This window comes from Phragmites australis, chromosome 3, assembly GCF_958298935.1.
Source record: "Phragmites australis chromosome 3, lpPhrAust1.1, whole genome shotgun sequence".
NCBI lineage: Eukaryota > Viridiplantae > Streptophyta > Magnoliopsida > Poales > Poaceae > Phragmites > Phragmites australis.
In genome coordinates, this window is record NC_084923.1 from 4889327 (window position 1) to 4958811 (window position 69485).

Below are 69485 nucleotides of genomic sequence, written 5' to 3' on the forward strand. Positions count from 1 at the left end.
GGCATGCGCCTTGACCCCACATGTATGTGCCACGCACCATGTGTCTAGTAGTTAGTAGTCTGGTAGTGTTCAATAGTTCAGTAACAGCCTTGTAGTTACTTAGTAGTGTTCAGTAGTTTAGTAGTCCAGTGCTCAATAGTAAAAAATTACTGCGATTTGGATGCTTCAGTAGTTGTCAGTAGTTTTGTTCAGTAATCTTATCAGTAGTTGTTTAGTAGTTTTAAGTCATAGAATTTTTTTCAGTAGTTTCAAGTTATAGTAAAGTTGTTTAGTAGTTTGTGTCAGTTGCTGTCAGTAGTATCAGTAGTTTGTTTAGTAATGTCAATAGTTATTCAATAGCCTTAGCTGACAATACTGAACAAAAATTATCAGCAGTGTCAGTAGTTGCCACTGCTGCAATTTTCCTACCAGCAAGGTGGTCCATTTCAATGGCAAGATGTGAATGGATGTAGGCAGGAGCAGCAACAACAGTTGGCACCCAGCTACGATCTATCACATGCACAAAATTACATGCAATTAGGGGTGGCAATGGGGTGGGTTGGGGTCGAGTAGAGCGAGAATACACCCGACCTGAAACCCAAAACGCTAAACCCGACCCGACCCCAATTTTGATATCGGGTGCAAAATCTCACCCGGCCCTAACCCTGGTGGGGTCCTGAGACACGATCAGGGGCCCGAGACCCGACGTCGTCGCATGCTTGGGCAGTCAGGCGGTGGGAGGCAGGACGCCGGGAGGTGAAGCGAGTGTGTGAGATCAAGAACGCACCCCACGCCATCACAGCAGATCCCAATTCCCAAAGCACACATCGTCACAGCAGGTGGTAGATCCACCACCTCCCGATCAAGCCCTCGCCCATCGGCCACATCCGTTGCTGTCCCTGCCTGTCCGCCAGCTGCTAACTGCATCAGTTGTTGCCCCCACCCATTGGTCACGTTTGCTGTTGCCCCCGCTTGCCAGCCACATCTACTTGTCGACCTCGACAATCCTGCAACACGCATCTGTTGCTCCAGTGGATCAAGGCCATCGGAGGCTCGGGCTATGGTGCAGACGAGCTCGCGCGCGTTGGTGGAGGAAGGGAGGTGAGGGACAAGCTCGCGCGCGTTGGTGGAGGAAGGGAGGTGAGGGACAAGCTCGAGCGCGTTGGTGGAGGGACGAGCTCACCCGCCGAACTGAGGTGAGGGAGAAGAACGACAACGGGCAAACGGGAGGGGAGCTCTTCCCCTGGGCCTTGGCGACGATAGAGGAGGACGACTGGGCAAGGGGGAGCGCAGGGAGCAAGTCGGGGAGTTTTGGTGGGTCGGGGGGATTTCGGGGCCCGTTGAGCACCCACGGGTGCAACCCCTAGACTCGGACACGAGTCGGGTCGGGTCCCGACCCGACAGCCTCACGGGGCTATTTTTCCACCTAAACCCGGCCCCGTCGGGTCTAAAAACCCACAGGGACCCGACCCGATGGGGCCAATTATCATTCTTACATGCAACAAAGCTCAAAGTTCTTCCATGAGCCACAATCTTCATAAAAATGGTGGCACCATTGTCCCCACAGCTGACAGGACACCGATGGAAGTGTCAATTGCAAGATAGTGAGTGTTCAGATTAAAAAAATAATGGAGTCTCCGCTACTGATGGGACTCCAAAGGAAGCAACCTTTGGAAGACTGTGAAGGTTCACATTAAAAAAACTCAAGTCCCAGTCACCACCACTACCATCATCCTCACCGCTGCCACTGCTTCCGTCATCCTCATTGTCACCGTTGCCACCTCCATCCTCCCTGATGTAGATGGGATGCCTCATGAAGCAGCATTTGGAAGGGGAAGGTTCGGATTTAGAAAGAGTGGAGCCTGTTAGATTCATACCTATTCTAAAATATTTTGATATCCACAAATCTACCAAGACTCATAATTTCAAAGTAGGATCCACTGTTAGAAGTATGCCCCTTTATGAAACTACCAACCTGACAATAAGATGCAACACATTGCTCGTGTATGAGTTTTTCAATGAAGCATCATTCGTCTATCACAAGGGAAAACGTAGTTGGGGTGGGCAATTCAGTGAACACCACATGCTCATATCCGTGAAGGGATTGCTATCTATCACCATTTCTAAAGAACCAGATCTTCCTGCGATTGATGAAACATTTATGTGAATTTTGATCAGCGAGTGACATGCCTTCTAAATTTTTTTTGGGGAGGATGGAAACATACCACCATATTTTGATGACCTAATTAAGCGTATCAAGAGGCTCCCATATGAGACTGATAGGGAAACAAGCCTTTGGGTCATTGAGAACCATCTTGCTTTCACTTATGCTCCAATAAGAAGACTATTCCTTGAGGATTTTTATAAATTTTATAAATCATTGGATCTGAAGAAGGAGGAAAATCTTTTACTAGCGATGGAGCTTCAAAGCTACATTGTGTGGCACTTGTTAGTTGTTCGGAAAGACGAATTCTTAACCAAATTTTATTGAAAGGGAAAAGAACACAAGCGCCTAGTAGATTATTTTTTGAATGATTACAATATACTCACCTAGGAGCATGAGGAATACAATACATTATCATATATAAGTGAAACCTCATGTTTGGCAATATTTTTGCGTGACTTTATTGAGCATGGCCCAGAAAATGCAATAGTAAGCCTTCCAAACTCTTTAGAATTTTGTTTTGGTATTGGTTCGTTATTGTAATCCTCACATATTTCTTTCTTTTAGCACTTCAACTCACTCTTTGGTGTCTCAATGGAGGTTGTGGCTTAGTATTTTGCGCTACATTGGGGAATTTTTTTCCTAATTTCCTTCAACTACTTTACTGTACCATAAAAGATTTTGAATTGTAAGCATTGTCGTTTCAAAAACCATGATTTTTCTTCCAAATATTTCTTCATTTGAACATATTGTAAATATTTTAATCTTGGGGAGATATAACTACCTATGCAGCCCCAAGGTATGTTTGATGGAGGTCGTGCAACACGAAGGATGACAATATTCTCGAATGAGGAACATGATGAAGACATGGAGAATTGCTTTGCATTTGATCATAGGTACCACGACAGAAACAATTGAGTGTGGATTCACCCAACTGTCTCTTTTGCATTTGCATCTGTCTTCTCAGAAGGTCGGCAAGAGATCTGATATGCTTTTTGAGAAATAACCACATGCCCTTCTGGTGTAAATCCTTAAGAGGTAAAACAAGGGGGTGAGAATAACCAAGGTGGAAGGCTTTAAGCTGCTAGCTGAGTAAGAAACTCTTGTTGCTGGGAATATATGTACTAATTACACAGTGTATGCTGCTTTATTTATGGGTAGATTATTTCGTGTTGGTTGGCAATCAAATCACATACTTGTTCATTCGGGTAGTCTGCTTAAAAGCAATATATTGAAGGTGTCTTCTGATTTCTCTATTTCTTAGCAAGGAAAGCTTTTAGAGTTCTCTACTAGAGCCATGACATCCCATAAAGCTCTAGAACTACTTTGCTATGGTAAAAATCAGAATTGTCTAGATGGAGATATTTCTCATGAACCTTCTAGGATCTAGATATTTGTAGCATGCACGGTTAGGATCTTGATAAATGTCATTCAACCAATGGCTTTGCATTCCTATATAAGAAGGGTATCACCCCTTGCCATGATATACCTAGGAGCATGGTACTAAGAGCTAAAAGATCAAAGAGTGTGAAGTATCTAGGCTCCTAATTCGTATTTTGGTAACTAATGACAATATATCTTTTGGGGACTAACATGTTTAAATGAGTTATAAAAAGGTTAGTCACAAAGATCTTGTGGAGCTAGAAGATGCATGAGTATAAAATATTAAAATGGTTAGCTCAAGACAAAGGTATAATTGTAGGGTATTTTCTTTTACCGGTCAAAGGAGATTAGAGAAGAGAAATTGACTGGATTGATAGGATAAGTGTTGTACTATTAAGAGCGATCAATGTGCATTTACTTGAGATATGTATAGTACCACAACTGGTCAAACTTCAATTTCATATAGCGTGGGAAATTTAGTTTGAGAGAAATCAAGAAAAAGTTGTCTTTGGGATGTTTCTAAGCTGTGGCGGTTTGACCACCGGAGAGACCGGTTTGACCACTGTATAAACTTGATCAATGCTTAGTAGAACTCAGTTCTAGTCTGACTGAAGAGTGTGCCGGTCTGATCGCCAAACGAACAGAGGGGTTCGGACCCTCTGGTTTGGCTGGCGGTCTAACCACTGGTATGGTCGGTTTGACCACCCTGAGAATAGAGAGTTTTGACACTTTGTTTTATGCTCGCAGTCTGACCGTGAGGGGTCACGATCTAACCACCAAACGTGTGTTAGAGTCATCATCATGCTTTTTATAGCCGTTGTATTTGTGGTGGTTCGACCACCGTTTGAATTGCGGTGTAACTGCCTAGTGTACAAAGATGTCAAATCAACAACAACATTCATATTCTTGAGTGTGGGCTATAAATAAGAGCTTGATTGGTTCAAGGAAGCTCTCTAGCACTTCGCTACAACTCATTGGAGCTCTTGCCTTCCTACTCTCCCTCTCTTGGCTTAGTGGTTGTATTTTTGAGAGTGTGAGGGCATTTAGTGTATAACTTTGAAGAGTTTGAGCATTAGGGCACTAGTGATCCTTCAAGCAAGCGTCATCGACTTGTTACTCTTGGAAGTTACCGCCTCCTAGACGGTTTAGAGGTTGTTGCGCTGTTGAGCTCTTCAAAAAAATTGTAAAGGAGCCACGGCGATGATTGTGAAAGGCTTTGAGCATGTCTTGCCGAAGAGGCTAAGTGCTACTCTAGTGTAATTGAGGTATTGAGTAGTTCTTGTTCTATTCTGGTTTAAGATCAAGTTGCTTGATGTGAGCCATTTCTCATGTGAGAATTGAATATCTGATAGAGGAGCGGTTAGAAGCTTGAACTCACCTCAACGTGGATTAGGGGTGATCGGCAAATCACCGATACCACGGGATAAATTTTGTGTGTCATTCTTTGAGCAATTTACTTTATACAATTTATCTTCCTAGAATATAAATTATTGCATGTCACCCTAGGTTTGTAAATCTTGACATAGTTCTTAGTTGTTTTTATATTGTTTTAGTGATCTTTAGTTTGTTTCCGCAAATTTTATGGATCGTTTAGCAATTAGTTTTAAAAACCGTCTGTTCACCCCCCCTCTAATCAGTATCCTAGATCCTATAGAATGTTGTGTACTCTGTGCAATATTATGATGTTATAATAAAGAGTGTCTTCTTTTAAGTTGTAGTCTCCTACTTAGGCTATTAGTTTCTAATTACTTGTTACATACGAAGTTATGATCCGTTTGAAGGCTGTCTCTGGCACCCAGGATCATAAGGGTAGGCTTCATCTGAAGGTTCGCACTCGAAAACCAGCTTCATCTAAGGGCAGGCTCAGGTCTAGGCTTTATCTGAAGTTTGGCATTGCCATCTGGAAGCTAGCTTCATCTGAAGGTAGGCTCTGCCACTCGAAAGTGAGAAGGTGGCTCTGCCATCTAAAGGATCAAGTGCACTAAGTAATTAGAAATTAAACAGGGTTAACATACTCATGTGAGTTAGATGTGAGTTAATCTAGCTTTAAGTTCTCAACACAACAGGTTTTAGGACCACTCCAATTTTCCAACATCCTTGACATAAAGTATGCAATCACATTTTTCTCAATACATGGTTGTCATGTTGTTTTTGTCCGCCTGTGGTTTCGTTAATCTTGAACCAATAAAAGTAACTATTTAAATCGTTGGGGGTACTAATGGGGATTTTATGCTACCTCAATAGTGTCCTTTTTTTTGTTTTAGTACATCTGCAAGTGATTTGTGTTCTACCAGTATATGGCTAGCCAATTTAAACAAAAAGTCTTGGAAGCACCTCGTGAAAGTCTTATCCAAATCCTTCTTAATCTTTTCATTGATCGCGTAGACTATATCAGACGACCAAATGCCCTACTGAAATGTTAACTTTACATTTTGTATTTGCTTTCAAGAAATTATGTTCCTGATAATACTGTGTTATGCAGGTTGTAGAGATATTGAAAGATCTTTCCTCTTGGTTCAATGATTGTCGAAGTGTTGACGCGTTCACAATGTTTCCATCAGGAAATGAGGAAACAATTGAACTTCTCTACAAGCATGTGGGCGTAAATTCCTATTCTCTTTGCTCCATTTATGATACTTCTTCAGCCTGGTGACATGCATGACTCATAATGAGGTGTTATTATTTATTTGCGTGTATAAATGTATGCCCCCACAACTTTAGTCCCCGTTTGTGTTTTTTGGACTACGATACACAACAATGTTGGAAGGTAGTAGTCTTGTGGCATGTCTGAATAGGAGCACTATTTTTATTTGCTTTTACGTTGATAATGAATATAAGCTAGGACACTATACTTGCTAATGTTCCACCACTTCTAAGGCCTGTGAGAGATTTTTGCGTGGTTTAGTGGTGGTCCAAATGCAACCTCGGCAAAACAATTTGTTAGAGCTGAGATGCTTCTAAGTTGTTAGTTCGCTTGCGAAGGTGTGGGTTCGATTGTGCATATAATGAACCATCTAGATCTTAAGGTATGATTCCCATTTTGTATTTTAATGTTACTCCTTTGATGCAGTCATTTATCAGTATTTATCCATTAGTATTTGATTCGTCTTGATCTTTTAGGCTTGGAATGTTCCTGAAGTTCTTGAACCACTCTGAGTCTTCTGGAGTCCTTGCACAGAAAACAATTAAGGTGGTATGTGCGTATAGAGCGTTCCTCCAATCTTTATTTTACCTTTTTATTTGTAAAATTTCATTGTAGGAACCTACTTAGTTCATGAGTGAAAAATTTCCTAATTATATGTGTGATGAAAATGATTAACGAGGCTTATACCGTTGATTGCATTTTTTCCGGCCGCCGGAAGGCTTGGCCGCACGACACGGCGCAACATGGAAGATGCAACACGCGGCTCCGGGAGCCAAACACGGCGCGACATTGTCTAGTGAGCATCGATCTGTGAACCGTCGACGGCAAGCATTCCTTCCTATTCGCCTCTCTCGAGCCTAGCTTGGTAACAGAGTTCTTTTTTGAGGAACAAAGATAACTATCGCTGAAAACTGGCCGTTGCTTCGCCATCGGGGAGAGGCTTTTGATGCGGCGCCCTTTTGCCATGCATGCCGACTGCCTCGCCAGCTTCAGGCACGAGCTAGGTAGCCCAGGTGCCCAGCTGGCAAAAAAGCTTCCACGGCCGGACGGACAAGTACTGAAGTCCCTTCCAGAAGGCAGCAGCGCAGCGAGACGACACGCCCCTCGTCTGATCAAATCCCTCCACGCCGACGCCCTCCCCCCTGCTGCTGCTCTGCTCCTCCCAACTCTATCTGGACCCGTTCCATAGACCACGACCGCTTCCCCCAGCATGCCAGGAGGCTCGTTTTGTTTGTTTCGCAAGTGGTGAGCTGCATTGGACGCTCACACGACAAATTCTGTGAGCTCGAAATGGCAGGGTTCCATAGACCGGGTGCACGTGCCACGGATGCCGCGCCCTCTTCGCTCGTGATCTGATCTCCTCTCATCCCGTGCACGCTTTTCAGCGCGAAGGCAGGAAAAGCAGCGGGGGGGACAAAAGCGACGGAGAAACAGCAGCCTTCGGGCCCACACAGCCTGCTGCCCCCACGTGGGGCCCGCGTGTCATTTTCACCTCGGCACCTGCGTGTACGTCTCGGCCGCGTGCGCCTAGCTCCTAGCCCTGCCGTGGGGAAAGAGGAACTCCAAGCGTCACGCCTGCGACCTGGACCGGCCGGGGCCCCTCCACCCTTGCGTACACCCCAAGCGTCCTTCTCGCACTGGTAATCTTAACACACGTATCAGTGACATGTGGGTCCGGATTCTTTTGGACCCACATACAGTGAGCCGAGAGCAGAGGATGTGCGTGAAGAATAGAAACTTCCCGTTACCTGGCTCGCCTTTGGCCCTTCATCCGAATCTAATGAGTGTATGAACTAAGATTTTGTTTAGCAGCAGCTTCCAGATATATATAGGATTTAAAATTTGTAAGGTTTAAGTAAAATAATTTAAATATTTATTTTTAATTTAAAATAAGAATAAGATATCTAAACTAAAGATTCTTAATCTATCTACGGTTTAAAAAATTTCTGAAGCTAAAGATAACTAATTTCAAAAAAGTTAAGCTAAAACTCTGTTTGAAATTGCAAGTTGGTTAATCCCGTTGCTTTCAGGAGGGATCCTCCAACCAGAAGACGCCACAGGGAGGAGTGGCACGGCGGGGAAAGGCCTTCGCCGATTGGTCCGGCCGGCGCTGCCACGTCGCAGATCTACATGGCAACTCTAGTTCCAGCTTAGTAGAACTGGTTCGATCCAGTACTTGTGCTAGCGACTATACCATTTGTAGATCAGAAACCGAGCACACTCCATTTGTAGATGTGACTTGTAAGCTAAGATGGGTACGCACTTCCAAGAATCTATGCTAGTTGTTGCTTACAAGTTGAAAATATAGCTAAAAAATGCCAGCAATATCTTTACAATTTGCATAAGCTATGTGCCGATTGCTTCCAGAGTGCGGAGAGTTTGTGACGTTGCTAATGCTTACAGCCGGGACAAACTATTCCAAGATCGATAAAACTATACTGCTGTGAATAAACTTGCCTGAAACGCGCCACAGCGGAGGTGGTTCGTTGGACTGCAGCTGCCTGTTTGTCCCACACCGACAACCACACGCCACCTCTTTGCTGGTAGCCGTAGCTCCGCGCTTGGTCACAAGATCTCCAAGGTACCCTTTGGGAATCACGACCAGTGTACTTGAGCCGCATAAAGTCTGTACTGCACATTGTTTTCATGGTCTTATCATAGCTAAGACTTAGTTTGCCACGGCACCAATATCCGTACATAATTTAAATTTATAAGATAAAATAAAACTGTTTAAATATATATCGTTAATCTAAAATAAAGATAAGATATCTCGACCAAAGACTATTAAACTGTTCACAGCACCGGCTGTAAGAATTTCTAAACAGAGATGATCAATTTTAAAAATTCTTAAAGTAAGAGTTTTTAAAGCTACTGTTCTATCAAACAGATGCTAAGTCCACGATTTGGTTGGTGGTAACAATAAATCATACGCTTTGTGAGTGCAGTAGTATTCTTTGGTTCCTTCTTGTACTTGCTAGCCGTAAAGCAGGGGTAGTTATGCAGCTAAGGCTGCTCCCGTGACTCTAATTATTTTGGTAACTACTTGGTGTCAATGTCGTTGCATGTGGAGGAATGTGTGGTACACTGCACGGTACTTGATATGTAGAACACAGGGCATTCTCGAAATGAATAAGGAGCTCGATCACTTTCTTTTTCTATCAAGTGATCACTTGGAGAGCTCTCGGATGTTTCCCTCTCGAATTTGGATCTTAGCATCCGATCATTTCACGACAAGAAATTAGGGGAAATGGTGTATTTAATGTGATATTGTGAATTAGGGAATGTATGTCCAAAATGCCATTATCACTTGTCTCCCGCGTGATATTGTCGCCATGTTGCGCTAGATGTTTAGAGACAAAACAGAAATAATCACATAATATAGTGCTCGTATTTGCAAATTGATGTGCTTATGGATCAATTATGATTTGCGTAACTATGCCGAATGGCGTTAAATAAGAATCCTGAGGCGAGTGTTTGCTCCGGATTAAAACTCGTAGATTGTTAATCACAACTATCTTATTTGTCTGGTATTTACAACTTGAATCTATGTTTCTTCTTAGTCGTGTAAAATACATATTTAGATAAATTCGATCATTTTTATTGTCAATTCAAACTGGTCAAACGACTACCGTAAAAAGCTGGATCTCATTTATTTTTAAAAAAATATATTTAATCTTATATTATTTGTCTTCTATATCTAGATATTCAATATTTATCTACTCTACATTCAAAAAATACATTTAGTTTTTTTATTTATCTTTTATATTAAATGTTCAATATTTATAGTTTTCTCAATTTAAGAAAGTGAACTGCCATATCCAAATTTCTAGTAACTTTGTCCCCACCATGGCACATCTGCCATTCCCACTCCTGGTATCCTATGATGTCAGCCAAACCTCTTGGGCTCTTTGGAACTGGGAATTCTACAAAAAATGATATAGGAATTTCACAGGAAAAAAAAACAAAGGATTCGGGAAAAATATTCCGCAATGGAAAAGAGGCCTCAACTCCTCGTTCTGAACTTTTTCTTCATCTCGTCCTCCTCCGGCCTTCTCACCCTGAATTCACTTGCCGGGCGCCAGGCTCCAGCACCTCGCCAGCAGCCTGGTCGCCACATCCACCTCCTCCTGGCTCCCGCAAGCACCAAACGAACCCCCATTCCCCTGACCACGCCGCCGAGCACAACCCCAAGCCCCCTTCTGCCACCTCGAATTCTTCTTTCGCGCTAAGTCGCTGCCATTCTCCGCCCCCCCTCCCCACTAGGGGTGCTGGAAGTGCAGATCCATCCGGACTTGATTCTTTTCTTTTGTTGGTAAGGAAGCCCTAGCTTGGATGGATTATTCCAAGAGTTCGTTTTGTTCTTGCCTCCCATTTCTCTGCTGTGAGCAATCGAATCCAAATGTTTCTTTCGGGGATGCATATTCCAATCTGCACATTTTGTTGCAATTTGCTTGCTGCCGGGTGGAATAGTAATGTCAGTTCATTTTCCATTTTTTTTTTGGTGGGGTTCAACCCCATACCCACGTTAAGTCTTCTCCTCAAGTTTCGCAACATTATTTTTTGTCTGGATCGTGCATCGATTCGTGCAATGTGTTGGCAGTTCTCCGGTTTGATGAGTTTGCATTGTAACAGTGACGGCAAGAAAGACCACTTTTTGTTAGATCATTTTACGGTATGATGATAATCTGGTGTTGTGTTATCAATGCGAATTTCATCTTGCAAGCTGTGTCACCGAAAGCCACAATGTAATAAAGACTGATGTATTTATCTTTTACTAAGACACAACGAGCAAGATCTGTAGTTTTACTACTCATCTTCTTATTCAATTGGAAGATCAGTGTGCAAATTCTACAGTCCATATGATTAATGACTCCCATACTCACTCTTTGATTGCCATGGAACATCCTATTCCTGCTTTGGTTTTATCTAAATGACATGATATTGGGAATGCCAACATTTGCTACACATTTGCAATTGTTTCTTCCTGGGATGAAGTTTAATGCAACCTGTGTGGGTTGATTTCTTTTAGGTGCATGTTTCATCGCAAGGAATGAACGGGAGTCGACAAATGGAACTCCACTACATAAACACCGGATTTCCATACACCGTCACTGAGAGCTTCATGGATTTTTTTGAAGGTCTCACCTATGCTCATGCTGACTTTGCTCTCACAGATGCCTTTCAGGACCAGGTACATAAAACAGAATTGCCACTTTTCTCAATTTATCTTCTGCAATAATACAATCACCAGCTGATCCCATACTTTTGAAACCGTAACTGCCAAACTTTTGATTTCGTAACGCTGCATATTTGCCTCAGAAATGTACGGAAATTTCTGATATAGCACTAAATTCTGAGAAAAAAGGTTGCTAGATCCAGAATGGATGCTGTAGTCTCCGTCATTATCTTAGCCATTGGTTCCTTATTTCCTTACCGCTGTCTGTTTAACTCGCAGTTATTTTTTGTCGCTATCGTGCAGGCTAATCCATACTGGGCAATGATGCCTACAAACTCGTATAAGTATGGATACTCTGGTTCAGGGAATTATTACAGTTATGGACATGTTTATGATGTGGATGATTATATGCACAGAGCAGATGGTGGACGCAGAACTTGGGATAATACTACACCTGTGAACAATACGGACTCTGCCAATGTTGTCATGCAGGGTGGTGAAGCTCCTCGTACGACTGCAAATTCCACTACTGAGGAATGTAAGTTGAAACACAGAAGTCCTGAAGTTATATCATTTTTGGAACATTCGTTACTTAGTGAAGATCAACATCTCTAGCCAAGTTGCCAATGATCAAATGTGAAACTTTCCAAATTAACAATATCTACTTTTGCAATTGATGTACCAGGGTTCTAAATAGTGAAAAGTTATTTTGGGGGTCTCATATAGTTCTACACCATTCTATTACATTCAAATTATGCTGCTGTTACCTAATTTCAGTGATTACACTGTTCAGTTGAATATATATTAGTCATAACTTTTTTTGATGCCTCTCAACTGGGTTCTGCTGTAGTATCCGAACATGTATGTGCACACACCAACCCCCACACACACGCTCACACACACTCACTCACCCATGTGCACACACAAGACCTGCACACTATACACAATTTAGACAACCGCGTCCCTAGTGAGATCGACGGAACCATCCACGCAAGCGATGGGCACTTTACATTCCTATTGTGGCTTCATGCATGAGAGGCAACATTTTTTATTTATGGAGCCATGCCCTGGTGAGACACGAGCGTTGAATATATATTAGTCATAACGTATTTCCATTGCAACTTGAGACATATATGCAGTTAGAGTTGTTCATGAGTGCTAGCGTTTGTAATCAAGGTATTTTATATCTAAATTACATTATAAACAAAAGAAAACTCCTTTTAACCTTTATTTTCTAAGAGGACCAGTAAACACATAAGCATGGTTCTATAATCATGAAGCTCTAATGTGTCTGTCTATATGAAGGCATTTCTCCATTTGCTCAGTCTGTCAGCCAGTCGTGTGAGAAGAAAAGTTTGGTAGTGTCTAACCATTGATTATTGCTATTGTGTGATCAGATTTTCGTGCTATCGTTTACTAAAAAGCACACAGTCGATTATATTCTTGCAGAAAGGAAAATAAAATGATAATTATGGAATTGAGCTTCCTAATGCTTGTGTCATACCTTTGTACTCCTGTTGCTATTTCATTTTTGGGTTACTGTAAAATAGACAACCTTGTGCATGATAATGATAAGATTACCGGCTGTCTCAATTGTTACACAGTCATATTCTACTTGTCCAGATCATCCGGTAACTTGTTCTTTTTTTTTAATAGCACGCGTGCATAAAACGACACCTCCGACCTGCCCCTGCATTGTTTCAGAAGTAATCTTTATGAATTTGGTTGTCCCATTCACGTCCCTGAAAAGTTATGGGATTTGAGTCTTATCCTTCAAGTTAGACAGTCAACTTTGTAACTTATTTTTTTTCAAACCATTTAACTTCGGAATATCTTTAAACAGTTTAACTTTTCAAAATCAATCCATCTTTATTTGACACTCTGAATTTTGTTCGTTACAGGTATGCAACAAGTACACCAAAATCCTGGCAGTCCTCAGGTAAATGAATATCTTGAGCATGATTCTCTTTGTCCTAACAAGCCTCTTCCCTGTAAATGCATGTGGTGGGTTTTTCCTTTATTGTACGGATTCCTCTTTTTAGTTGTTTCACTGCATTTTGTATGGCTCCGAGTCAAAGTCATCTTATATGTTCAGGGTGCTTAAATAGTTTCTTTTATTTTTTTGGACTATGCATCCCATTAAATCCGTCTTCAATAGCTAAAAGCTTAATATATCTGGCCATACCCACATGTCTAATGTTTGTTGCTTCTATTCGATTTGCATCCCGCATTATATATATCATAAATAAGTGTTATCCAACTCCATGTATTATGTGAAATTGTGGTTCATTCAAAAGGTAGTGAAACATGATCGCTGTAGTTTCTTTCCCATATGTTATGTGGTACAATGTAGGTGTTAGTGTGCTGTAGATGGCCATGGTCTAATTGATTCACTGATAATCGTTATTATAATCACAGGTTGTTTGGCAAGACAATATCGACCCTGACAATATGACTTATGAGGTTAGTGACTTCTCTTGCGTAACCCTGTGTGCATGTTTCATGCTGCTTGTCTCATGTAACTCAGATATTTCAAATATGTAGTCTTTACTTATTCGATCTGCTTTACACCTGTAATTTCAGCTAGATCGGTAAGAGGCTGCAGAGATTATACCATGTATTATTAGATTGGTCAACGTGTATAGTAATCGTTCCTTAAAGAAAACGTGTATAGTACTCATTTGGGTGCTTCCGATACCAATTTATTATCTTTTTTCTTTTTCGAGGGACCAATTTATTATGTACCGCATTGAAATGGATGCTATGAATGAGAAACTTGACATGCTTGCTAATTAAACATCTACTTTTTTTTTTCTAATTGCTAACTGTGGTTGCCTTTGACACAACTATTAACCTTTTCAAGTCAAATCATATATAGCCGTTATGTTTTAGTTGCTTTAGTTGTTATGACCGTTAGCTCGTTGGACTGGCCAGTTTTGTAATTAGTTAATGATCCTTTTTTTTTTGTGAAGGTTTGCTTTTCCAAGAGTAGGAGACTAGGAGTCAACTGTGGGAGTAAAAAGATAGTTTTCCTCTCTTTATCTATTGTAATGGGTATTTCTCCTTTGCAACTCAAATGAGAGTGGAAGAGGGCTGTTAGCATGGTTGCGAGCCACAAGTTGCAAATCTGTTATTTACATGTGGAAATATGAAATGAAGCAACATCAAGTAGCCAGTATAGCTCTCTGGGATATCATCCTTGGCTGCTCTAGATTAATAGTCGTCCCCAATCATCTTCATTGCTTAATGGTTAAGGTCAAGAGAAACCTTTTTTACTTGAAACTTGAATAATCATGTACCTGTCTCTTTTTGGTTTGTTATCTGAATAACTTCTTTTCAGAGTTGCAGCAATATACATACACTGTTTCTCTTCGTTGCATGCAGTGTAACCATTGATATAACAATATGTTTCTATGGTTAAGCTATATCTTCAATAATCATTTTTCTTCTCTCATTTGTTTTGTTGACAGGAACTGTTGGATTTGGGTGAGGCAGTTGGAACCCAGAGCCGTGGTCTCTCCCAAGAATGCATTTCATTACTTCCTGTCACAAAGTACAAGTGCGGTTTCTTTTCAAGGAAGAAAACACGCCGTGAAAGGTCAGATCTTGTTGTACCAGTCCTTTACGCCAGTTGTCTGTATTCAGAAATTATGTTGCATCAATGTGATACTGTATATTTGACGTAACAAACATGATGACTTACTGTAGAGTATCAGAGGATGCAATTGTTTCCAACAATTATGTACTGCTTCTTGAATGGGCATGAAGTTAACTTGCAGGACTTTCCTTTGGGTAACAGGTGTGTGATTTGCCAAATGGAATACAGGAGAGGAAACTTGCAGATGACACTTCCCTGCAAGCATGTATACCATGCCAGCTGCGTGACAAGATGGCTGAGCATAAACAAGGTCAGCAACCGAACTACTACACGATCGATGCCTGCTTTCCATTTCTCCCCCCTGCTTCTTTGGCTCAACGAAAGTACATTTTTTTCTGTAGGTATGCCCTGTTTGCTTTGCTGAAGTTCCTGGCGAGGAGCCCAAGAGGTAATGAGTTATGTGGCAGCCACGAAGTCCTTGCGCTCAGAAGCTGAGCTCACCGTGCCCCAATCGACTCATGATTTCTGCTTGAAGGCAGCTTGTTCTCCCCACTTTAGATTTGTGTATTAGCATCATATTACCAAATATAGGTTATAATCGGATGTAGTTGGAAGTCGGAACCGCCACCGAGAGGTTTGCTGTAGGCTGTAGAGCTCGAACTATGACCACCTGCTAGACGAAAACATGCTCGATCACTCACGCTGGTGACATGTTTTAGCATGTTCTAGTTTGTGTTTCTTGAATATGATTAAGATTTTGCGGACAAAGAAAAAGATTGATTTATTACACGGTGATTTTGCCTGTTGGCCTGCCTTTTTTTTTTTTTGCCATGGTATCTGACTATCTATGAGGTTGCTACTGTAACTTATACAAGGTGGTCTATTTGTCCATTGGACGCTGCATACGCGAAAAATTCTCTTCGCATACATTTGAGGTCTTTAAATGCTTAAATTGTCTTTTGTTTCTAAGGATTTGTGTATATATTTCATTCCTGTATTTGCCTGCAGTACGTGTATAGCTGGAGTGGGGAATAGTAGTGAAATACTTTGCTCCGTTGCTCTTGTACATCTGTGCCAGAGTTGATTTGCGTGAGAACGCTTAATTGACCTGCAAGATAGTTGGCGAAAACCGGAGCAGTGCCGGAGCTTGTCGGCGTTTTTCACCGGGACAATTGCGACAGACGGGGCCGGTGCTTCGCGCTCGAGCGCCATGTCCTTGGCGGTCACCTCGGAGAGCAGATCATGTAAACTGAAGCGTCGTCGTGCATGCTCAGGGCAGCAACAAACCGGAGCAACCTGCCTCGTCGACGCCGGCAACTGCCCAAGAAGTCATCCTACGTATCAATCAATACTATATATTAAAGCTCCAAGAATAGGAGCGATTCTGGTGTTCAAAGCACTATAGCTACTGTTTATGTAGTTCCTATGTATGTAGCAATGTATATATACGGATTCGTATATATATGTATACATATATGTATATATATTTATGTATATATGTATCCGTATATTTATATGTATAATATAATTTTTGGGAAATTCAAAAAAATAGCGAAAAGTATAATAGTTATATTGATAAATTGGCTGAAATAATCTAAAATGCATAAAAAATATCTAAAACTCAAAAAAATATAAAACAAATTTTGTTAGGTTCGTATTACTGTCGCCTACATATTAAAATTATGTGCATGCATAAAAATAATATTTTTCCCTATAATTAAATGAATGTGTTAAATATTAGTAAATTCATAAATAAATATTGAGATATCCAAAATTAACGAATCTAATTTTTCTGTGGAAAAAAAACGGACGCGACTCTACCGCGGCCGTCTAAAGGCCCAGCCGGAACATGGGCCATGACTGAGAAAAGGGTAGACGAGAGAGAGAGAGAGAGAGGCCGAAGCCGCACTAGACCCAGCCCGACCGCCTTCGTCCCCGCCGCCCCAAGCAGCCCCGCTCCGTCGCGCTGCTCGATGGCGGCGGCGCCGTACCACCAGCCGACGAGCGTGGAGGAGATCCGGACGCTGTGGATCGGCGACCTTCAGTATTGGACCGACGAGAACTACCTCTACGGCTGCTTCGCCCACACCGGAGAGGTAGGGTGTCGTTCAACATGTGCCCCCGTACCGTGCTTGAAGCCCCGATTGTGTTGCCCTCTCCATCTAGGTTTTGGTGCGCAGTTCCAGTTCGGTGATTTGAAGCTGCGTGACCTGGTTAGTCTGAACGAGCCATTGCGCTGCTGCGTGTTGTGGGTGAATTCGGGCGACTTGGTGCTTCTAGCTCTCGGACGCTTCGGTCTCCGCTTGTAGTGGTTGCTGTTCATTCGAGTGGTTAGGGTAGCTTCGTGGATTGACAAGCGTGTCCGTATGTGTGTGTTATTTTGGGGGGTAAGGGTTCCATGGTCCTAGGGTTTTGAGGCGGCAGTTTTGTTCTGAGATTGGCTACAATAATCGTGAATTGAAGTTGTCACATGCTTCGTCTTGCCAGAATTAGCGTCTCTCTTTAAAGTAGCAGCAACACGGCTCTTCTTGTGAACAATGTTATTGTCAAGCGACCAAACCTGACCTTGGTGACTTTGCGCAAGTTCATGTCTTATCAGAGCGGCTGAAGTTATCCGCATAGGCCTTTTGAAATATGTGTCTTCTAAATAGCAAATACAGACACTGGGCTTGGCTTGCGTTGTTGGTGTCTTGGGCTCTTGGCAATTGTAATGTTGTAGGCATATTCTGCTCACAGTGAGCCTTTGTTTGGGATTTCTTGACTGGGCTGTTAGGTTTGTAGGAAGCAACATTTGTAGGATGCTATTGTGGATTTTCTTATCTCAGAGTTGCTGAACAATCAGAAGACTGAATTTTCTATATATTGGATGCTTCAGCACAGAAACGGTTGCATAAAAGTTTTTATTCCTTGGCAACCCTTTGAGTCAACACAACAACCACCCGCTAGTTGGATGTCCGATCCATGATGGTTGCCTTATTGGCTTTATTTGGCAGTGAGTTGATGATAGAATATTTGATTTTTTTACCATCTAACATTTGAGGCTTTATCGCAGCATCAGAAGTATCGTGTTGATTTCAATGGATTATACTCTTTTAAGCATTGTTTGTGTTGTGGGCAGTGTTTCTTTTTCCTGTTGAATATTGAAGAGTACCTTCTGAAATCATTTTACTAAGACCTGCATTATTTGGAACTGCAGGTACAATCTGTTAAAATAATACGCAACAAACTAACAAGCCTTCCAGAGGGTTATGGATTCATAGAATTCATTTCGCATGAAGCTGCTGAGAAAGTTCTGCAGACTTACAATGGCACACAAATGCCTGGAACAGAGCATACCTTCAGATTGAACTGGGCCTCTTTCAGCTCTGGTGAGAGGCGTCCTGATGCAGGACCTGACCATTCAATTTTCGTAGGGGACCTGGCACCTGATGTCACAGATTACTTACTACAGGAGACATTCCGGGTGAACTATCCATCTGTAAGAGGGGCTAAGGTTGTCACAGATCCAAATACTGGGAGACCTAAAGGATATGGATTTGTAAAGTTCGCAGATGAAAATGAAAAGAACCGTGCAATGACAGAAATGAATGGTGTGTACTGCTCAACAAGACCTATGCGGATAAGCGCTGCGATACCTAAGAAATCCACTGGCTCTCAGCTTCAGTATTCAGCTGCTAAAGGTAATGATGATCTGTAATATACTGTGTTGTTGTTTGCAGGAGATTCTTCATTTTCTTTGCATTTCTTTTCGTGGATTTTTTTTAACAGGCTTGCTTATGTTAAATATGTAGCGATGTATCCAGCAGCAGCTTATGCAGTGCCTCAGCTTCAGGCAGTTCTACCTGATAGTGATCCTACAAACACTACGGTAAGAACCCCTATCATATTGCTGGCAATTTTCTCTGTTGACTATGCCATTTACGTTGGGACAAATTTGCAGATATTTATTGGTAATTTGGACCCGAATGTGACAGAAGATGAGCTGAGGCAGATATGCATTCAGTTTGGGGAGCTTATATATGTAAAAATTCCAGTTGGTAAAGGATGTGGATTTGTACAGTATGCATCTAGGTAGGTACTATAAGAAAAAATATGTTTCTTCTATTTCATGAATTGTAATTTACAAAAACAAGATTCTTACTAGCCAGTAAGGATGCAAGTGGTACCCAATGGATAGTTCTGGGTCACTACTTAATTCATTTTTTTCTTAACTGAAGTAGGTGATAGTAAATTTTTAGTTCAAGTGATTGAGTTTTGGGTTGACCCAATGACCCAAAAAAATGCAAAACTTGCATCCCCACTAGCCAGTGTCCAAGGCACGGGAGGCTCAAATTACCAATGCCTCATGGGTGTCTGGTTAAGTTTACATCCAGAGCAAGACTTGTCCAAAATCCAAATATTAACAGCATGAAATAAGTATGTCTGTAGTGGAGACTCGTGATAGTTTACATGCAAAACTAAGAATATCTCACTGCAGTATTACCATTCCTTTGATAACTCAGAAGAGAGGAACAAAATTTAGTTGTCACATGGATACACCCATTTATTTTTGCATATATTCTTCTTCAAAGTGGATGAATTTTTTAGTGACACCTCTCTTAACTAGCATCTGAATTTTGTTTAAGTAATGAAAAGATGTATTTACCATTACCAATCATAACTGTTATAGGGCATCAGCTGAAGAGGCAGTACAACGTCTTCATGGCACAATGATTGGCCAACAAGCAGTTTGGCTTTCATGGGGCAGAAGTCCTGCAAGTAAACAGGTATATATCATAAAAATTTTAGCGCATAAACTTATGATATTCTTTAAATCTCTGCAAACTCAGATTTGGTGAAATCAACTGGTGGTAGTTTTGTTAATGTGGGATTTTACACCGATAAACATGCTAAGATAACTCAGTGCTAACACTTAGAATTGAGAATTAATCAGAACCATATGATAGTGATCTTTTTCTATCTCTTCGGTGATAGCCTGATAGGGATTGCTTGTTTGATGTTAGTATTAGTTTCTCGGCCGTATTCCTTCGCTTATCTTTACCTCTCCCTGAATGTTCATTTATTTTCTGGTTATGATGTCTTCTGTTTTTCTTTACCTGCCGGAACCTCTTCATATTGAAACTAATATTTTTATTTTATTATCTTACGCAACCATTTGCAGGATCCATCGGCTGCCTGGAGTCAACAAGCAGATCCGAATCAGTGGGCAAACACTTATTATGGTTATGGGTATGATGCATATGGATATGCTCAGGACCCATCATATGCGTATGGTGCTTATGCAGGATATAGCCAGTATCCCCAACAGGTAAGGATTTCGATTCCCTGAAAATTCATTATACTCTTTCTAAGTTGTATGCTTGTGTATTCTTCAGTAAGTTGTTTCATACTATTTTCTCAAAGTTTTTGTTGAGCTATGTCTATATATGATGCACGCTTATGCTAAACTAGATGTTGGATTTATATTTCAAGAAGTAGAAAATTGCATCGTTATGAATTGTAGAAAGTGCATTTATTGAACTATTTGTCTTGTTCCTGGTACTGTACCCAATGTCACCATTATCTTGAGGGTATGTGACCGTACTCATGCTCCGTTGTACATAATTTATTTCTGATACATAGCCCCATGGTCTCAGGCTTTATAGTACACAAACGATTTGTGACTTTGTGAATTGCCAACATGTGTTCTGTAATTAACAAATCTTGCCATAATGCAGTGTGTTCTTGTGTAACTAACTGATATTGCAATATTGCAGGTTGAGGGAACTGGTGACGTGACATCTATTGCTTGTAGTCATCCAGGCATGGAACAAAAAGAGGAGGCGTATGATCCCATGAACATACCTGATGTTGACCAGTAAGCACAGTCACATTTACCCTCACTCCGTTGTTTCTGCACAGGTGTGTTCTAACCCATGCTTCCCCCCCTTTCAATCTTAGGTTGAATGCTTCATACATGGCTGTTCATGGTAGAGCCATGCTAGGGCAGTCCTTGTGGTTGAAGACGAACCCGTTGCCCCAGCCGACTTGAGTCCCCAGCCTACGTTCATCGTTGCCTTTCTCTGAAGACTGCGATGCCGGTAGACGCAGCTGGGTTTCCTCGCCAATGATTTTGATGCCCATTCCCAGTAGCCTGTACTACGAGTAGTAATCAAATCATAGCGGCCTGACTGACAGCTTCGTGTATGTTGAGGACATCACATGTATAACTAGCATGGTCCTTTATCTAGGCTTCTTAATATTATCAAGATAATGTTACGAGGGATGAAAGGCATCTATATAGTTCCGTTTGTTTTCCTCATTTTTTTCTTCTGCTGTTTCGGCCTGGATTGTGGTTCACTCGATTGCATCTTAACATAGTTCCGTCTTCACTTGAGATCTGGTGGGTTTCCCCCGATGGTAAAACCAAAATGATTCATCCATGATTCCATCTGACGATTGGAACGTTCAGTGCTCTGTCCTGCGCTTCTGCGGTTCTGCCTGCTGTAGATCTCACATCTCAGTCAGGTGACACCTGCGGACCCAAACCATTTCCTCGATGGTTGCGCAGTGGAACTTTCCACAGTTCGCTTTGACCATCCACGTGTCATGTGCAACTAGATCCTGCTGCCAAGTAGGCCCCACTGTCAGTCAGTACTAGTACTCCACTACTGTGGCTCACCGCCATTATTGTGTCGTTACTGGGCTGGTGGTCTCCAACGGTCGAAAAATTGGCGGGAGCCAACGGACCGGGTCGTCTCTCGTCCGGTCATAACACGTAACGGCTCGTCTCGCCACCGCCCTCGCAACTCACGAGCGACAAAGGAGGAGCCGGCGCGGAGCTGCGACCAGGTAGCCCGAACCCAACGTCTCGCTCCCCTCTCTCTCCTCGCTCTCGTCTCGTTCGCCCAGCCGCGGCCGCACGACTCCAGGCAAAGCAGCAGCGCGCGAGGGGCGATGGAGTTTATGGAGCCCAAGGACATCGACTGGAGCAGGGTGGTGTCCCGGTACGTGCGCGACGAGACCTACGAGGGCATCGTGGCCCCGCGCTGGGCCGACCTCACCGACCCCAACGCCGGCCGCGCCGGCATCGACGACGAAGCCTGGTTCTGCCGCCCCGGTACGCCTCCCTTCTCTTCCCTCTCTTCTTGGCTCTCCCACGCTCGCCCGCGGCGCTCTTGTTGGCTGGCCGCCCGCTTGATTTCGATTTGCGAGGAAACCAAAGCAATGGGCATTGATTGGTGCAGACTGTCTGGTGGTTTCGGTGGTTCAAGAACAGGACCAGTTCTTGAATCTTGATCCGCGTAGCTTTCTTCCTTGGGGATGTATTTGGCAGTTGCTTTCTTGCGATTCTGGTTTCTTTTCTTGCAAAATTGAAACTTTACTTCTAAATGGAGCGGTGCTGATTTCTTGATATGCTACGCTGCAGATTGCCGGCACCCGAAGACGGCCGAGGATTTCCTCAAGCTAAGCCCCAGCCCCAAGGTTTATCTTTCTTCGCGTTACTCTGTTCTTGCGACCCTTTTCTCCCCCTGATTAGCTGAATCTTCTCACGTTTCTTCCTCGGAACAGGGCAAGCTGCTGCGATCAGCGTCGGCCATGCTGCCGTTCGGCGAGAGGGACGCCAACGCCACCAACCTCAGGTGACTAAGAATTCCCCCCGTCAAAATCAGGTGTTCTTCGCTCGTCTGCTTCGATCAATCTTGTTCTGACCCTTTTGTTCCATCGCGTTGCTCAGAGACGGCAATAACAATCTGAAGTGGCGGGGCGCTGGCGGCGCCGTTGCCACCTTCACGTCGCCCAAGCCAAAGGCAGCGCCCAAGAAGAGGTTCCAGGAGGACAGCGAGAACCAGGACCCTGCGCTGGCCACGCCGCCTCCGCCCCAGCCACCAGCGCCAAGTAGGCCGCCGTTCGGTGCCCCACGGTGGACCAAGAATGCCAAGGAGGCCATCAAGTCCAGTGCGGAGAAGCAGCCACACAATGCAGAGAAGGAGGCGCTGCTCGGCAAGCACGCCGCGCCGAGGCAGCTCAAGAGCACCCTCTCGGCAAGGAACCTCTTCTCCGGGAGGGATATACTTGGCCAGATATCGGATTTCTACGATGAGCTCAAGCGGATGGTCGGTGGCGGCGCCGGCCGGCCTGTCACAGACACCCAGGAGGAACACAGCTCAAGCCCAATGTAATTCTTCTCTCACCGAAGCAATGCAGGAATGTGTGTCAGATTGGCGCTTTCAGGTCCTTGACATGTTCAATTGTACAGGAATGGCGATGCAGTGGAGAAGGTGGCTTGTGACAATGGCGCTGTTGATCCGGTTCCCTTGGAGACCGTGAAGGAGGTGGCAAGACAAGAAATAGAGCAAAAGAGTCCAAGCCCAATGTAATTTGCAAAGAGTCACTACAATGAAAGCGATGTGTAGAGAATTGTGGTTGTTGCTTGAGGTGATGAATGGTAGTTTTTGCAGGAATGGAAAGGTGGGGTTGAAGGTAGAAGCAGGGAAGCAAAAGTCACCATCTGTATTGAAGGAGGTGAAGGCAACACCGCCGACTCCACAGCGGTTTCCATCCCCATCGGCGAACCGCGTCAAGAATGTTAAAGCAGGAGGGATGGCAACGACAGGCTCACCGCTCAAGAAGCCACTGAAGGTGAGCCCGGCATGTCTATAGTACTAACTTACTCAGTGAATCCCCTGTCTTCGTGGTTCAGACTAGCCATCTTCAATTGTTTAAGCACATTAAATTTTCACAAGAACTATAGTCTTGATTCTTTCAGATCTTAGTTCATATGGAAGAATATATTATTGTGTCTGGATATGAGTGGTTCTATCCCTGATGACTTCAAGAGATCTTACAGTGAGGGAATTGACGCCAGCATACTTCCAAATTAGCATAAGTTACTCCTAAGCATGTACAGCCATGGGAAAGATGGTATAAAGGTTGTGGATTTACATAGGCTTCCAAATTAGCATAAGTGTGCAGCTGAGATGTACACAGCTAGCATCCTTCCATATTTAACATTGGTCCAGGTCAAGTCACAAAGAGATGTTACTGTTACTAAATATACTGAGAACATTCTAAAGGCATGTTTGTGACATTTGGTAGCATGTCGTACCTGTGAAATTTCAGATTCACGTTATGGTGCTTGCTCGTAACCTTGAATAGTTTATATTTCAACATAGTGGATATATACATTGTTTATGTTCTCAAATAGGATTCACGCCTTATTCCGAGTCCATTGTGCACGACCATGTTCCACAAATTAGCAATATTCCATATTGAAACATTCTGCTCCAGTACTTGTTTCCTTGTCATCGTGCCCTTCTTATGGCATACAAGTTTGTGTTAATTATTTGCCACTAATCACTGTCTCCTTATTAAACTCATCTTTCATGCTTCAAATGGCTGTACACTTGTCTTTTGCATTTATCTAATTACTGTAATTACCTATTCTTTAGGAGAAGGGGACACCTAGTAAGAATATGGAGAGCAAAAGATCCGCCAAGAGGCAACCTTTTGGGGTTAAGGATATGAATGATACAAGAGCTTGTGATGCAGAAGGGGGCTCCAGTAGCATGTTTTGGTTCTTGAAGCCCTGCACTTTCCTTGTGGAGTAGCAGCATGATAATAAGAAGTTTTAACCAGCGACACTTGATGTAGTTAGAATTTATTCATTTTTAAACATTCTTGGTTTCTATTTGATTGATTCATTTGATGGACACCCTGTCGGGGAAATAAACAAAAAACATATGTATAATTGGAGGTATAGAGAAATAAACAAAAAGCATATGTATAATTCGTGGTATAGAGAAATAGACAAAAAACATATGTGGTTGAGAGAGTCTTTCCATATGTATAATTCGAGGTATAGAGAGATGCTGTTGTCCTTCTGCTGCTTGGTTGTTTGACCAACGAGATATAGCATTTTCCCCCTGAGAAGTGATGTCCTCAGGTGTGATACTGTTAGATGCTTGTTTCAATGCTGTTGATGGTATAGATAAATGCTGTTGCCCTTCTGCTACTTAGTTGTCCAAAATCCAAACATTCCAAAAATCCTTGAAGTGCAATATATTCATTCCTTGAGGTATTATAACTTGAATGCCTTGCTTTTTTTCATGAGGTTCGCTACTCTTGATCAAACAGGTTCTCTTCTTATTTCTCGAAATATTTTTTGTTACTGGAGTAAACAGGCCTTTCTTCCTCGAATTGATGGTGTTGTGTCTATTTATCATGTCCAATTTCACAAATCCAGTCCTATGTTCTAATAAGTATCGGCAAAGTTTAGCAACGGTTTCAGAGATATGCAAGGAAATATCACAAGCAGGAATTCTGAAATCTCTTCCAGAACTTACAATGTGAATATCCATTCTTCAGTTGTTTATTTAATTTTTGAACGATTCAGTTGTTTACTCCGGTCTCAAATAAGTGTCGTTTCGGATATCGACACGGTCACTAAAATACACATTTACCTTACTTTCTGGTTCATATGTTTATAGAATGTAGTAAAATTATATTATTATGAAACTGTTTTCAAATCTACCCATATCATTTTCAAATATGCAAACCTAATAAATAAAGAGTAATTTATAGTCAAAGTTTAAAAATATTGATTTCACATCATCTAAAATGACACTTATTTGTGAGAGTGTTTTGATACTAGTCTTCAGCTGGTATGTGAGCGACTTGGTCCTGAAATGTTTCATGGTCTTTGAGTACTTACCTTAACCAAGAGAAGACACAAAAGACCAAATTACCCCTGCTGAACCGGATGCATTCGCCGCACCCGATCTCCTCTGCTTTCTCCTCTGCCCAGAAACGCAGAGAGGCCGCCGCCCCAAGGTGCGCATCGACAGCTCATGCTTGCACCACAACGCCAACGCCCACGACAACAGTGAACTCGCAGGGCCGATGGCGACTCGCCGCTGCCCACATAGGCCGCGGCGCTGTGGGCGAATCAGCAGGTATGGATTGACGGTCTCGCTTGCATTTCAAGAACAGCACGGTTTCAAGGCGATCAATCGGTTCTTGGTTCTGAATCATCTGTTGATTCTGTTCTTGTCTCGTTCTTTTAAAAAAAACAAAGGTGATCCATAACTTTATTTATTTATAAAAGTTACATCGTCCACAAAATTACATAGGATGAAATCTGAAGGCTCCTCTAACCAAACTAATGCTTCTGGTATATTATCACTTTTTTTTGTTAAGTTATGTGCTATGCCATTTATCTCCCTTTGGATAATGTTTGAAAATCTCCTTAGAGAAAGATAGAGCCTAGCTTCTTCAATGTAGATTGTTCCAGGGGTTCTTGAATTACTTGAGTCACAAATTGCTTTGTAAACCTATAAAACATCCATCTCTATTATGATTTTGTTACAGCCAATATAATTAGCAAGCAAAAGGCTATTACATATTGCTTTTAATTCCACTGCAAAAGGGTCTATTGCATGGACAACTGCCCAGCAAGCAGCAGCTAAAAAACCACCTCTTTTATCTTAGATTACTGAACCAATGCCTCTATGCCCAAATTTTTATGAAGAACCCATCAGTATTTAATTTTACAAAGCTTTTTGTGATCTTATCCAATTTTTCAGTGCCTTCTCCTTTCTGTTGAAACTAATACTCTCCTTTAAACAAGACACATATTGCCTAGACAGTTTATGATAGAGTGACTACCCGCTCTCCTCTTCTAAACTTATTCCTTACCCGCCAAATATACCAACAGGCCACCGCCACAGTGCTAGAAAAGTCAAGTTGCCCAAGCACAAAGGAATTCTTCTTCGACATATACAAGATATATTCTATCACTTTTGCATCAGAAGTTGTAGCATTAAACACTTCATTTATTTTCTTTTCCAAGCATAATACTTTCCACACCCGTTCCGGAAATTTGTAACATATTGCATATGCCAAATGGGTTGAGTCAGTGGCAGTTTCGTTCTTGATTGATCGGCTAGTTGATGCAAATGGGTTGAGTCAGTGGCAGTTTCGTTCTTGATTGATCGGCTAGTTGATGCTCAAAATTCGAAACAGATGCAAAGATGTGGAATTTTTAGAATTTAGCTTTTTAAAAACTTTTTCTAAGCATAGATCTATAGAGAAATAATATTGAAAAATAGATTATTTTTAGGTATCATTATATTTAACGTCGTAGTTGAATAACACGTTGTCGTGACAATTGACATCGTGCTAAATTTTAGACTTAGGTCATATGTATTTATTTGGAAACAGATGCAAAAATGTGAAAATTTTAGAATTTAGCTTTTTTTCAAAACATTTTCTACGTATAGATCTATAGAGAAATAATATTGAAAAAATAGATTATTTTAATAGCATCATTACATTTGGCATCGTACTTGAATAATTCGACATCTCATTTACCAAAAATTAACTTTCGGTACACCGTACACCGAAAATACCTGTAGCACCGTATTCGACATAAGGTATGCCGAAAATAGGATACAGTGTCATTTTCAACCCAACATGTACCGAAAATGGCCCGGTCATGAACAGTACCACGCATGAACAATAACACCCGTGTGTTTGAATTTCGCTTTCCCTCTTTTTCAAAATGGTTGTCTTCTATTACTCCAAAAATTTTAAAACCTTTTTACGTGTTCTATAATTCATGTGCAACCCATTTTAATTGGATTCACCGAAAAATCCTTTGTATATTTAAAATTAAAATTCTCCAAAAAAAAAAAGACTACTTTTATAACTTGTAATAATTGTTAGTGTCTCAAATAAATTCCCAAAAATCTAGAAAAATTCACTAATATTCTTCTTATGTGATTGAATAATTTCTAAAATTATTTTTAGCCTTAGTTTATACGATGAAAAAGTGAGTTCTTTTGTAATACTTTATTTATATGCATTTTTATCATTTCATGTAAATGAAGCATTATAAAGGAACTTACTTTTTTATCATATAAACTAGGGCTGAAAATAATTTTAGAAATTATTCCATCACATAAGAAGAATATTAGTGAATTTTTCTAAATTTTTGAGAATTTATTTGAGACACTAACAATTATTACAAGTTATAAAAGTAGTCTTTTTTAAAGAATTTTAGTTTTAAATATACAAAGGATTTTTCGGTGAATCTAATTTAAATATGGTGCTGCAGTGCCATATTCAGCACACCGTGTGCCGAATATGGTATTTTCGGTGTACGGTATACCGAAAGTCAATTTTCGGTAAACGAGGTGCCGAATACGAATGCTAAAATTATAAATACGACGATATGTTGTCTATTTCAGTAAATACGGTTGCATATGTTATTTAATTTTGTATTTTGGCCCAATTAACGTCGTTCTATCGTATTTTGGACTTAGGTCGTACGTGAGAGCTACCACTGCAAAAATAGTAAGTATAGGAGAAGTGTATTTATGAAGTAGTATCCAATCTCTGGAAGTGGTATTTCGTGGATGCGCACTCTGTATTTCAGGATAGTCTACCCTCTGGCTCCTTTCATTTATTGGGTTCTTGCCGGACCCGAACACCACTTCTCCAAGATCCGCCCCGACTGGTGGTGCTCGTCCGTGATTTTAAGATTCTCTCACGACTGCTCCAACGATTGCGACATCTCTCGCGCCTCCTAAATTCTAAATTCTCCATCGAAGAGTCAATCTTTTTCAGGCATTAGAGCTCTGCACCGCAATAGGCGCCTACTCGTTCCGGTTTCCCCCCCATTCCGTAGTTCGTCGAATCCGTGTGTCAAAATCGCATCTTCTTTGTGTGTTTTGTGGGGTGGATTCTGTGGAGTTTGGCGTGTCCATGAAATTTTGCTACTAAGTTCCGTATTCTTCGAGTTGATTGGTTCTTGCTCTAGTTTGATACCGTGTTCGTTGAAGAGTTTCTTGGGACTTTTCGGTTTTTTTTCTTTTTCAAAGAGTTTCTTGGGACTTCAAGAGCACTACTCCTTTTTGGTCAGTTTCTTGATGTTGCCTCAAGCCATTGGGGTCAAACTATGTGATTCTGATCCAACTCGCATAGGTTTCCATGCATTTGTGGTAGAGAACTAGAGATGTGATGCTCAGATGGTAGTTTGACCATGCTCACAATCCGTTCGACGAAATGCCCTTTGGCATTTGGGGGCGTGGCCGGCGCCCTGGTGGTGCTTGTCACCGCTGTCCATGTGTTCATGGTGCCAATCCTTCCGTCTTCGTTCGATTACTTCGGTGCACGCGGCAGCGTCGGCCGGCCAAGGAATGTTCTCCCTGGCGTTGGGGTGGTGGACTCGCGTCTCAGGGGGCAGTTCCCTTCTGATTCATATGGCGCTGTGGTGTTCCGTGGCGCACCATGGAAGGCTGACATTGGGAGGTGGCTTGCTGGATGCCGTGCTAATTCTTCGTCTGTCAATGTTACTGAGGTGCGCACCTACCTTTGTCACTGGTCATTGCACTTTGCTTTAGCTTGTTTTGGGTTAATTTTGGTTCCTCTTTCGCAACAGGCTATAGGTGCAAAGCAGTGCCAGAAAGACTGCAATGGACGTGGCGTGTGCAACTATGAGCTGGGAGAGTGCCGATGCTTTCATGGATATTCTGGTTGGTCTCAAATTTCGTTTTTGATTAATCAGAGTGCATTTTCACAGGGAATTTCCATCAGTAAAAATTGAATGGTTCTTAGGACCTGGAAGGATTGACTTTCAAGAACTTAAGATTAGAGTCAAGTGAAAAAAAATGACGACGAGAATATTTCATAGAGTTAGAAAAAAATGAAAGACCAATTGTGGATGTTTATATTGGATAAAACAATGCAACCTACATAATACAAATGTGTTACTAACACACTAACCATATTAATCACATTTCTGTAGTCACAAATCTGGGTTTTCTGTGAGTACACTCATGTACCGTAGGGTGTATCCCCTTGATCTGTAGCTTACTCGGTTGAGACTACTCTGCATTCCTGCAAGAACATTGAACATCCAGTTTGTATGCAACAACAATATAGACTATTCAGTTTGTTTGTGGATGGATTTATGCCTCAAGAAATGCAGTATTGGAGCCTCATATTTAATCTCTATGAGTATGTGACCATTATCAGATACGATGCAATGGGTACTGAACTAGTGCAATAATTTGCTACTAACTATTGTTAAATTTGCTAATTATAGCCATGTATATCTACTAATATAGGTTTCTGTTAGTTAATGGCTTGTTCCTTTTACTGTTACGGGTTTACAAGCCCATCTCTTTTAATTAAAAATGAAAAACATGAGTGTTATGCACTATAAAAAGATGGAAACATTTATATAGTTCCTTTGCTTATATTGGTATTTCTCATTGCTTTTAAAGCTTCCCGCGACATTTTCATCCGTACTGCTATGTTCATAATCTCTAATCCTCAACTCGGAGTCACAATATGGCTTTACTGATTCAGGGAAAGGATGTGAAGAAGTTGTGAAGTTGGAATGCAACCTCCCAAGTTCCCCAGAATGGCCTGTAGGGCGATGGATAGTTTCCATATGTCCAGCTCACTGTGACACGACCAGGGCAATGTGCTTTTGTGGACCAGGAACGAAATACCCAGATCGGCCTGTAGCAGAAGCTTGTGGTTTTAAAACAATGTAAGAGTATCATCGAAATTTATCTTGTTTGTGAGTTATATAGTTACTTTAGTATTATTAAACTTCTCTAGCCATCTTTGTAGCCCACCTGCAAAACCTGATGATCCAAAGCTTATCGATTGGAAAGCACCAGACCTGGAAAATATATTCACAACAAACAGCAGTAAGCCAGGATGGTGTAATGTGGTTCCTGAGGATGCATATTCTTCCAAAGTAAAGTTTAAACAAGAATGTGACTGCAAATATGATGGTCTCTGGGGGCAGTTCTGTGAGACACGTGTTGAATGCAGCTGCATTAACCAGTGCTCTGGTCGCGGTCATTGCCGTGGTGGTTTCTGCCAGGTATGTCTCAGAGAAAACTGTTTAGCTAAAGGCATGAAAACACTTATCAGATATTTTTAAATATTAATATGTTGGTGCATTCTTTTGTATTTACCGCCTTCTTAAGCTGTAAGCTCATCGAGGATCTCTTTCAGTGTGACAGTGGATATTTTGGGATTGATTGCAGCATCCCATCAGCGTATTCGCTTGCATATGGATGGCCCTCATGGCTCCAACCACCAATGAATTTACCAGACCTGAAAAACTTGAGCAATATCCCCATCAATGTTAAGGTTGTTGTTCAGAAAAAAAGACCACTTATATATGTATATGACTTGCCAGCTGAGTTTGACAGTCATCTTCTTGAAGTAAGTCTATGTCATAGGTTTTGTTCCTTCCTTGTGTGCTTGAATCTTTGCTGCAGCATGAGATCACAAGCTATGTTCTTCTGTAGGGACGACATTTCAAGTTTCAATGTGTGAACAGAATATACGATGACAAGAACAGAACTATATGGACCCAACAACTGTATGGTGCTCAGGTTTGCTAATCTAGGCTAGATGCAGATATGCTAAATCTGTGTGGTTCCATGTTCACAGTAACACATTGTGATTACCAGGGCACAAACAGATCTGACCATTTTTTTTAATTTTCCATGCAGATGGCACTCTATGAGAGCATTCTTTCTAGCCCTCATCGCACGCTTAATGGGGATGAAGCTGATTATTTCTATGTGCCAGTCCTTGATTCATGTCTAATAACTAGGTCTGATGATGCCCCACATCTGCTGATGCCGGTAACAATTATCACCCAGATGTTGTACTTAAGTTATCATGGTGTTCTCCGCCAGTAATTTGAGTTTTAATTTTAGAGGGACCTCCGCCTCAGGAGCTACCATACTCTGGAGTACTATAAGATGGCTTATGATCACATAGCTCAACGGTATCCTTACTGGAATCGCACTTCTGGAAGAGACCATATCTGGGTGAGTATTTTGTTTGACTGAGATTAACAGTGTAACTATTATTTAGTTCTTGCATGGTCAGTAACTGATAATCTTTCAACTTACAAAAAGACAGTTCTTTTCCTGGGATGAAGGTGCCTGCTATGCTCCGAGAGAGATCTGGAACAGCATGATGCTTGTCCACTGGGGAAACACGAACACGAAACATAATAATTCAACAACCGCTTATTGGGCGGACAACTGGGATGATATTCCCTTGGATAGAAGAGGCAACCATCCATGTTTTGATCCAAAAAAGGATCTTGTGCTTCCAGCATGGAAGGAACCTGACCCAGGGGCCATATGGTTAAAACTATGGGCAAGGTATTCTGGGACTTAGCAATATATTGTATGAACTATTTATGTTGCTTAGAATCTTACAGTACAACTTTTGCAGGCCAAGGATCAACCGTACAACACTATTCTATTTCAATGGTAATCTAGGTCCTGCCTACGAAGGAGGCCGCCCAGAAGACACGTATGTATCTATATATACATGTCTGTCTGAATATATTACGGAATTGTTTGTCAATCTGCTTGAACTGCATAATGCAGATATAGCATGGGGATTCGTCAAAAGCTAGCAGCTGAATTTGGTTCCACGCCAAACAAGCAGGGAATCCTTGGAAGGCAGCATACAGCCAATGTGACTGTTACCCATTTACGAACTGGAAAATATTACGAGGAACTAGCAAGCTCCGTTTTCTGTGGTGTCTTTCCAGGGGATGGCTGGAGTGGGCGCATGGAAGACAGCATGCTTCAAGGATGCATTCCTGTCATAATTCAGGTGCTACGTCATTTTCTTGTATTTCATGTCAAGAGACCATGTATTTTGTGTATCTGGCAGGACTTAGTGATATGACAGAACACCTCATCATGTGACCTCTTATTCAGACCTGTCTGCTTTCTTGGCTTAAATTGTAGGATGGAATTTTTCTTCCCTATGAGAATATTCTTAACTACAACAGTTTTGCAGTCCGCATACAAGAAGATGACATCCCAAACCTCATTAGAATACTTAGAGTATGCGTTACTCTACCTTTACTTTTCTTTTATTTTCGACATAACCTCTGCACAGCATACTTACTATTTCCATATCACCAGGGAATAAACGAAACACAATTAGAGTTTATGTTGGGAAATGTGCGCCAGATGTGGCAGAGGTTTTTCTATCGTGACTCTATATTGCTAGAGGCACAGAGACAGAAAAGGTTCTCCAACGAGGCACCCTGGTCAGTTGAGGTCTCAAAACTAGACGACAATGATGATGTCTTTGCCACTTTTATACAGGTAACTTCTGAAAAATCTGAAATTAAATTGCTCCTGGAGCTTTAGTATGGAACTCGGTATAGTTAGCATCTGCTGTGTGGTATGGCTGAAACAATATTTGCACTTTCAGTAACAAAATATTGTACATTACTTGCTTGCTTTGCTGAATCATACAAGTATGAAACTTACTAGAGTTGTACTTGCCCATGTGTCTCATCTCTTGCATTTCACCCTAGTTCTATCGTTCTGTTGTCCTATTTTCTGAGAAAGAATGCTTTGACAGGTATTGCATTACAAACTATACAATGACCCTTGGCGGCAAGGTCTCCGGCAAACAAAGGAAACTGGGTTGCCAAACATCTGCTCAAAAGCTTCCTGAAGTTAGTCGAGCATTGCAACTGTAAAGAATAGGCGTACTTCCTCTCTCTTCAGAATAGGCAGTCTTAGGAAGGGATCTATAGATTTTCTTACCTTCAGGATACACGAGAATAGTAAGTGAAAGATACTCTCTATTTTTTCTTATCTTTTGTTACTCTTGTTCTTTTGACTGAACTCGAGTTAGATCATTTCCTGAGAAAAGGGAGATTGCCGCGGCACATTATTTTCGTAGTCTATAAAGCATTGATTTATAAACTATGCATTCTTTTTCCAGTTCCCATGCCGAAGCTACATTAATTGGTTTTACCGATCGAGAAACAATCGGATTTTCTCAGTGTTGCTTTTCTTTACTGAGCAAAAACCAGATCTGCTGACGTGAGTTTTGCATGAATCAATTGCATAAAATTATGAAAAGACAATGGACACACTACTCATAGTGACATATTATTACCTCTGATCTTAAATAGATATTGTTCTATAATGTGTGCAGTTAGATTTTAAAAACTTTGACTACTAATATACACAAAATTATTAGAATTTAACATATTAAAATAATAATAGTGAATTTGTTATGAAAATACTTTAACATCATCTAATTTTTATCACTTTTATCAAAAGGTGGTTGTCAAAAGCAGTGGTCAAACATATTTATTAGAGATGGTATTGATGTCTCAAATGACAAGTAAAAGAGAAGGAATGTAATATTTCTATACGTTTAGTAGAGTTAATTGTCCTTGCCATGGATTAGACATGCTCAGACATGAACATACTTTCTACTGGAGCGAGGCCGTGTGTAGTGTAGCTGAGGCATTCGCATTGCCCTAGGTTGCAAGGTAGACTCGGTCAAACGAGCTGATCGCACAAGCCAGGAGAGTGCATGCATGACATGGACACGTGTATGCAGCCGTGTCCGACGTGGACGAGAAGCATGTGAAGGGTGCGCTCGTGAGAGCCAAGAATGATGTGAGGTGGATCTTTATAGCACGCATTCATGCCTCCCTTATTACAGTGACGACGACGAATCAACGTGCTCGCTTTGCTAGCCGTACGTCCCCGGTGCATATCCATTCATGCGTGCATGGTTATTCAAAATTCCATTTCTGAAAATGCAAATTGTTGCAGAGTAGTAGTGTGGGAAAAATACATCTGCGCCTTGGGTACAATTCACAATTACATAAACAATTTGTTCAATTCATCATGAATATCGCAAAAACAAAAACCAAAAAGAGCGGGTTTGTGCGCTAATCGACCCTTTCCACTAAGCGGTATGTAAATTCAGGATTGCATACCAGTTTGTTCGATTCAGTTCATGAAAAATAAAATGAGGACATATATACATCTCTAAACTAGACATGAAAATGACAAGAAGACCATACCAGCTAGAGAAGAAAATATACAGTATCGATCATTCCTAGAGATGCCAAACGTTCACATGCTGCCTCCAATAGCTCACGCTCACAGGTCTTGAAAAAGCGCGACACCGTACGCCGAGCATGCATTCCCGGCCGTGACGACATTTAAACCCATGCGAAGCCGATCACACCCCCGCGCGCTCTACTTATCCCGCGCCTCCCCTCGCTCGTCACACTCTCCTCACTACTGGCCGCCCACTTCAAAAGTTCGAGTTCAAAACCTCCTCTTCGATCCCCTCCACTCCAAACTCGATCCTCTTCTCCGCCACCGCCGCTTGCTACGTAGGTACGTACGCTAGCTGCACTTGCAGGCTCACGTCTCGTTTGCCGGTTTTCTGAATGCTGATACGTGCGTGCGCGTGCAGGAGAAGATCGGAGCTTGGGACGATGGAGAGCTACGGGCGGAAGCGGGCGTGGAAGAAGGGGCCGACGCGGGGGAAGGGAGGCCCGCAGAACGCGGCGTGCGAGTACCGCGGCGTGCGGCAGCGGACGTGGGGCAAGTGGGTCGCCGAGATCCGCGAGCCCAACAAGCGCACCCGCCTCTGGCTCGGCTCCTTCGCCACCGCCGAGGAAGCCGCGCTCGCCTACGACGAGGCCGCGCGCAAGCTCTACGGGCCCGACGCCTTCCTCAACCTGCCGCACCTCCGCGCCTCCGTGTCGGCCGCCGCCGCGCACCAGCGACTCAGGTGGCTCCCGGCCTCCGCCAGGGGCGCCGTCGCCGCCGTGCCGGCGTATGGACTCCTCAACCTCAACGCGCAGCACAACGTCCACGTCATCCACCAGAGGCTGCAGGAGCTCAAGAACATCTCGCCCGCCAAGCCACCGCCGCCGCCCACGCACGCCCTCGAGCTCCCAACTCACCCGGCCTCCTCCTCTCCTTGCTCCACCGTGACCACAGGCGTAGCTGCCTCAACAGCTCTGCCGCCGCCCATGTCATGCTTCCAGGCCCTGGAGCAGGCGGTGGCCACGGCCGCGATGACGGCCGACACCGCACCGGGCGAGCGCGCCTGCGCCGGCGCGGACAAGCCCCAGCTCGACCTCAGGGAATTCTTGCAGCAGATCGGCGTGCTCAAGGCCGACGAGGACGGCGCGGCCGCCAAGGAAGGCTTTCACGGGGAAGGCGAGGTGGCAGGCGCGTATGGCTTCGGTGGCAACGGCGAGTTCGACTGGGACGCGCTGGCTGCGGACCTGAACGACATAGCGGGAGGCCACAGCGGCGCGGTCGGCGTGAACGGGGCGTTTCAGATGGACGATCTGCATGAGGTCGACCAGTTCAGCTGCTTGCCCATCCCTGTCTGGGACGTGTAATCTGAATCCATGCAAGAAGCTTCGGTGTCCTGCCTATCTCCATTCACATGCATGGAACCTTTCAGTAGTGCACAAGCTTTAGCTTTCAAGTTCATGTAATCTGATTCTGATGGGTGATGAGTTTGGTGTGGTGGATTTTCATAAATCGGTGATGAACTGGGCCTGTTATTCTGAAGCTAAAAAACGTGCCTTGTAATAGCTGGTATTTCGTTTTCCCAGAACAATTCGATGGATTCAGTACACTGACAATTGGAGTAAAAAACGTAAACAATAAGCTGGCAAAGTAGGGCAAACAAGCGCATATTTCGATCAAGTAACTCAGGAGTCAGGATGAACCTCCCATTTTAAACCAAGAACAGGAAAGACAAGCATCAACAAAGGAATCCAATCCCGGATGTATATCGGGTTCCGAGCAGGCAAGTTTCATAATTAGTGCAAAATATATGATGTACCACCGAACAATTGGTAGAGTCAAACGACAGTGCAAAATACTCATCCTTCCTTATTCGCCATAGCTGATGCCTCGGCAGACGTTCTAGAACAAGTTCTGATTATTGCGGGCATTAGACCATTTCACCGGTCAGTAACTTCTCCACTGCATCACAGCTACCATGGCAACAAAGAGGAATAATAAGAGCAAATGCTCAAGTCCTAGTTAGGGCTGAAATTCTTTTTCGCCCATTGAAGACCGAATGAAGTTGTTTTCACTTGTATATGAGAGCATCTCTCCTAGGTCCAACACCAATGTAGTGTACTGGAACACCAACAAGCTCTTCTATCCTCTCCACATAGAGACGGGCAGCTTGGGGAAGTTCATTGTAACTTCGAACAGAAGAAATGTCACTTTGCCACCCAGGCAGCACCTCATATTTAACCTGAAACACAAGACAAGGGATATAATAGATGAAAGATATGTATTCTTACCTGTCTAAATTGTCACTGCCAAACTGGTAACACAAGACAAGCTTATGATATTTGTCTTGAAACTGGACAAATAACAGTAAATCGTTGGCACAGCATAATGCTCTTATCCAAAGGCCTTACTGTTCAATCGACAGGCCATGGAAACACAGTGAACAGAAGTACATGTCAAAGCTTACCTGTACTTGCTCCAGGTTGTCAAGATCCCCTGGGAAGGATTGTAGCTTCTGTCCATCAATTTGGTTGTAAGAAACACCAAACTTAATTTCTGACAACCCAGACAGAACATCAAGTTTGGTCAGATTAAGTGATGAAAACCCATTGATTTGGCAGCAGTACTTAAGTGCAACAATGTCAAGCCAGCCACATCGCCTTGGGCGACCCGTTGTCGTTCCAAATTCCATTCCAGCCTTCCTAAGGAGATCCCCTTCCTCTCCAAACAGTTCAGTTGGGAAAGGACCAGATCCAACTCTTGATGTGTAAGCTTTCACCTACACGTAAAGTATATAGAATACATAAGCCTACAACACAGAAAGAGGAATGCTCAACTTCAATGGTTCTAACTTACCACTCCAATCAGGTCACCAATTACCCTTGGGGCAATCCCAAGTCCGGTGCATATTCCACCAGCTGAAGGGCTAGAAGAAGTCACGAATGGATAAGTTCCAAAATCAATATCCAGCATAGTTGCTTGGCCACCTTCAACCAGAATTTTCTTCTTCTGTTGGATAGATTCATTTAACACATGCACAGTATCAGCAATGAAGGGCTCCAAGCGCTCTGCAAACCTCTTGTACCTCTCAACCTCTTCCTTGAACATGCTTTTGCTGTACTTCAAGCCTTGAAACCTCAAAGCAGCATCTTTCAATAAGACATCAAGCTTATCCCCAAAAGTGTCCATGTGCCTTAGATCACAAACTCGCAGTCCATTTCGAGTTACCTTGCTAGAGTAACAAGGTCCAATGCCTCGCTTAGTTGTCCCTATAAAGGAATCTTCCAGCTCAGCTTCTCTAAGTCCATCTACAATCTGGTGCAAATCAAACAGCAGATGTGCCCGATCAGAGACCAGTATCCTTCCATTGCAACGGACTCCATTGGACTCAAGACCATCAATTTCGCCGAAGAACCCTGGAACATGGATCACTGCTCCGTTGCCAACGACACAAACTGTCCCTTCGTGGAGAATACCAGATGGAACAAGATGAAGGGCAAATTTCTTGCCTTCAGAGTTGTAGATGGTGTGTCCAGCATTAGCTCCACCCTGATAACAATATGGTGGAAACTCAGATAAGTCTACTAAACTCAGGAGAAACAGCTACTTGATACTGACTACTTATACTGAAGTCTAAGAACTTTATGTAAAGTGTGTATACATTTAGAATGGAAATTCAATTATGCAAAAAGAGGGAACTAGTGAGAATCTAGGAAACATCAAGGGAAAAAAATAACAAATAAGGGAACGGCTATGGCTATGCATAGAAGGCATTAAAATGAGATGTGGCCTCCAGGAGCAGCAGAATAGTACATGTTACTAACAAACTGCCAGTACAGCTAGAAGAAGATGCAAAACATAGTGAAATCTTGAGCCTGAGTAAGTTAAGCAACTCGCAACACTTTCCTTCAAGAACACAAACAACTAGCAGTACTTTACCAAGCATAGCATAAAAGCTTGCAGCTTTACTAGTTTCTCCATAATATAACCACAAATGCAAGATTTCTCATACAACCTAGTAAAAAAAAAATACTCTTTTGCTCGAATCAACCATTGCACGGATAATCTATACAGGCGAATCTTTAACATCTACAATTTCTCTACATGATTTAAGACCAGATATTCCAGCATAGTAGAAATGAAAATTATAATCGGTGCCAATGCATCTTTTAGACATATTTTAACGGTTCATTAATTCTGTTACGATCAAGCATCCAGAGATTCATGTTGCCATCCAAAGGTGCAGCCAACATCCAGCAAATGTAAAAGATCGATCATCTACAGATCAGCAAAACCATATGGAACTATAAAGTTGAAACTTTACTTTCTTCTACAAATTTTGCATAAATCAACGAGGGGGCCCCAACAATAAGACCAGAAGAAGGTGAATTCTACAAACAGATTACACTTTCATCATCGAACACCAATCCAGAAAATTAATCCCGAATTCTCAAGATTCGTCCGGTGAACTGCAAGATCACACTACCACCGGACACGCACAGTAGTGCCCCCAAACAACAAACTAGGCATGGATTAGCGATTTGGCCTAACAAAAACCGAATCGTGTCCCCTCACCTGGCAACGCGCGACGATGTCGAAGCGGGGGGCGAGCACGTCGACGAGCTTGCCCTTCCCCTCGTCGCCCCACTGCGATCCCAGAACTCCGGAGACCTGACTCAGCGCTGAGACCCTATCCTCCGCGGAACCCGCCTGAACAGTCGCGGCCGCGGCGGACACGGCGGCGGGGGCAGGGAGGCGTGTCCTGGGCAGACGTACTGACTGCGCCGCCGGGGAAGCAGGGGAGAAGGATTTCCCGCTCCCGGCGGCGGCGGCGGCCGGGTGGCTAAGAGTGGAGAGTGGCATGGCCGTTCGAGGGTTTTAGGACGGCCTCGGTCGGGGGCTTGCACTTTTCTATGTATCCCGATTGCGGCCCGTTTCAGCCCCAGAAGCCGGAAGCCGAACAAAACGGGTCGCTTTTGGAAGCAGCTTATCAAAAGCAAAAAGCCCATTAAATTGCTAAAAGTTGCAAGCGAGAAATACGTTGCAGGATACTTCTCTAGCTTTTGCAGATGCTAGAAATAAGAGTGGACACCAAGTTAAAATGTATTTACTCGTAATTGATATCGTATCTCTCCCTTTCCCTCCCCTCGCAACCAAGCACTCCTCGACCGAAATCTCCTCTAGCTATTAGGGTTTCACCAGAGGAGCCCCGTCTCCCCCACCGCCACCCGTCCCCTCCCTTGCCTCTCAACACCGACCCGTCACCTTTGCCGCTGCTACCGTCTGTCACCCTTCGACACCTCCTAGTTATCGATCGCCACAATTAGGGTTTCGCCAGAGGAGGGCCGGAGATCGATGAGCATGCCCTTTGCCTCTCTCATGGATCCATGTAGCTCTGGGGACCTAATTTATTTTCGTTGCAAAAAAGATTCAAACTTTAGTGACTTCAGTTCAAATATGTTGAATTCGTTGTCGCGAATTTGTTGTCGCGAGAATGTACACTAATTGGTGTTGAAAGATGATATTTGATGCTAAGCTTTTGGTTCATTTCAAAACTGAATCAAGTGATGTGCCATGTAAATATTCTATGCACTACACATGTTTGTAGGTTCTACGAGGTTGTGTGATACTGGATAGCAATTGCGATGTAACAAGTCCTTATAAGAAGATGAAAAGTGATGTATTTCTAAATTTATTACATATAATTGTGAGCTTTAGTGAAGACCGATATTTGTTTCCATGTTATATCTTTGTTCATTCTAAAATTTTACAGGATTTTATGTCATCCAATATATGATATCTGTGTTCTTAAAAAAATAGTCTGGTATCTAAGTATTATACATGCCATTTTTTCAATATTTCTACTCATTGTGTTAATTTTATGCTGGTTCACAGGGAAGCAGTTTCACAATGCTGGTGCAGAGGAAGATATTTCCTTCTACGGAGAAAAAAATTGAGAAGACAGGTTTTACTGGTGGATTTAACTACTACAGATGCATGGATTTGTATGCATCTTGTTTCACTCTCACAATTTATGTATTAATAACTGAGTTAGATTTCAGCTGGTTCCCATGCTTATTCAAAATATATGTATTAAGGCTTTAACCAAAGCTGACAAAGGCATTTATTTTTATTTTATTTGTAAAATTAGGTCCCTCTTACCAGGGGCCTTCTTTGAAGGCCAGATGAGGGCGTGCGACATCCCGGGATAGAATCTGGGTGGACTCGGCCACTCCCTGCGGCTTTACCAATCGAGCTCCGTGCTCGTTCGCGACGAAGAATGCCTCAGGTAAGAGAGACCCGGTTCTTAAAAAAAAAAAGGCATTTATATGGTCTCATCCGATACATTTTATGTTCGGCAGGAACTGGGAGCTTTCTGCACCATGGACTGGAGCTCCAATAAAAGTTCCGACAAAGTTCATTGTTGGGGACCTGGACCTTACATGCAACACACCGGGGGTACAAGACTACATTCACAAGGGTGTGGCTTCAAGGCAAGCGTGCCAAATTTGGAGGATGTGGTTGTCATGGAGGGAGTCACTTCATCAACCAGGAGAAGCCTAATGAGGTCTCTGATCACATCTGTCAGATATTTCATGCTTCTATATTTTCCATACTAACTTAGCAGGATTTTAATCGAGCAGTACTTCTGTGTGCTTTTGTATGTACACATAAAAGTAGACGGTGTAATTGAACAAGTTAAGCAGTGGAACTTATGTGTGCTTTTGTAATGTAGTGGAGAAGTTCAACTTGTAATAAAAAAATGTGTATGAATTTTTAATATTTTGCAATTGGTTTTTTTCTTTTTCTGTAGGTTTTAGGTGGTACAATCTTTTGGTGAAGCAGTATTTGCAAACAGCGTAATATATAGTAACAAAAGCTAAAAGATGAGCGTATAATTTAGGAACCGTTGCAACATATAGGCATTGTACTAGTTATGAATAGGCATCTATAGTTGCTTCATAATACATATCTTTAAATTACTCACTTCATTAGATGGTGCTTTGAGAGATGCGATCAAGATGCTACATGCCCAATAATCATGAAGTATCGTCATCTCAACCTAGTTCATTAGGACATAAAGAGAACGATATGAATATTGTTTGTGATAGTATTGCTAACGCTTTGATATCAATGAGAGAATATGCAACATGTAATGTTCTTTATCATCATTTTCTAATTCGCTAATCAATGGAATGATGACATTCTACTATGGGACACACATGTTTCCAAAAATTAAAAAATATGGTTGCTTAATTATTTACATTTCCAATAAAACTAAATCAATCACTAATACAATTAGTAAATATTAATAACATCCACTAAACAATTTACAAAACTAAATACATTCACTCCATACAGCTAGGGACATTACAAACATTACACACTCTATTCAGCTCAAAAGCTATCAGCTAGATAGGGTAACCAAACAACGTATCAGTTTCTCCAAAACCATCAGCTAGAAGTAGCTTTTGGAAAAGCCTCAACCCAAACAATTAGTAACTTAAGGAGAAAAGGACTTAGAGTATGATACCTCTGTGCCCACCGGTCAATATATGTAGTGCATCTAAGCAATTTTAAAATTTACATGCATGTGAGTGCTTTCAGCGGTGTTATATATGAAGGCGTGTGATAATGGCACATTCGCACGTGTGTGAGTGTGGTGTGTATGTATAGTAGTTTGTGTGGTTAGAGATGGTAATAGGCTCCGAAACCCGATACCTGGCGGGTAATTACTCCATCAGGAGTTGGGTATGGACCTCTTCTTGTACCCGCGGGTCTGTTAACTGGACAAAATCGCCACCAATCATGTGGAGCGGGTATGAGTCCGTTATCCTACTACCCGTACATGTGTACCAATGGATCCTCAACCACATGCCATCACAAATCTGGCCCAACTAGCCCAATTGACCCACTGTAAAACCCTAGAACCACCCGCCACCCAAAGTCCCTAGCCCCAAAATCCCAGACCCGTGTCATGCGACCGTGCGCGTGAAGCAATGAAGTCACCGCCCCTCCCAACCACCACCATTGCCTCCTCCTTCGTCGCCCCTCTCGCCTATCACCGTTGTCACCCCCTCACGAATCATGGCTGCCATCGTCACCGGATCACCGCTGCCGCCACCCCCAACCATCTGTTGCAGTGGTGGCCCTACCCGCCCGGCGCCGTCGTCACCCCCTTTCGGATCCCAACCATCACTACCGGATCCCCGCCGCCGCCGCCACCCTCAACCATCTGTTCCCGCGTTTCAAACAATCCGTTCCAATCCAAATTATGGTTAGCTAGCTTTTCCTCAACATGCATCAAATGCATTTATCTTAAATCAAGAAATTCTGAAGAAAAATAATTTGGTTCAATAGGATTGCGCGTGACACAACACTTTTTTCTGCTGAGGAGACAATACATGTTTGATTTGTGCCTGGCCTTGCTACGACTAAGTTTAGTTATATCACAGATTTTTAGTTAATTTTTTGATTGATTGTCATAATTATGGTAAACCATATTTTGTTAGTCTTATATTTCACATGTTATATATTTAATTTTTAACTAATTTTACTATATTTGTGACTAAGAATTTATTCGCCACACATTTTTAGTATAATATAATGATAGAATCAGGCTAAAAAGTTATACTTTTACGTTACTAAAGACATAAATAGTTATATTTTTTGAAATAGATTTTAAAAATTATAGTTTACGTTACAAGTATATAAATAGTTATATGTTTGTGAAATTTACTCTCTCTTTTTTACGCTTTTCAACAAACTTCTTTGGTGTGGAGGGATTTTGCCTCCGTGCCTGCTCCATCCATCCCATGCTTCTTTTCCCTATCAGTCGTGGAATGAAAGTACCTCTTCCATTGAAAAAAGTGAGAAATTCAGGTTCAGTACCATTTCAAGATTCATCAAAATCATTCCGAATAAGAGGAACAAAACATTGGCTTTAACATCCTCTTCCTATGACTGTAGCAGGCCAGGCACGCACGAGTGCTCCTGAAGTTTCCGCCTTAACACGAGCGGTGCTTGCATCAGTTGAACTGCAATCCGTGAGCATAATGAAGAGAGAACCAATTACTTTCACATGATGCGCGCTGACATATGTGTAAATATCGACTTTTTCAACCCTAGAAGTGGTTCTTGGAAATTTAGTTATCTTACCACAGTCGAAACTATTCCATTTTTCGTGTCAGCCGTAGGCAGGATATTTCCATTCTAGATAACATGCATAGCGGATTTGCTCATGCCCAAGCCCACAACGAAAACGGATGCCGTCTTCCAGAGAACACGGAGTTTCAGAGACACAGCCAAATACACTTTCTCTCTTTTACTTCCCTTGCAAGCCTAAACTCTGAAGCACGGGCACGCTGAGAAAACCCAATCTAGTATAGCGATAAGCGCTACACGGCAGTCGGTGGTAGCTCGGGGTGACACCTCCACCCATGCTGCGTGTCGTCTCCACACTCAGGGGCGAAGCTACGTTGTGGCTGGTGAGTGCATATGCACTCCCCTCTCATCTAAAATTATCACTGAACATAGGGACGATAAACAGTAAATAAACATTGATTTTGTGAATAGTAATCATACGTGCACCCCCTCGGTTTGGATCTGGCTTCGCCCCTATCCACACTCCTCACCTTACGCCTGCTCCTCCAACGCCGACCTCCGCTAAACCCTAAACCCCTCCTCCGTTCCCACTTCCAGCCACCGCGGCCGTTTGACGCGCTCTCGTCCTCCGCAGCCAGCACCGCGGGGGCGGGGGAGGTGGCAGTGGAGGAGCACCTCGTGCAGTGCGCGGCGAAGGCCAGGGCGCCTGCAGGTGGACTGCCGATTGGGTTGAATTGAGTACTAATTGGTGTGTGAATCGAGTGTTTGTCTACTGGGATCGTGACAATTGGTATCAAAGCCCGTCGACCCCCGGAGCTGTAGTGCGGGGGCCATGAATTTCGCTGGTGGAGGAGCTCATGGTGGCAGTGCTCGCCACCCGTTCGCTGAAATGCCAAACTGGCTAGACACCACCCCGAGCTGGCTTCTTCGCGTCACCGTCAGCCAGGTGCGGTACCCGGTGATCGAGGAAGTGCTGCACGTAGTCTACGACATCTACGGGGTGACAGCGGTGCAGGTGCTCGCGTCGACGACCACGTGGCGCGTCGAGGTTGCCGTCTGGTTCCAGACGAGCAAGGGAGCGGAGCAGGCGCGGCAAGCCATTCCATGGACGCAACGTCTACGCCGGCTGCTGTGCCTTGGACATCCAGCGCGTGCACCATCTTCCCGGCGTCGGCAACCACTCTGGCGAGTTGGCGTACTCGACTATGGCCTCGGTCACGGCAACCTTGGCGGCGTCTGCTCCCCATCATCCGCCGGTGGCCACCGCTGCGCCAGCGCTCGCCACTTGCGTGCCGAACTTCGACAACGCGCCCGCATCGACCACCGCAACGACGTCCACGACCATCAGCCACATAGACAAGTCCCCACTCGGAATTGATCTCAACGCCTCCAACGTGCATCAGTGTTTTCCCGAGTTGTCCACACCGGCGTCGGCAACCGACCTTGCGCCGACATCCGTTACGCCACTCACCGTTTTGGCATCGATTCTCGCGGAGATCGCTGAGAGGGTGGCGGCGCTACAGGTGTCCACTGCAGCGCTATTGGCGTCGACGCGCTCGCTAGCGGCCAAGACGAGTTCACTGACGGCATCACCGGCATCAGATTTGGCTGCTACCACATCTCCATCTTCCCCAACTTCTTCACTCGACGCGGCAACGGATCCGGCTTCCTCGGCGCTTGGTTAGCTACCAGCGGACCGGGGCGAGCTCGTAGAGGAGGCGGCGGTTCACTTCCGTCGAAGAGCCGGCTGCCGGACTGTAACACCCTAGTTTTTTCAACTTTTTGGAAATAGTAATAAATATCTTTTTTCTTAGAATAGGGTGTTATTCTTTGCCTCAAAATCTTAGGAGAAAGAAATTATTTTTCTAAAATCTAGAAAAATGAACCTAGGCTATATTATAGTTTGTTGCATTCATACTGAGTGGCTATATTATAGTTTGTTGCATTCATACTGAGTTTAGCTGCATTAGAGTTTTTGTTGTGTGGAAAATAAGCTTTTGAAAACCCCGAGCGCGTTGTTCGAATTTTGAAAAAAAAAAGTTTGAAAAGGTTTTATTAAAGGAAAATCTTTTTTTCTCTCTTTGGGCCGAATCTTCCTTTTCCCTCCCCTTTTTCTTTTCCCCTTTCCGACCATTTTTTTCCTTCCCAGGCCGGTCCGCTCCCTCCTCCCCTCACCCGTGCCTCCCCGCCTGGGCCGGCCGAAGGCCACGGCCCAGCAACGCCGAGCCGCTCCTCCCAGTGGCGCCCGGCCAAAAGCCGCCTTCTCTCCGCAAGACGCCGCCAGGTGGGCCCCGTGCCTTCTTCCTCTTCCGCCCGAATGGGACTCCGCCCATGTCCGAGTCGAGGCCGACGTCGTTCGCCGCTCTCCCGCGTTCGTATCCCAACCAAAGTGAGCCAAATCCAAACCGCATGCCCTTATCCCTTCCCCCGCCTATATAAAGCCCGGACCCCCCCCCCCCTCTTTTTCCCATCTACCTGGCCATCCGAAGGTTTTTCGCCCGCCACCATAGCCGAGCCACCCGAGCTTTGTCACCACCGTTTCGACGCACGGTTGCCGAAGCCAAGCAGCGCCCGAGCCTTTCAGTCAACCTCTGCGCTCGCCAGAGCCGTCGCCGTCGAGTTTGGCTGCCGGAGCGACCCTCCCCGACGCCACCCAAGCCTCACCAACGTCTACCCCGCCGTCGCACGTCACCCGATCCGCGCCGTCGTCGGTACGTGCCCTCAAACAGTTTCATGTGCCCTCTTCTCTCTTCACCACCGCTCACCGTTGTCCCCCGTGACCGGCGACGTGGTCCGTCGCCCCTTTGGCGAGGACACCGCTGTGCCCGAGCTTACCGCTGCTGCCTCTCCTCTCTGAGCCAGCCGTCCAAAGCCCCATCCAACCCCAGCCATCCGATCTAAAACAGATGGCCTAGATTAGATCCAAAATAACCCTTCGTCGAGCCAATCTCGTGGCAACACGTGGCATGTGTAATCCTAGTCACCAAGCTGGCCACATCATCGCCACTTAAGCCGACCACCTCAGCCAATCAGCCTACGTGGCAGTGCCACCTCACCCAAGAAATACCTAGTCATATTCCGAATTAAATTAATTCATGAACAACGACGATTTTGCAAATAAGTCCCTTTGTTTTTACAAAAAGGCCCTTAAACTTTTTGTTTAATTCAAAACAAGTCTTTTTTCCTTTTAAGATTTAATCTAAAACTTGTTTTTAGCTTAACTTTCTCGTTCTAGCTCCGATTTAGATGATTTTCGTGCTCACGTGTTCATAGAGACGTGTACTATCTTGTAGTACCTTTTTCATATATGTTAGTTATTATTTGGTGTACTGTTCTTAGTTGGTTTTGTTGTATGTTTTTCTGGTGTGTGTCGAGAGCAGACAAAGAGCAGTTCGAGAGTCTCCAGGATCAAGAATTTGAAGAGTTTGAGCAGCAAGTTGGTAGAGGCAAGTGTCCTTGAACATTTTGAACCCAGTTTTGTTTAAAATACATTCTTTTATTTTAAACATGCATGCTGTTAATCCTGAATCCTATGTACTTATAGTATCCTGTTCCATATAATTCCTTGTGGCCATATTGTAAGTAAAGGATATGATGGGTAGTCATGCTTAGCTTTGCACAAGGGGATTGAAGGGTTAAGGGTTAAACATGATTAACAAATTAATGCAATTTTGAGTTGAAAATATTAATGATGGCATTAGCAACATGGAACCTTAGGCCTTGAGCAAAGTTGGGTCGGTAATGATGAAGTTATGATGTTGATTTAGTGTTTGTTCAAGTAACCTAAGTAAGGACCGGTTCGTGGAACGACAACTCAAGATATATCGTACCAACTACGAGATCTGGTATGGGATAGGCATAGCCTATTAATTAGTGGATTCTAGTTTTTGTGCATGCCAAACGGAAGAGTGGATGTGTGGGGATGGTAAAGGTCAGAACCATTGGGTTAGTGGTATGAGATGTGTAGTGGAAGGGAATGGTGAAAACTTTTCGGAGCTATAAGACACAAAAGGGGGCTTCTAGGTGGTGTGAATGCCACTTTGACGGCGGTGAAACCTAGCGGGCATGCACATACTGGATGAAACTTTGTAACAGTTTTGTAGTGACTTTCCGGGCAACACACCACTAGTGTGTGTTAAGTGTTTCGCGGACACGGTAACAAGGAAAATCACGACTTGTGAGGAAAGCTGGACAACCTCCGCAGAGTGTAAAAATCTGATATATCATCCGTACTCATAGTTATGAAAGACTTGGATCCTCACATGATTAGCCAAATGGGTTAGGGTTATTTTGGTCTGTTGGGAGCCTGATGTGGGATTCAGGTGGATGGGAAAAATGTGGAGATGGTTCTAGGAGTTGGAGATCTACTGATGAATCACCTAGATAAGTAGGATGCTTTCATAATACTTTGTTAGTATAGTTGGTTTTTATGCAAAATTTTAACTATTACAGCTTGTTATTTGTTTAAGTTTACATAGTATTTTTACTTCCCACACTTGCGAAGTACTAGTTATACTCACACTTGTTGTTTTTACCCAAATATCCTCTAAGCGCTGCTCAAACATTGAAGGAGATTCAGATTTTTTTTTGATCAAGATGAAGACTGCTAGGCTGGCGTTTTCCCGGTCAATTACATGTGGAAGTTAGAGTTTCGCGGAGTTTAGTTGTGTGCTTTTGTATAAGTCTTTATAGTCTCTTTATTTATTTTAGTTAAACGTTATAATAATAATACTGTATGTGATACATTAATAAGATCACTGTTTATATAAAATTTGATACTGTTATACATATGATTTACTTCTAGTTTTATCTCTTTCTAAAACCGGATGTGACACGGACTGGCGCTGCCGCCACCGAACGGCATGCCTTCTGGAGAGACGGCGCGTCTACCTGACATCACCCTCATCACTGGCGGCGACGACTGCCCTGCAGAGGCGGATCCAAAGGGTGGCACAGGTGGGCCATGGACCACCCTAATATTTTTCTGTGGCCCAAGGCCCATCGACGGATCCGTCCATTTTCGTTCGGCCCATTCATCCGTCTCCACTCTCCAGAGTCCAGACTGCAGCGCCGCCCACTTTCCCAGTCCTGGCGCCGTCGGCCGTCCGCAGTCTGCTCCGCAGCTCCGGAGTCCTGAGTCGATGAGTCCTGTCCTGCCCCCGCCGTCCGGCCGTCCGCTGTCAGGCGTCAGCAGTTCGCTCCGCGCTCGGCGCTCAGCGCTCGCTGTTGCCGCCCGCCCTGAGGAGCCGTGAAGAAGCCACTGCAGCCGAGGTTCATGACTGTTTTCTCTCCTCTCTTCAGAACTCCGATTAGTTGATTAGCTTGATAGGAGAGAATGAATCGATAAAAGGCTTATGTGTAAGTCAGTTTAGTGCTCATGATGAGGATTGTTTTACATTATTTTGAGCCGGAATACAATGTCTTTTTTTTTCTTCAGATTTCAGATCGCAGTAATTCTATATTCTGATCAAATATAATGATATTTCCGGCGATCCTCACATTTGTTCAAATGAAGAGAGATATAGCAATTGTTGCATCGACACTTTCCAATTGACACATTTGTTCATATCAGCCTGAAGGCTCGCTGAAGCTGCAAACTAAGGTGATGATCGATTCAAGTGCTGACCAGTGAGTCTGTGAGTGTCTGAGTGATATGAACCAGCTCGACTGCTCGACCAGCTTGACTGCTCGAGGCGCTCTCCACCAAGCTCAAGGCCAAGAGCCCAAGACCATCCGGCCTGCGCTGAGCCGTATGAGCTATTCCCTTTGCTTTCAATCAGCTCGTTTTGCGCTCTGCCTGTATAAATTGCATGAGGCACCATCCCAGATTCCCAGTCACTCTCCGCCACCAGTTAAATAGATCTCCCAATCACAATTCACAAATGTATTGTATGATTTACATAACCATCAATTTATGTCTGAATCTGATAAATTGAGTATTTTTATTGTAGAATTGTTGCAACATGAAGAGGAATGGAGACATTGCATCTCTTTTTCGGAAACATAGAGCAAAGAAGATTGCCTCTTCTTCATCTCCTTCTTCGGTTGGTGTTGTGGCAGAAGAGCAAACTCAAGAACAAGAAGGCACGCCAGAGCAAGAGAGAGTAATTGAAGAAATTGTGAATCTGATGCCATCTTCTCCACCATCTGTTCCACTTGAAGATGTCTCACAACTACCACCGATTTATGATATTAATCGCCTTCCACATGATCCCGGGGAAAGACTGCCCATTGTAAGTTATCCTATCAATGATCAAGATGCAATTCGAAGAGCATATAGTCTTAAAAGGTCCATTCCAACCTTATGCGCATGATTTTGCAAAAAGAAAAATTGGAAATAGAGATCGACAATTCACTCCTTTATGGTTTCATAAATATCATTGGCTTGAATATAGTATCAAGAAGGAATCTGTATTTTGCTTTGTATGCTACTTGTTCAAAAACGAAAAAAGTAAGGGCAAGGGGACTGATGCATTTATTAAAGGTGGTTGGAGAAATTGGAATAGAGGAGAGGAAGCACTTGATAAACATGTGGGTGGTGTAACAAGTGTACACAATGCAGCTCAAGAGAGATACAACTTATTTATTAATCCTAGTGCGGCAATTGATAATCAAATTGTGAAGCTGAATAATGAGGATCTACGTCTTTACAAGATCAGATTGACTTATTCACTTAGATGCTTGAAGTTTCTTTTGCATCAAGGATTAGCATTCCGTGGACATGATGAAAATGAAGAGTCTAGCAATAGAGGAAACTTCCTTGAACTTTTGAATTGGCTTGCAGCAAATAGTGAAGAGGTGAATAAGTATGTTTTGAAGAATGCTCCAGGTAATTGCACCTTAACTTGCCCAGAGATACAAAAGCAAATTATTCAATGTTGTGCCATAGAAACTAGAAAGCAAATTATTGAAGAACTTGGTGATGAGCATTATGCTATTCTAGCTGATGAGTCTAGTGATGTATCACATAAAGAACAACTAGCTCTTTGCTTACGTTATGTTGATAGATTGGGAAGGCCATGTGAGCACTTTCTTGGAGTTGTTCATGTAGATGATACTACTTCTTTGTCACTTAAGGAAGCAATTCAAGCTTTACTTGTTAGTCACCATTTGACTATAACTCAAATCCGTGGTCAAGGGTATGATGGAGCTAGCAACATGAAAGGAGAGATTAAAGGGCTAAAAACATTGATCATGAAAGAGTCACCTTCTGCTTATTATGTCCATTGTTTTGCACATCAACTCCAACTAGTTCTTGTTGCTGTTGCCAAGGGAAATGATGATTGTGTGTGGTTTTTTGATCAAGTATCTCTCTTGCTGAGTATTATTGGAGTTTCTTGTAAGCGTCATGGCATGCTTCGAAATGTTAGACTTCAGAATATCTTGAAAGCACTTGAATGTGGTGAACTAGAAACTGGGAGTGGATTAAATCAAGAGATGGGGTTAGCTAGGCCTGGTGAGACTCGATGGGGCTCTCATTACAAAACTGTTGTTAACATTATTGCTATGTATCACATAATCTGTGAGGTACTCATAACTCTTGGAGAAGATACTTCACAAAGGGGTGATTGGCCAAAAATACATACTATGGTTGGAGTGTTTGAGTCATTTGACTTTATTTTCAGTGCACACTTGATGCTTGTCATTCTTGGATACACAAATGATTTGTCCCAGTGTTTGCAAAGAAGAGATCAAGATATTCTTAATGCAATGACACTTGTTAGTTTGGCAAAGAGTAGAATGCAACAATTGAGGTCTGATGGGTGGGATGCATTCATTCAAATGGTCACTTTGTTTTGCAATAAACATGGCATCGAAGTTCCTGTAATGGAGGGTAATTATGTGCCTTATGGAAGATCAACACGGTTTGCTCGAAACCAAACAAATGATGACCACTTTAGAAGAGAAGTATATATTGGAGTGATTGATCAAATTAATCAAGAGCTTGACAATCGGTTTGATGAGGTTAATATGGAGTTGCTTTCTTGTATGTCGGCCTTGAATCCTGCCGACTCATTTGCCTCTTTTGATGCAGACAAGGTACATAGACTTGCTGAGTTTTACCCTAATGATATTTCAAGCACTGACTTGATAAGACTTGAAATGCAACTTGATAACTATATTGATGATATGAGGAGAGGTGATAGCTTCAAAGGCATAGACAACCTTGTGGACCTCTCAATTAAGCTTGTTGAAACAAAGAAACATAAAGTTTATGATTTGGTGTACTTGCTTCTCAAATTGGTATTGCTTCTACCGGTGGCGACGGCAAGTGTTGAAAGGGTATTTTCTGCAATGAATTTAGTCAAGAGTAAATTGAGAAATAGGATGGGTGATAGTCTTTTGGATGATTGTCTAGTCACGTTTATTGAGCGAGATATTTTCTCCAAAGTGAATGAAGATGATATAATCGAGACTTTTATGACTATTAGAAGGTGTAAGACTAACAAAAATTAGTATTGCAATCTTCTTTGAGACTTGTACCGTGTTTTTTATAGTCTTTAGATGGGTGATAGTCTTTTTAACGCAAATTTCAGACTTGTATGTTGGTAAAATTTCATACTTGTATTGTGCTTTTAGTAAAATTCTATACTTATATGTTAGCACGTTATATTTGTGGTATTAAAAAAAGTTATGTTAAGTTGAACCACCCTTAACCAAAATCCTAGATCCGCCACTGCTGCCCTGCTTCCTTCGTCCTCCGCCGCATCCCGTCGCTCAAGGATGATTCGCCACTGCTCTCCGCGATCGCCACCCACGCCGCGGCCATCGTTCTCTTCCACGACGACGTCAATCTCGAGAAAGCGCGAGAAGTTGTCGCGGAACGCCGGATTGGCCGCGGTGAGCTGTGCGGGTGCGTGCGTGCTCACGGTCTCCTCCAGCGCGCACTCCCCGGGGAGCCACCACCTCGTCTCCTCATGCGTTTGAATCCCGCGGAGATGCACGGCGACGTGGTGGACCAGGAGGGTGGTTAGTGTCGCGGCTCCACTGGCGGTAAACTTCTCGTTTGCTTTCCTCCTGGGGACGCGCTGCTCTCGCCTCCCCGTCATCTCCAGCGTCTCGTTCGGCTTCCTCCTGGGAACGGGGAGCGCGCTGGAGACGCTATGCGGGCTAGCGTCGCTGGGCATGCCTCCACCGCGTTGCCCTCGTCGCCCTACATCTACGCAGCGCCCATCCGGCTGCTCGGCCGGGAGGATAGCATCATTGCCACCGCGGGGGACTTCACGCTCCGCACCATCCCGCAGATGATCGCTCTCACCACCAACCTCTCCGAGGCGACGCCCGCCCACTGCTCGATTGAATGCCTCCCCAACAGCAGTCGCAGTGGCTTCCTTCATGGAAGCCTCGCCATGGGCGCGATGCCGGGGCGTGCAGTGGTGGTCGTGAAGCGGCTCCCAGCCATCGGACGCGACGGTGCTGCGCACGTCGACTACGTCTTCTCCCTCACTTTCGGCGTGAACAAGGGGGGTGTTTGCTGTGTCCGTTTTGTGGAAGATGTGCACTACACTGCATTGATCGAGCAGGCACATAGCTCAGTTACGAGCTTGGCTGAGCAACCTACATGTCCAGCATGTCTTGAACGACTTGATCAAGATCCTGGAGGTATTCTCGCTGCAATCTGCAATCATTCTGTTCATTGCTCGTGCATATCGAAATGGACAGACTCTCCATGCACAGTCTGTAGATATTGTCAGCAGCAATCGGAGAAATCCAGGTGTTCTATTTGCGGAACTTCAGACAATCTTTGGATTTGTGTAATATGTGGCCATGTCGGCTGTGGAAGGAACAAGGGTGGCCATGCTATTGAACACTGGAAAGAAACTCAACATTGCTATTCACTTGAATTAGAGACACAGAAAGTTTGGGACTATGCGGGGAACAACTATGTCCACCTTTTGCTCATGAAAATTACCAGGTCAGTAAGCATTTCTGAAACAATTGTGAACCTTGCTTGTGAATGTGTTGTACTTGAGGCAGAACAGAGATTTTTCAGTCAAGCTTTTGATTATATAATATGGAAAGAGGCGAACAACTCTAGTCTAGTGCCAGTTTTGATCCTCAAGGTTTACAACCACAATGTTACTGCTCTTTGTCTGCGATGCAGCATGCATCTCCATTTTGTTGACATGAGTTCTAACGAGACAGAGTTCACGGCAAACATCAAGAAGCTGCAAGTGTCATGTGAAATTGGTGGTTATGAAATCAGCTTTGATGCGATTCAACATTCTCGAGCAAAGAGCAAGGTGAGCTACTGTGACTTGAGGAATAAATCATGGATAAGGCAGGTTGAGTTGAGACCGTGGCCACCACCTCAAATCCATCTGAAAGTGTTACGGATCAAACACTATCACGAAGATGGACTATCTTGGTTGATCCTAGCTATGATGCAAGTAGAACTCCATGGGCTAACAACTATTGCAGCAGAAGCGTGGAGTTTGTTTATGTACAGGCAATATGATCAAGCAAGGTGTGCAGATAATTGGTGCCATCAGCTAATGGGAGAGCAGCTAGTGTCCCTGCAGTGGCCATTGACCTCTAGTATGTCTAATGGTGCTCCCATGGTTCATCAAGCATGTAGAGTTGAATCAGATTTCACAACAAAGTGCAAGGATTGCAAATTGGATAATATCTTGGCATCACCCATTGTTTTGTTGAACAAGTTCAGATCTCATGTTGTTGGGCTATATGTGCAATCATTTGGTTCTCATGGGAAGTTGGACAATGGCGGCACTGAGGAAGTGGATCTACGAGGTAAAAACTCTACTCTTTCCATGGTAAAGCAGTTCCATGAAGCTTCTTCTTGGCTGAAAGCACAGGTGGTGAAGAGCAACGAGCGTATCAGCAGTGGCATTCAGAGGCTTGCAGTGGATTGTCAGGTTGTCTACAAAATTGAATGGTTGCAAGGGACCAGGGACCCTGGTGGTTTCAAGCTCGACAATGATGAGATCGGCTTGAGGGCAAGCCCGATCTTAAGGAGGGGAGAATGTCAGAGCTTTTTTTATTTTTATATTTTTTCAATTAAAAAATTAAATAAATAGATTCTTGATAGAAAAAATTGCAAAACTAAGCGTCTGAGAGGGCGGTAAGCAGTCTCCCAGGCTCTTACCTGCCCTTTCAGGAGGCGGATAGGCTTACAGCCATATGAAGCTTACGTGAACAGTAATCTACGATGAACAGTACTTTGAAGTTTAATTTCTCCTCCTACCTTCTGTATTCAAAACAGTGATATTCTGTTGCTCCAAAAATTCTAAAAATTTTTGTACGTGTTTCATAATTCATGTGCAATCCATTTTAGAATTCACCAAAAAAATCCTGTGTAGAATTTAAAATAAAATTCACCAAAAAAAGATTATTTTTATAACTTCTAGAAATTGTTAGTGCCTCAAATAAATTTCTAAAAAACTGGTAAAATTCACTAATATTCTTCTTATGTGATGAGATAATTTCTAAAATTATTTTTAGCAGTAGGTTTATATATGTTTTAATTCAAATTAAGTTAAAAGAAGAATATCACATGAAATTATAAAAATACATATAAATGGTGCATTACAAATGAATTCACTTTTTTACCATATAATATAGGGCTGAAAATAATTTAGAAATTATCACATCATATAAGAAGAATATTAGTGAATTTTACCAGATTTTTAAAATTTTATTTGAGCCCTAACAATTGCTAGAAGTTATAAAAGTAGACTTTTTTGAAGAATTTTAGTTTAAATTCTATATAGGATTTTTTGATGAATTCAATTAAAATGGGTTGCACATGAATTATGAAACAAGTATAATTTTTTTTAGAATTTTTGGAGCAACAAAATATCATTGTTTTGAACAGAGAAAGTAGGAGGGAAATTGAACTTAGGAGGACTGTTCATCGTGAATGCGCTTGCCGCCGCTGCAAGCCTACCCGCCACTGAAAGTATGGTAAGAGCCTGTGTGACTGCTTACCGTCCTCTTAAGAGGCGTTACGTGACTAACCGTTTCATGAGAATAGTAGACGTCTAGTTTTGTAATTTTTTTTTTATAAGGAATTTATTTATTTAATTTTTTAATCGAAAAAATAAAAAAACTCGAGAATGTCACGTTTGTGGGCCACGCGATGTGCTCCCGGGTTGGACTTGCGGGCTGGTTCTAGGCCCACTCGGCTGGAAGGAAACAACCAGATAAAAAGAGACGAGCGACAGCAGAATGAGGCATCAATAAACAAACAGGAATAGTCTTCTTCCTCCCTCGACCTCTTCTTCTCTGATTCCCCAACCTCACTGCTGTTCCTCTACACCCAGTCCCCTTCTCCTCTTCCCAGTCTAATTGCTCTTCCCATCCTAAATTCCTCTTCTCCATTTGTACTCGGATTGAGTGGTGACTTGCATATTGCTATGAACTACCGATTGGGTTGAATTGAGTACTAATTGGTGTGTGAATCAAGTGTTTGTCTACTGGGATCATGACATATATGTATTCGTCAAAACCCTTTATTGGCTTCCAAAGCCGAGTAATCTCTTTTCTAAAAGTTTTGGCTATGTGGAGTGAGGGTCTGATGTCTGGTTTTGTAGATTGATGTACCATTGGAGGTGGTCCATCTATCCGATGAGTATTGGAACCATGTGGTGAGTAAGCTTCATTTGAGCTTTTCCCCTCTGAGCCTTGTCCAATGCACTTGTTACAGTATTTATTCTGAGAAAAAAAATATTGTGAATTTGATATCTAGGTATCTCATATCATCAATGAGTATCGCTGTGGTCGTACGCCGAACCCTGATGTTCTTTGCAACACGAGAATAAAGTTTGGTATGAACTTTGTATTTTGATGGCAATATGTTCTTCTACCATGGAAACCCAAATTTATGTTGAGGTGCATTTTTCTAACTATGATGTTTTGCTTATTGTTGCTTGTGCAGGGGCTTTCTTAGAAGCTATTGAAAAATTGGGATTTGACTACATAGCTTCAGGACATTATGCCCATGTAATCCATCCTTCCGTTGAAAATACGGAAGCGCCATCAGTACTACAATTATCAAAGGATAAGGTACTTTGCACATTCCCACTCACATATATCATTTGATTTCTACAGAGTTGTGATTACAGTAATGACATAGTCAGATTGTTAATTTGATTTGGTACTGTTATATGAATCACCTTTTCTGTTCTCTAATTGTTATTCCAGGTCAAGGATCAGACCTATTTCCTCTCGCATCTATCTCAATCTCAGCTTAGAAGGCTTATTTTCCCACTAGGATGTATTACAAAGGTTCGGTGGATTTTCAACAAACAAACATGTATGTCATGGGTCAGATGCCAAGATTTGCTTTACTAATCCTTTTCGTGTATTATGCAGGATGAGGTGCGCAGACTGGCTGCTCAAATGGGCCTTCCTAACCAAGGTAGAAAGGACTCACAAGGGATGTGCTTTCTTGGAAAGGTAAACCTGTACCTTCTTAGTGATCGATGTTCTTGTTAAATGATATCATCGTGGAGCTACACAAGTATCTCTTGCTAGGTCAAGTTTAGTGAGTTTGTTGAAAGACATATAAGAGAGATGGAGGGGGTCATACTGGAAGCTGAGTCTGGAGACTACCTAGGGAAACACCGTGGGTTTTGGTTCTATACAATTGGTCAGCGGCAAGGATTGCGGCTTCCTGGAGGACCTTGGTATGTTCTGTTTTTTGAGGCATACTCAATTTCTGTATGCTACAATGTTATCAGCTAATTGTGTAACATTACCATGTTTGGTGAAAACTATTGCTCTGGCCTGAAGTTGGCTGTTGCAACACAGAAAAGAAACACAAACAAACAAACCCATTGGCATGTAACTGTTTACTTTATTCATCCTGAAAATTCATCAATTGAATTGGCCTCATATTATGCAGGTACGTGGTTGAGAAAGATGTTCAAAACAATGTGGTTCTTGTATCAAGGAATTACTATTCGCTGGATAAAAGGAGGCGCGCATTTCGTGTTGGATCACTAAATTGGTTTAACAATTCTGGACCTGCAAACAACGAGCAACTTAAATGCAAGGTAAGAGAGTACCACATATAGTAGTCTTAAAGGCAGTATAATACACTGCTATTGGCTTTTTCTGTCTGGTATTGTTCAATGTTAAATAGGCCAGTGAATAGGTGTGGATTAGAAATGTGTGCTTCAACAATTTGTCCCCTGCTATAAATTACCAGCATTTGCTATGTGCTTAGTGTCGCTTGTTTCAGCAATGAATTGCTTCCAAGTCAGGATGGGTAGAATGGAAGAGTCCATGCTGGACTGTTTTTATGACCATTTCGTTTTATTTTCTGGGTTGGGGGCCTGACACGGGTGGGTGATCGATCCTGTTGATTCTTGTTGGACTATGGTTATAGTCTGAAATTTAATAGCCCAAAATTGATTGAAAATCAACAACAAAGTGGCACTGCAGCTTTCAGGAAACCTCTCCCCATCTCACGCTTAAGCTGGATTTGTTTCTGTGTTTTTGTTTTATGCTGAGATTGATAGTACGTTCCTGTGTGAATTTACTGGTTTCTGTGCTAATATGAAAATTCTGAACATCAGGTGCGACATAGCCCTGAATTTCATGGTTGCACTGTGACAAAAGAGCATACAGGAGAAAATGATGTTTTGGTTGTGCATCTGTCTGAAGACGACCAGGGCTTAGCAGCTGGTCAGTATGCAGCGTTCTACTGTGAAAATTCATGCCTCGTATCAGGCATAATTTTGGATTCGTGGGACGAAATGAGCTTCCCTGTTTGCTCAAGGGCACTCGAAATTGCTAAACTGGAGGACAAGTTGAGCCTAGGGAAGCCAGTAAGAACTAGTCTGATTGGCGCATCTACGTCGCGTCTGTTTTTATTTCATTGTATAGAGCATGATAAAAGAAGATTAAAAAAATTAAGTTCACAAATTTTGTGCATTTCAATATTTATTTATAAATTTATCAATGTTTAACACATTCAATTAATTATAGAGAAAACAGTAATGCTTTTATGCATGCACATAGTTTTAACATGTAGATGAAAGTGATACTAACCTAAAAAAAATTGTTTCATATTTTTTTGAGTTTTAGATATTTTTCTTTGCATTTTTAGATTTTTTTTAGCCTATTTAACAATATAAATAATATTTATTTCGACATTTTCCTGTAATTTCCTGAAAAATGAAAAATACATATATACATGTACTATATGTATGTGTACACATATATATACATATACATATACCTGTACGTGTATATATACATATACCTATACTTATATGTACACATACAAATATACATATACATATACATATATATAATCAGTATCAGACCCATTACCACAGTAAACTACAGTAGCAGAGGGCTGAAAGTCTGCCGAATCTTATCGGGATAGTATATGTTATTGATACCAACCCACTACTACATTAAACTAAAGTAACAGAGGGGCTAAAAGGCTGCCGAATCTTGACTGGATAGTATATGTTATTGATTATGAACTTTGGAACATATCGTGAAATCGGAACCGGAGGCATCAAAGCTGCCTGACACTAACAGGTTGATGTAGCCTTCTATTAATTGCACCAACGGTGCTGCAAAGCTATACATCGGCAGTTTCACCAGCCGAGTTCTTCTTTGAAAACATAGTGGCATGTGTTGGCGACCTCAAGGTGGTGGTTCTTCTTTGAAAACATAGTGGCATGTGTTGGCGACCTTGCTTTTCGAATCAGGAGAAGCCTCTGGATAGAAGTGGTGGTCAAGTATCCTTGTCCAGGCATGACCTGACATAAATTACTGACAGTGATTTCCCGATCTAACGAGAAAGCACACGGTGATTTCTTATCCTTGGGCACGTCATCTGCACAGTCGATGGATCTGGATTAAATAGTCAGTACTTACTGTAGTAAATTACCCGGGAAATCACTGCATGATGTAATACTACTAATATTACGTTCTGACTTGTAAATTTTGAGGATGATGCCGGTGCGTGATTCCACTACATTGGTCATTTTGACGAATCATACGTTGACCCTTTCTTAACGTTGGTTCTAGAGTAAACCGGAGTGCTTTATTATGAAGTGTATTGAGGATCAGTATTGTTTACTAGTCGTCAGTGCGACGCGTACCTGTCGGTGCCCTGTGCCTTACATCTGGTTCAGGCGTTGCTTGTGAGGCAAGCCTTTATCGTTTCGGCTCGACATTACCATCTTGCTTGTGACTCGTGCGAGACATGAACTTTGTAGACTGCACACCTTTTTTTCAGGGCAAGTGCCAAATGTAAGATGCCGTGGAGGATGTCCTGAGAAACACAGAACGCAAGCACAAGCAGCATCAGGCTAAGGCACCGCCAGCCCGATGGCACCCAGCCACAGACGCGACACCTCCGGCATTCGCCGCCCTTGCTTCTCCCGCAAGAGCTTGGGACCTTTTCGCCGGCAAAAATTCGATTTTGTACAACATATGTGACCGTATTTGCTTAAATGGATAACTATTTTTCGTATTTACAATTTTAGCATATGTATTCGGCACACGGTGTGCCGAAAACGATTTTTCGGAATACGGTGTACCGAAAAAGGCATTTTCGGCACACCGTGTGCCGAATACACTTGGCACACGGTGCGCCGAAAATGACTGTATTCGGTACACTGTGTGCCGAATACAACAAAAAGCGTATTTCGGCACACGGTGTGCCGAATATAGTTGGTATTCGGCACACCGTGTGCCGAAATACGTTTTTGTCACGTCAAGTCACGTCGTGCTTTACTTTTCTTCTTTTTTTCCTTTTTACTTTGTCCTTTTGTCCCCCACGTTTTTTGGCCGGCTGTATGGCTGCATGGCGCATGGTGCTCTCCCACGTGCTGTTGTCTGCTCGGTGAGGCTATAAATGGTAGCGCAGCGAGCAACGAAGAGGCATCAGCGAGTAGAGGAGAGCAGGGAGGAGAGTAGGGAGGAGAGGAGAGCAGAGCAACAGATTAGTGTGAGCAGTCGAGCCTGAAGAGCTGCGGTGCAGCAGGACAGCCTTCTTTAGTAGTAAGTACTTATATTTATTTGAATCATAGATTATGTATGTACTTATATTTAGATTAGAAAATATAGTTATAGCATGTAGATAAGTTGCTAAAATAGAGTAGGTGTAAGATTTGCATATTCTATGATCTCGTAATAGATGGTACTATAGTGTAATAGTAATCGTAATATTTAGATTAGAAAATGTAATTAGAGCAAGTGGACTGTTCGAATAAATTGGATAAACGATATTAAGTTGGTAAAATAGAGTAGGTATACTATTTGTATATTCTATTATCTCGCAACAGAAGCAACTATAGTGTAACATTAACTGTACTACTTAGAATAAAAAAAGGAATTAGAGCAAGTATAGTATTTATTCCGTGCTAATGCATTAGCTAAAATAGAGTACGTATGTAACATACATTTAATTAGTTATTTGGTAATTTATGTTTGTTTAGCAGAGACGCTATGACTATCCATATTTATTATGGAGAACGTCCCGCTGTTTTGCATGGGAGACTCGTGTCCATTCAGAACTGCCAGCACGTAGAGAGTACGGTTGAGCTACCAATTGATCTAAAAGGCTTACAAATACATGTTATGAGCCTTTTGCGTCTAAACCAGCAGTCCTACAATATTATCCTAGAGGGTGTTAGGCCACGGCCTGTACCAAACAGCTCGCTCATTGTCCATACGTTGTTCGATTTGAGAACGAACAACGCTTGTGCCTTGTACTCACGTAAGGCATTAGAGGAGAACTTTGAAATGAGAGTGTACGTAAACATAGTATCACGACTGGTGCATGGTGAAGAGGTGGCTACTGTGGAAGGATCAGACCATAATGTGATGCATGATGAGGCGGGAGAGAATGTCGGGGAGGGCACTTCGGGTACGGATGGACCCGAAGTGGACCATGTTGAGGTAGATGCACAATGCATGGATGATGAAGCCGGTGGTAGTGGCGACGAAGAAGGTGCTGACAATGATGACCCGGTGCCGATGATCCAGTACTTTCATGGTGCTGGGCTGCTAAATTGTACCATCAGTGAGTATAACACCCTATCTAATTGGGGATATCAGAATAGCGACATCCGTGTGGGGCAACGGTTTCGGAACAGGGACGAGGTCATCCACTTTATCAGCAACTATACTGTAATCACAAGAAGGGACCACAAGTGTACCCGATCTAACCATACAGAGTATGAGGTTAGGTGTACAAAGCATCCGACTTGTCCTTACTTCGTACGAGCCCATAAGCCAAAGCACGAGAACTATTTTGTGCTGAGTAGACACACCCCACATACATGTAGCGAAGAAGCTATTAAGAATGTGAGCCACGCGGTTGATGTGAGGTTCATAGCCCAACTACTCATCACCCTTGTTGGCACAAACATATGTTTGTCGCCAAAATCCATTATGGAGGAGGTGCAGACTAAGACGGGTATGCTGATCAATTACCACACCGCGTGGCGAGCAAAGCAGAAGGCATTGAAGATGTTGTTTGGAAGTTTCGAAGATTCGTACCACTACGCACCAAGGCTGATGCAGAAGATTGCCATGACCAACCCCGGGACCCAGTGGGCCATGGCGGATGAGCCGATCAGGCTGGATGATGGGTCATACAGTAACACTAATCGATACCTCATTAGATTTTTCTGGTCCTTTGACCAATGCATCGAAGCTTTCAGGCATTGCAAACCGGTGGTATGTGTGGATGCTATATTTCTTAGTGGCAAGTACCATGGTAACCTAATGACAGCGATGGCGGCGGATGCAAACAATCAGATAATTCCTCTCGCGTATGCATTGGTTGAGAGTGAGAACAATGATAGTTGGTTGTGGTTCCTTACCTTGGTGAGGACACATGTCGTCGGTAATAGGGAACGAGTCTGCATCATATCAGACCGCAATTAGGGCCTCTTGCATGCATTGGATGTGCTGCATGCCAGCACAAACCCCTCCATTGCGTGGCCTGATGTGGAGAGAAGGTGGTGCATGCGACACTTAGGTGTGAACCTTTACTCAAGGTATCACAACAAGGGTCTTGTGAAGAGGTTCAAAGGGTTATGTCTTCAGAATTAGTAGGCGAAGTTCAACGAGATATGGCGAGAGTTAAATGAGACCACTCGTAAGATGATGGCACAGCAAGAAGCACATGAGGACCATCTACGGACGCAAATGGTGGGGGGCCAAACCATCATTAGTCGTTCACGTGGTACGTTTAGCCAGTGGATAGTGGGAAAGCCGGCGGAGCGTTGGGCCCTATTCCATGATACTCACGGTTCCAGGTGAGAACATAGCGTTTTAAAGATCGTAATTTCCTTTTGGTTACGCAAAAAATTGTATCTAAAATTGTTGTATCTTATAATAGGTATACGATCATGACAACGAACATAGCTGAGGCATTCAACAATGTCCTAAAGGGTGTACGCGGCCTCCCATTATGTGCCATAATTGAGCTCACATTCTATAGGACGGCTGACTACTTTCGAGACCGTGGTATAGCTGCAATGGAGTGCAGCACGCGGTTCGCACCTAAGGTGGAGGAAATTCTATCCAGAAGGAGGAGTAAGGCACACTTTCATCGGACTACGATCTACGACCGGACCAACAATGAATTTGATGTCATGTGTCGTCGTCGGTACACTTCTGGATACAATGCGGGGGACACCGTGCAATAATGTCAAATTGGTCCTCACGAGGTGAAATGCACATGCAATAAGCCAAAGCTGCATCATATCCCGTGCTCCCATATCTTGGCCGCTTGCAGGGACATGTGTGGAAATGACAGATCACAATACATATCACCCTATTTCATGATCAATGCACTGAGGAGCACATGGCTTCCAAAGATGCGTTCATTTAACATCGGATCCAGCTACAAAGCAATCGAGGGGCCTAAGTGGGTACCTTATCTCAGGGCCAGACGCACGGATCCTGGAAGGCCTAGAGCCACGAGGCTTCAAGGTGACATGGATGCAGCAGATGCTGTTGATGGACTACGTAGGTGCAAAATATGCAAGCAATCCGGCCATGATAGGAGGACTTGTCCGACCCGACGGTAAACTATTAGGCTACGATCGAACTGGATTGTATTAGCTTTGGTGCTAGTGAGTTTGTTATATGAAGTATGTTGGAAACATAGATTGTATTGTAATTTGTTATGAACGTATTAGGTGTTGTACCCATTTTGTAATAGCTATTGTCTTACTTTATTTTATAATTGAACCATGAGGTTTGAAATCATTGGCATGGCTCACGTTCACCTTCCCGAGCTTCTTCAACTACGGTATGAAGAGAACCACAGGGGAAGGATGATTTTCCCCCACGAGACGCTGGTCAGGCGCACGAGTAAGTGTGTTACTATATATACCATTTTTATGTTACAAAACTTTAACTATTTATGTCACATACAGGAGGAGTGCCCAAGGAAACGCAAGCACCAACGACTGGGCGGAGATTAATGCAGAACACATAACCCGGTGGATGGAGTCTGGCCCAGAGGATGTCGTCGTTCCTGCGGGACAGTACGACGATAGCTCGTACTGGGAGTACCTTGCGTGGTATCAATCACGAACGCGTCTCACCTTACTCAGCGACAGCGTACCGCCAGCCCCTAGACCCTTCCCCGAAGATCGTGCCCGGCTTCTACATGTGGTGGTAAGTGATGTTGTACTTATAACGATTTTCATTAGTTTGTCATCCGTATTACTGACATAACCCTCAACAATAACAGACCAAAGCGGGGATCGAAATGCATAGGCATGCGAAGCATGAACGTTGGGAAGCGAGTGGGTCAGCCACGCGAAGGGATAGGCACCCTCTCCGAGACTACATGAGGACGAGAGGATCTCGCCTTTGGTCCGCGATACGTGGACTAGGTGGTTGCGCCCCGCGTTATAGGGCATACGACGTACCCGCCATGGACCCGTCCCGTGCCTCCCACAGCAGGCGCTTATCCAGTGCTCATGAGGCACATTCACGGGAGGCCCCTTCGTCTGCGGCACATCATGGGACACATTCTTCTGCTAGAGCCGAGGAGGTGATACCTGAAGCTCCCGCTCCTGAGGAGTGCATACTGGGTTCCCAGCCCCCTCCGTTCACACAACCTACTCAAGCTACGCAGACAACTCCACCAGGATTATCAACTCACAACGAGGATGTTGTCGGTGTATTTAGAACCAGGGGTCCCTAAGTCCCGAGGCCAGGCCGGCCATCCACCACATATCACCACCCTGCAAGGTAGGTAGAAGCTAAGTCCCGGGAGAATGTGCTCGGGGCCGCCGCTTCTGGTTCCCGAGCACCCTAGTTCCCCGATGATCCGCAGAGCCCAAATACCAAGAAGAAAGTGCTCGGGAGAGAGTGCTCGGGGCTGCACGTGGCAGCTCCCGAGGACTCGGTGCCCCGAAGGTCCCATCAAAGTGCTCGGGAGAGAGTGCTCAGGGCTGCACGTGGCAGCCCTCGAGGACTCGGTGCCCCGAAGGTCCCACCGAAGTGCTCGGGAGAGAGTGCTCGGGGCTGCACGTGACAGCCCCCGAGGACTCGGTGCCCCGAAGGTCCCACCGAAGTGCTCGGGAGAGAGTGCTCGGGGCTGCACGTGGCAGCCCCCGAGGACTCGGTTCCCCGAAGGTTCGCGCAAGATCATTCAACGACCCGAAGGGTCCCGTCGTCAGGGTGTCATCCAGTCAAAGGCCCAATGCCGCATTTAATAGGCACGCGCGGTCTGACATCCTGACATCCTGATATTCTCAACTGCCCACGCCCCAGTGTCAGACCCTGCCATACACTGGCAGGGGGGCGTGGGTCCATTAAATGCACGGGTCCCGTTCCGTTTCATCCAGGTGCCTCGGGATAACGTTGCCAAAATCGAAGCGCTCGGCCTGCCACCCTGCCCTGGCAGAAGAACAAGACAGGGTGGGCGCACCGGGCACCTCTGAGGCTGCCCGGTGGGCCCCTTTCATGGCGCCCCGAGGCTCCCGCAGCGGCTGGTGGTCGAATGCGCGCCGCATCTCTCCACCGCCCCTGTCACTTCGCCAAGATGAAATGATTACGCCTTTCTCCGTGGCACCTTGGCATTCACGTCCCCTCTTTCCCATTCAGGATATGTTGAGGTCGGCGCGCCTATAAAAGGAAAGGATGGAGAACGCTAAAGGGAAGAGGAGAGAGGAAGAGCCCCCGACCACAAGACGACCAAGAGACCAGACAACCAACAATCTCCGGCGAACCAGGCCAAAGATAGATCAACAGACACTCGAACCAGCTCAAGTTAAGCTAGAACGGAAGAGCCTCAAGCTCTTTGTAAACAGTTCTCCCCTTAGAACCAGATATCTCCTTGAAGAATCCCCTTCAAGGATAAATATAGCGCTCATACAGGAGTAGGGTGTTACGCCTCCGTGCGGCCCGAACCTGTCTAAAACCCGGCGTACCCACTTTTCCTTGCATTAGGGTGATCGTCTCCCACCAGCCATCGCATTTATTTCCGTTCCCGATTATTTCCCACACAAGCTTTCCCATGATCATTCCCCCGGCCGAATCTCTAAAAAGGGGTCTCTCGGGATCCCTGCGACAGGAGTTCACTCTCCGACATATGTCATTGACTACACACAGCAGACGCCCACCTGGAGTGGCACTCAAGATTTTGACTGGGCTGGTGCATTGCAATCGAGCAGCTTCACCGAGCTACTGAGCGGCCAATACCCCCAATATCCCGATGCACCAGAGGGTTCACACTGGTACCAAGAAGCTGGGACTTCATCATTTTGGACTCCCACCGAGCACGTACTACCGGCAGTCACACTCCCGCATGACGATCCTATAGCGTGGTATATGCAGGGCCAAGTTAGCGGTTCTGGATACACATTCGGCGGAGTTGGAACACATCATGAAGACGAAGATGAGGACCAAGGGCACACGTGGCAGGGGCCAGCTCAGGCGGCTGGGATGAGGGCCACACACCCGCCAGACGCTTACACTCCTGAGGATTTCTTGCGGTGTCGGCATCATTAAAGAGCCATTTGTACTATGCCATACACTATATTATGTACTCATTTGTACTATGCCATACACTTCAGTGTTCAAGTAATTACATTTAGTTTACATAATCTTTTTTAACTAATTATGACACATAACTTATTTATCAGTAACTTATTAAGTATTTGTATATATCATTTTCGACATTTCATACATGTTTATTGTTTATTAAATAACCAGCGAATCGTGCTTTGGTGCAGACCAAAAAAGTTGCAGGGAAATCTCAATATGGCGAGAAATTCTACTACTGCCTTCCCATGGACATATACAACTATCGATATAGCATTAACTGCCTGCTTGCAGGTTGTGCGTGAAGGGAAGGATGATCCCTTTAAAGAGAGCAACCTAATCCAAGCTGTGTCTAAATTGAATACAAGACCGCCATGTTCTGCGTTCACCGTTCCACTTCTACATGTAACAACCGACGACCTTAGGGCCCTATTACATGAGTGCCGCCGAATATACCTCAGGGTTTGCGAACTAGCCGACCATCCTTCTTTACTGGGTTTCTGTATGAGGCAACGAAGGATGGCGATGTTGCCCGACCAGTATGCATCCCACATACAGGTTCGTCATTTTCTATTTCATCACTATAGTTGTCTTATTGTTATTGATTCGAATACCCATCTTCTGCTTTAGGCATTCCTAGAAGACGCGGAGTTAATCAACAAAGAAATACCACACCTCTTGGCAATGCAAATGCTCTTCGGCGGGGGTGTGCTGCCTGGTTCGCGTCGAAGACGACGAAGATCAGCGAACCCAAGGGGTACAAGAGCTGATGAAAATTTGATGCCACTAATGCCTCGACGTTCCACCAGCCACACAGGAGAAGGTTCAACTCTTACTACAAGAGCACATCCTACTACCGTGATACCTGAAGACGATGACGACGACGACGATTTCATGCCACCAATGCCTCGGCGTTCCACCAGCCACACAGGAGAAGGTTCAACGAACAATACAAGAGCACGTGCTCGAACCGTGATACCTCCGGACGACGACGATGACGACGATTTCATGCCATCTATGCCTCGACGTTCCACCAGCCACAGCCACACGGTACAAGGTTCAACGAACCATACAAGAGCACGTGCTCCAATCGTGATACCTCCAGACGATGACGATGATGACGATGATTTCATACCACCAATGCCTCGACGATTTTGTTAATCTACATCATCACTTTCTATTGCCATTTTAAGATGATCACTGATACCTTATTAATCTTGCGCATGTTCGAATATACCCTGTTAAGACTATTGGTCGCCTTAAAGACTGTTTTTTTACTCATGCATTTTAAAATGTTTTAGATTAGCAAATTTTTAATTTTGTTACATAAATTACACAATCAAATCACATAAATGGGAGGAGTACGAACAAAAAGCATATTTCGGCACACGGTGTGCCGAATACCAACTGTATTCGGCACACCGTGTGCCGAAATATGCTTTTTGGTTGTATTCGGCACACGGTGTGTATTCGGCACACGGTGTGCCGAAAATGCCTTTTTCGGTACACCGTGTTCCGAAAAATCATTTTCGGCACACCGTGTACCGAATACATGTGCTAAAATTGTAAATACGAAAAATAGTTGTCCATTTAAGCAAATACGGTCACGTATGTTGTACAAAATCGAATTTTGGCCCCTTTTCGCCCGAATCCCGGATGCTGGCATGCAACTCCGTGGGCAACTAGTATAAATATTGTTCGATTTTTTTTGAAAAAAATAACTATATATGTTGTTGATATCGGTAGTTGTTAAATTTTAATAAATATGTATTGTATTCTGACTTAACAAACTATTTATATTCTCTGAGCCTTTTATCACTTGCAGTCCAGCATTTTAAAGTCTAATTAGCCCCTGATAAGATAAAAACAGATTGAATTTGGACGGATAATGCTCTTACCATATCTATATCTTTTTTGTCGGATTCATAGTCAGAAGTGGATATTGTAGACACAAATTCAAATACGAATTGTTTCGAAGTTAGAGTCGGACCAGGAACAGACTAAAATAGTCAGATATTACTCGTGTACACGGACATGCAAGCAACAGGTAGCATGATAGCAATCATGCTAGTTAGCATTAAGATTGTGTGGGTTTCATCTCTATTCCGAAGCTATCTATCATCTTCACTAGAATAAACTTTTGTGAGTATGTATATTCACATGCATTGCTAAAATCTCACTTAAAATACTGTAATCAGTCACCATTGTATTTTTTAAAGAGCTAAAAGCCTAAAGGAGTCTAAACAGATCTAGTTTTTAGGCAAACAAATATAAAACAATATATGCATATCACATGGTTCAATTACAAGGAAAAGAAATCGATAGCTATTCTATTTTTTTTTTACGCACGCAAGAGACATGCACACTACCACATAGAAATACTACAACTTTTATCAAATGAGTATATATAGTAGGCAATAACTAGTAGCAAAATTCAAAATTTTACATTGCATAAATAGATATAATCCATACTCTATCTCGTATATAGTATTAGTCTAGGTTAGAGGCAACGGATCCAGTAAAATATGAATAATCCTATCTAAAAATCAAATAATACGCAT

General features: G+C 43.3%; 8 protein-coding genes across 8 annotated transcripts; 7 read left to right on the plus strand and 1 right to left on the minus strand.

The window, feature by feature from the left end:
- The first annotated feature begins 10144 nt into the window (after nucleotides 1–10144).
- LOC133911704 (E3 ubiquitin-protein ligase BIG BROTHER-like) lies at nucleotides 10145–15894 on the plus strand. The gene is made up of 8 exons (XM_062354073.1): nucleotides 10145–10482; nucleotides 11200–11361; nucleotides 11650–11884; nucleotides 13248–13285; nucleotides 13765–13809; nucleotides 14817–14944; nucleotides 15146–15254; nucleotides 15346–15894. Exons 2-8 carry the CDS (start codon nucleotides 11221–11223, stop codon nucleotides 15394–15396), a joined length of 747 nt encoding a protein of 248 aa, XP_062210057.1. The 5' UTR covers nucleotides 10145–10482; nucleotides 11200–11220; the 3' UTR covers nucleotides 15397–15894.
- Nucleotides 15895–16806: 912 nt separating this feature from the next.
- Nucleotides 16807–21245, plus strand: LOC133911705 (polyadenylate-binding protein RBP47B'-like). Its single transcript, XM_062354074.1, has 8 exons — nucleotides 16807–17040; nucleotides 18141–18624; nucleotides 18736–18812; nucleotides 18885–19015; nucleotides 19614–19710; nucleotides 20106–20252; nucleotides 20701–20801; nucleotides 20885–21245. Exons 1-8 carry the CDS (start codon nucleotides 16918–16920, stop codon nucleotides 20973–20975), a joined length of 1251 nt encoding a protein of 416 aa, XP_062210058.1. The 5' UTR covers nucleotides 16807–16917; the 3' UTR covers nucleotides 20976–21245.
- A 113-nt stretch (nucleotides 21246–21358) lies between these two features.
- On the plus strand, nucleotides 21359–24756 carry LOC133911706 (uncharacterized). The gene is made up of 7 exons (XM_062354075.1): nucleotides 21359–22043; nucleotides 22353–22408; nucleotides 22496–22566; nucleotides 22662–23102; nucleotides 23184–23300; nucleotides 23386–23566; nucleotides 24376–24756. Exons 1-7 carry the CDS (start codon nucleotides 21881–21883, stop codon nucleotides 24532–24534), a joined length of 1188 nt encoding a protein of 395 aa, XP_062210059.1. The 5' UTR covers nucleotides 21359–21880; the 3' UTR covers nucleotides 24535–24756.
- Nucleotides 24757–28313: 3557 nt separating this feature from the next.
- On the plus strand, nucleotides 28314–33744 carry LOC133911707 (uncharacterized). Its single transcript, XM_062354077.1, has 14 exons — nucleotides 28314–29285; nucleotides 29367–29460; nucleotides 30299–30485; nucleotides 30569–30827; nucleotides 30962–31174; nucleotides 31261–31347; nucleotides 31468–31602; nucleotides 31678–31791; nucleotides 31886–32133; nucleotides 32207–32287; nucleotides 32365–32596; nucleotides 32734–32832; nucleotides 32914–33099; nucleotides 33362–33744. Exons 1-14 carry the CDS (start codon nucleotides 28968–28970, stop codon nucleotides 33455–33457), a joined length of 2349 nt encoding a protein of 782 aa, XP_062210061.1. The 5' UTR covers nucleotides 28314–28967; the 3' UTR covers nucleotides 33458–33744.
- A 1308-nt stretch (nucleotides 33745–35052) lies between these two features.
- Nucleotides 35053–36303, plus strand: LOC133911709 (dehydration-responsive element-binding protein 2E-like). The gene is made up of 2 exons (XM_062354079.1): nucleotides 35053–35154; nucleotides 35234–36303. Exon 2 carries the CDS (start codon nucleotides 35256–35258, stop codon nucleotides 36174–36176), a length of 921 nt encoding a protein of 306 aa, XP_062210063.1. The 5' UTR covers nucleotides 35053–35154; nucleotides 35234–35255; the 3' UTR covers nucleotides 36177–36303.
- A 246-nt stretch (nucleotides 36304–36549) lies between these two features.
- On the minus strand, nucleotides 36550–39707 carry LOC133911708 (adenylosuccinate synthetase 1, chloroplastic). The gene is made up of 4 exons (XM_062354078.1): nucleotides 39385–39707; nucleotides 37666–38358; nucleotides 37277–37588; nucleotides 36550–37051 (listed from the first exon to the last, which is right to left on the minus strand). Exons 1-4 carry the CDS (start codon nucleotides 39670–39672, stop codon nucleotides 36881–36883), a joined length of 1464 nt encoding a protein of 487 aa, XP_062210062.1. The 5' UTR covers nucleotides 39673–39707; the 3' UTR covers nucleotides 36550–36880.
- Nucleotides 39708–52967: 13260 nt separating this feature from the next.
- On the plus strand, nucleotides 52968–54158 carry LOC133910914 (uncharacterized). Its single transcript, XM_062353151.1, has 2 exons — nucleotides 52968–53517; nucleotides 54020–54158. The coding sequence occupies exons 1-2, from the start codon at nucleotides 53019–53021 to the stop codon at nucleotides 54043–54045; spliced, it is 525 nt and encodes a 174-aa protein (XP_062209135.1). The 5' UTR covers nucleotides 52968–53018; the 3' UTR covers nucleotides 54046–54158.
- Nucleotides 54159–54473: 315 nt separating this feature from the next.
- On the plus strand, nucleotides 54474–59007 carry LOC133910450 (uncharacterized). Its single transcript, XM_062352846.1, has 10 exons — nucleotides 54474–54872; nucleotides 56296–56370; nucleotides 56469–56522; nucleotides 56624–56702; nucleotides 56813–56940; nucleotides 57079–57162; nucleotides 57250–57333; nucleotides 57412–57563; nucleotides 57782–57932; nucleotides 58458–59007. The coding sequence occupies exons 1-10, from the start codon at nucleotides 54474–54476 to the stop codon at nucleotides 58848–58850; spliced, it is 1599 nt and encodes a 532-aa protein (XP_062208830.1). The 3' UTR covers nucleotides 58851–59007.
- Nucleotides 59008–69485: the final 10478 nt, after the last annotated feature.

Coding starts and splice junctions, on each gene's coding strand:
- LOC133911704 (XM_062354073.1), top strand. CDS start 11,221: ATGAACGGGAGTCGACAAATGGAACTCCACTACATAAACACCGGATTT. Junction 11,885..13,247: donor AAATTCCACTACTGAGGAAT/GTAAGTTGAAAC, acceptor TGTTCGTTACAG/GTATGCAACAAGTACACCAA. Junction 13,286..13,764: donor AAAATCCTGGCAGTCCTCAG/GTAAATGAATAT, acceptor TTATAATCACAG/GTTGTTTGGCAAGACAATAT.
- LOC133911706 (XM_062354075.1), top strand. CDS start 21,881: ATGGAGTTTATGGAGCCCAAGGACATCGACTGGAGCAGGGTGGTGTCC. Junction 22,409..22,495: donor AGCTAAGCCCCAGCCCCAAG/GTTTATCTTTCT, acceptor TCCTCGGAACAG/GGCAAGCTGCTGCGATCAGC. Junction 23,567..24,375: donor CGCTCAAGAAGCCACTGAAG/GTGAGCCCGGCA, acceptor CCTATTCTTTAG/GAGAAGGGGACACCTAGTAA.
- LOC133910450 (XM_062352846.1), top strand. CDS start 54,474: ATGGTTCATCAAGCATGTAGAGTTGAATCAGATTTCACAACAAAGTGC. Junction 56,371..56,468: donor ACTGGGATCATGACATATAT/GTATTCGTCAAA, acceptor CTGGTTTTGTAG/ATTGATGTACCATTGGAGGT. Junction 57,334..57,411: donor GGATGTGCTTTCTTGGAAAG/GTAAACCTGTAC, acceptor ATCTCTTGCTAG/GTCAAGTTTAGTGAGTTTGT.
- LOC133911708 (XM_062354078.1), bottom strand. CDS start 39,672: ATGCCACTCTCCACTCTTAGCCACCCGGCCGCCGCCGCCGCCGGGAGC. Junction 37,589..37,665: donor TTGGTGACCTGATTGGAGTG/GTAAGTTAGAAC, acceptor CTTTACGTGTAG/GTGAAAGCTTACACATCAAG. Junction 37,052..37,276: donor ACAACCTGGAGCAAGTACAG/GTAAGCTTTGAC, acceptor CTTGTGTTTCAG/GTTAAATATGAGGTGCTGCC.
- LOC133911707 (XM_062354077.1), top strand. CDS start 28,968: ATGCTCACAATCCGTTCGACGAAATGCCCTTTGGCATTTGGGGGCGTG. Junction 31,175..31,260: donor TTGACAGTCATCTTCTTGAA/GTAAGTCTATGT, acceptor GTTCTTCTGTAG/GGACGACATTTCAAGTTTCA. Junction 31,348..31,467: donor AACAACTGTATGGTGCTCAG/GTTTGCTAATCT, acceptor TTTTCCATGCAG/ATGGCACTCTATGAGAGCAT.
- LOC133911709 (XM_062354079.1), top strand. CDS start 35,256: ATGGAGAGCTACGGGCGGAAGCGGGCGTGGAAGAAGGGGCCGACGCGG.
- LOC133910914 (XM_062353151.1), top strand. CDS start 53,019: ATGCGGGCTAGCGTCGCTGGGCATGCCTCCACCGCGTTGCCCTCGTCG. Junction 53,518..54,019: donor ACTTGATCAAGATCCTGGAG/GTATTCTCGCTG, acceptor TCTGCGATGCAG/CATGCATCTCCATTTTGTTG.
- LOC133911705 (XM_062354074.1), top strand. CDS start 16,918: ATGGCGGCGGCGCCGTACCACCAGCCGACGAGCGTGGAGGAGATCCGG. Junction 17,041..18,140: donor GCTTCGCCCACACCGGAGAG/GTAGGGTGTCGT, acceptor TTGGAACTGCAG/GTACAATCTGTTAAAATAAT. Junction 19,711..20,105: donor GAAGTCCTGCAAGTAAACAG/GTATATATCATA, acceptor AACCATTTGCAG/GATCCATCGGCTGCCTGGAG.